This window comes from Phyllobates terribilis, unplaced genomic scaffold (genome assembly GCF_046119375.1).
Source record: "Phyllobates terribilis strain yellow unplaced genomic scaffold, ASM4611937v1 Scaffold_4__5_contigs__length_816908805, whole genome shotgun sequence".
In the NCBI taxonomy this organism is placed as follows: Eukaryota; Metazoa; Chordata; class Amphibia; order Anura; family Dendrobatidae; genus Phyllobates; species Phyllobates terribilis.
This window is the reverse complement of record NW_027362764.1, coordinates 477287947-477360035: the sequence shown is the minus strand read 5'-3', so window position 1 is coordinate 477360035 and position 72089 is coordinate 477287947.

Genomic DNA, 72089 nt, shown 5'->3' with positions numbered 1-72089 from the left:
ACTCCAGACCAGCAGGAGGGGCAAGATGCGTCGCTCTCCTGCTGAGCCCTGTCTCTGGCTGGAGTGGGGGGAATCAAAGTAGGGGGAACCATGTAATGGGTGTGGGTGGAGGAAGAAGTTCAGGGGAGCTCAGTAAGAAGTGATATAAAAAGGGATGGAACCATCTAGAAGGGTTCCAGTCTGGGGAGAGTCCAGTCAGAGGAGAAGTGAGAGGAAGAGAGTTGGGAGCAGGAGCTCTGCAGGAGCTCTGCTCAGGGAAGCGCAGGCCTGAGAGAGGAGGCCCAGGAGAAGGAGAGGAGGAAGGAACAGGAGCAGAGAGAAGGCTCCAGGAGTGAAGAAAGGATCCCAGGGGTACGGGCAGTGCTGGAGGCCTCCCGTACGCCCGAGTCTACCAGGCGGTGGAGGGATCGGGTCGCAGAGGGGACCGGCCCCTAACTAGTGAGAATTACAATATTCAACTAGGTAACCGGAAGGTGCAGCATTTCAAGTGCTGCAGCCCAGAAACCACATCTATTTCACTGAGAAGGTGGCCATAGAGGGCCCAGGGGACAGAGAAGATGTCCCACGGCCACTGGATTGGGACACTGGGTGTGAGGTGCAGGGAGACGGCCAGAAGGAACACAGAAGGGGGTCCCGTCATGTGCTCCGGGGGTACCTGAGGGTTGGCTGAGCCCCTGCTTGGTGAACGCAACACGACGTGGGAAGTTATGATCTGCAATTGTAACCAGGAGCAAAGTAAGAACTGTGAGTTTACTCCGGAAGACTGCACCCCACTGTCTCTGTCAATTATTACTGCTGCGCCATCACCCCCTGCACTAAACTGCACCACGAGTGCTACTTCCATAACAGCAGTATCTACACTGCCCTGGAGCAAAGCTCTACCTGTGGAGAGCTAAACCAACTCTGCTGCATTAACAACAGCTCCAGAGGACCTGCTCCGCAGCGGCGGCTCCCTTTAGCTGCATACCACAGGTGGCGTCACGATCTTTATATAAGAACTTTAATTCCCCTGTAAATATCACCTTTTATTGACCGCCCTGGGTCACGGACCGGGTCACCGCCACTGTGACATCTCCCCTAGCAACGACCGGCCCGGCACCGAGTATCCCACGGCCCAGGGGGCGCGTCACATGCATTTCCTGAAATATGTTTATTCATCTAGTCTACAATCATCATAAATGTAGAATAAATGAAAAAAGGGAAAAAACGGTCATGGTGAAAAGATCACTATGACTAAATTTGTCTTGGAGTTTATGCCACAACACATTTCTTTCTTTCTGTAGTCTATTAGATTAGCATTGCCTTAAGTAATTTCCCATAGTCTTATAACTTTAAATAATATCATTAAGCATTCCAGAGTAGTAAGAATATACAAAGGGTACTGAAATTGATTTTACTGTGCTGTTTCTTAGAGGCTGATGGCCATATTGTAGAAAACATACCGTAGTTTAATGCATTTCCATAATCCTATTCTGTATCATTTCAACATTAAGAACTGCAGCTTAATACTCATGGATTGTTGGTATGAAGCTAACAATCCAATAATTGCTCTCTAGTCTGCAAATATTTTATGTCTAACGATTAATCCATTTAGCTATGATAATGACTGTATTGAGATGTATGCAGTAATTAGAAAAGTATATAATAATATAGTCCATTTATAAGATACAGTATGCCTCTCCTGAGAGGATGATGGCGGAATATCATTCACACAGAAATGTTGTCAGAATTCATTATAGAATATGTCAGTATATTCAGATCTTTACTTCTTTAATACATCTCATTTGATTCATTTATGGGTTTATGTACAAGAGAATGGAGGCAATCTGTTAGAAAAACACTAAGTTAACAGGCATTATTTACATTGTGTGCACAATTATTAGGAAATTTGTGTTTTTGATGAATAATTTTATTATTGAACAATTACAAAGCTGTCAATCAATCCAAAAAGTTAATAAACCTGAAAGTAAAAGTAAGGTTTTAATGAGGTTTTGTCTTGATTAGGAGAATGTCTATGTGTGCAGAATTATTATGCAACTAAATGAAAAAAATGAAAATTTTCCCACAGGACACTAAATGAGGGGCAGCAAATGATAAATATTACTTCCTAATTTTTTTGTTGATACCATATTGATGGTGTGTATGGTGCTGAAGTTCTCATATATTCATGCGAGCAGCTCTTGATTTATCTTTGATATGTTTTGTTGATTCAAAATTTTGTCCTATACATAGTATCTCTCTGTGGGGAATCAGCTAGAGGGACTCTCCTAATATTGGGTAAAGAGAGTGAGATGAATTAGTGCACAAAATAGCGGCTGTATCCCTGGATATAGTAACGATTGACCTGTGTGTTTGCATATATATCTATTAGCCTGGGTACATTGATACTAGCATTGCCTCTAAATCTCCCGTATGCCTACAAAGGCCCTGTTTGTGCTGCTATTTGTCCTAACAATTAGATCTTGCTCTTACAAATGTTTATTATAATTGTCGTCTTCTGAATCTATACGTGTACACTTTTTCTACCTCTCTCACGATTGTATTTTTGCTATGTACTAGGATAGGTTTATTAATAGGGACATAAGGGACACCGACGTTGAGTTGAGGCGCCATGCAGGATAAATTAGGGTTCCAACCTCCGCTGCCAGGAAGGGAGAGATTTAAGGGACAAATAGGGACAGGATTAGCCCGTAGTATCTCCTGGGTACCTAACCTAAATACTTTCTAATAACCTATGGTGTTGTGTTCTTGTTTATATGTATTGTATAAGCAACTCAAGTGATGTTAGTCCAACATAAATGAGGTGACATGTGCAAGTGGCATAGTATACAACAAAAGTTGTATTACATGTTATGTAGTCTGTGATTTTGTATTCTTTCTGCCCATTAGTGTGAATGAGGTGGCTCGTACCAGGCTCCGACAGGCCAGGCAGTCCCCACAGGGATAACAGCCCCACTTTTGTTTTCCAGATCCTAAGAATTCCCTGGGCCTTGCCACATAGTGGCTCCTTAAGAATTTTACTATGCCTAGCAGTCATTAGGGGTATATTGGATAGATGTTTAGACAGTATAGGGTCAGTTTTTAATATCCACCAATGCCTATTGAGAATCATACGCATTGTTTCCCATTGATGGTTAAAAGTAGATATATACCGTATACCTGAGTTGTCCCTTTTCCTGGTGTTGGTAGAGCTGTGCATATCATATCTTTTTATGTTTTTTACTCTTAGATAACCCTTTTTGAAACATCTTTTACTGTAACCTCTCTCTCAAAATCTCTCCCCAAGGTCCACATCCTGTCTCTCGAACAAGTCCTCGGCAGCACATATCCTCTTGATTCGGAGGAATTGCCCAGTAGGGATGGCTCGAATCATGGACCCACATGCGCGTATGAGGCATGCAATAGTGCATTAACTGATGTTGTCTTACGAAATAGATCAGTGCATACACATCCATCATTTGTACTTTCAACATGATATCCAAAAATGGAATTTCATGACGATGGTATGTATATGTGAGTCTGATGTTGGAATCGTTGCAATTTAATGCTGCCATAAAAATTTGTAAATTGCTGACAGAACCCTGCCAAATAAACAAAATATCGTCAATGTAACAATACCATTCAAGGATCTGGGGAGCGGAGTGTGCGCCCTCTAAAAATATGCCCCCTGCCACAATTATAGAGCTTCTATCCATAGAGTCTGTCAGTCTCTTAATTTGTTCATGGTCAACTTTTTGGGCAGCACCAACCACAGTCTCCCAGACACTGTTCAAAGATGTGTAGTGTTTTCCTTCACTTTAAATTTCCTGTTTAAGAAGAGCCTTCAAGTTCTTAATAGGGTTTAGGTCAGGTGAGGAAGAGGTCATGTCATTATTCTTTCATTTTTAATACCTTTACTCGCTAGCCAAGCAGAGCATACTTCGATGCATGCAATGGAGCAATGCCCTGTATAAAAATCATAGTTTTCTTGAAAGATGCAGACTTTTCCTGTACCACATGTTGAAGAAAGTGTCTTCTAAAAACTGGCAGTAGGTTTGATGTTTACAAAATATATGTATCTCCACACACTCGCGCTACACTTGATTAGAATTATATGCAGCTGCTGGTAGTAAAGCAGGCTCTGTGTGGCCCCCTGCCAAAAGTAATAACAATATTGATGATGTATACTGCCGTGCTTGCATACAGGGGATGTGCTAGGTATGTATAGGAAAAACTCAGGTCAATTGTAAATGGTACTAGCTGTCCATAAATACGATCATTAGTAAAGGGAAATGCAACTGCGTATCTCTATGTAAACAATGAGGCCCCTACTAAAGAACCCCTACTGGCACAGAGTGGATTACCTGCAGGAAAAGTAAGCGACACAGGTGCATATATGACGCGCCCCCTGGGCAGAGGGGTACTCGGTAGCCGGGCCGGTCAGTGCTGGGGATGTCAAGGTGGCAGTGACCCGGTCTGTGACCCAGGGCGGTCAATTAAAGGAAAAGTAAAAGGGGAATAAAGTTTTTGGACATAATGTTCATGACGCCACCTGTGGTATGCGGCTGTATGGGGCCGCCGCTGCGGTGCAGATCCACTGGAGCTGATGGTGACGCAGCAGAGTTGGTTCAGCTCTCCACAGGTAGAGCTAAGCCCCAGGGCAGGATATAGTGATTTTATGAGGTAGATGTTTGTTGGTGCGGTGCAGTGCAGGGCCGGTGATGGCGCAGCAATTATTCAAGGACACAGTGGGGTGCAGTCTTCAGGTTTTACTCACAGTTGTTCAAGACTCTAGGCTACAATTACCGGTGTATAACCGCCCGTGTCGTCCTGTGTCCTCTGGGGTATGGGTCCAGCAAACCCTCAGGTATCTCAGGAGCACCTGGATGGGACCCTGTTCTATGTACCTTTCCCGGTCATCTCACTGCGCTGGCTCTCACCCTCCTGTCCTGCGCCTCACAATCAGTGTCCCAAGCCAGTGGCCTTGGGCCTTGTTGGGCGATGTGCTCTCAGTCCCCTGGACCCTATGCGGCCACCTTTTCGGCGATGTAATTGTGGATTTTGGCTGCAACACGTTGAAAATGCTGTAGCCTCTGGTTGGCTAGCTGAGCCTGGTTGTTCTCAACTACTTTGGGGCCGGTCCCCTTTTGCGGCCTGATCCCTCCACGTCAGCGTGAAATCAGGCACACGAGTGGCCTCTGCACTCGCCTTACCCCTGGGATCCCCTCTGTCTCTCCTGGAGCCCTCCTCACTGCTCCTCTCTTCTTTCCTCTCTCTCTCTCCTTCCGGGCCTCTCTGGCTGGGCCCTGGCTGAACTCCCCTCCTGCTCCAAGCAGTGGAACAGGAGGCTGATTGAACTGCTCCCCTTGCTCCCCTGAGCAGAACTCCTTCTCACCCCTCTCTAGATCTTTCCACCCTCGCTTTTATACTCCTTCTCTCTGTGCTCCACTGAACCTCTTCTTCCACCCACCTCCTCTACCTAGTTCCACCCTCCAGCTAGGGACCAGGGACTGTGCTCTCCCTTAGGAGCAATCTTGCCCTTCCCTACTGAAGTGGAGTGTATTGGATGTGGGTGTGTGGGTCCCGGGTAGTACTCCCTCCTTAGCTGAGAGTGGGGTATCACACCTCTGGGTGAGATGCAGTACCTCTGTGGCAACTGGACCCGCATGGGTGCCACATATACGCATAGACTGCAAATGTCAAAGTTGATAATTGGCTGAATGCTGAAATACCTTGTAAATAATTGCATCAGCCTAGGTTGCGCTTTGGTCCACGTGCTGATCCCGCTGCAAAAGTCTGTGATGGGAGCGTCCTCCGGTTTGGTGTTTGATTTTAAGTCCATGTTCAACCCAAAAAGGTCCAACAAGCTCATGTTTAATAATACCAGATCATAGCAGTACACCACCACAACGTTGCTGGAATCTGAGTCAAAGTGGAGGTCTGTGAAGGTTACTGATCCAGTCAGGGTTCCATCCATCTGGTCCATCAAGACTCACTCTTATCTTATCAGTCCTTAAAACCTTTTAAATATCTGTCTTCGGATATTTCTTGGACCAGTCTTGTTGTTTCAGCTTACATATCTTGTTCAGTGTTGGTCAGTTTTCAGCCTTCCTTACCTTGGCCAAGTCCCTGAGCACTGAACACATTGTACTTCTAACCACTCCACGGAGGGTGCAGTTCTGAAATATGACAGCACTGGTGGATAAATTGGTTACTAGTTGCTTTACATCTGATTTTTCTCAATTCTTTGGCAGTTAATATGCATTGCTTTTTCGTAAGTTTTTTTTTTGCCTGTAGTAGTTTCTGACTATTTGCAACAAAACTTTTTATGGTTCTGTGATCAAGCCCCAATATCTTAGCAATTTCAAGAATGCTGCATCCCTCTGTAAGACTTGTAACGAATTTCGACTTTTCAGAGGAAAACAAGCGGCCTAAAAGTTTGCACAACTTGATAAAGGGTGTTGCACCCTAAAGCATCACCCTTCCTCATTACACAAATACACATTACCTTATATGCTTCATCCAATAAGCATTCAAGTTTATACAATTTTGAGTTGAAAAATCTGCATAAAAATAATGACAAAGGCAAAATAGTCACTTGCCTAATAATTGTGAGCGCAGGGTAATGCATATGAGGAACAGGTTAAAGCATCTTTGAGAATGAAGTATTTCATTATTCTGACAATGGTTCAAACAGTTCACTTTAAGGAGGGTAAAAAGCTTTTGAAGTGTGAACAGTAGTGATGAGCGAGCATGCTCACTACTGCTTGGTACTCACCCGAGCATCTCACTGCTCGAGATGCTCGGAGGTCGCCGAGTATTTCCGGGGTTGCTCAGTGGGAGATCGGGTTCTCTCCCTACATGTTTGGCGCTCTTTAGAGAGCCAATGAACATGCAGGGATTATCTGCCACACACTGTAATGCTGCAGCCATGTTGGTTGTGGGCATTACAGTGATTGGCTGGCCGCACAGCGTCATCAGGTCTACTCCGTCACAGTCTACTCCGGAATCAGGCAGTGTAGGGAGAGGTGTTGCTGAGCTAGAGAGAGATTTTCTTGTTTCTTAGTTAGTGTAGGTATACCACAATATATTATACACATATCCATCTCAACTAACAGTCCTTCTGAGGACTAATCCAGCTGCATAGATATCAGTGCTAGGCAGGCAGGCAGTGTATGTGGCAGACTGCAGTGCATATAGCAAGAGGGTCCATTCCAGTTCTGTCTGCTGCTGGTGCTTTTACAGATATTTCTAGAAATAGCCCCAGCTATAAGGGGCCAGGAATAATTTTTTTTGGATCTTAATCCTGATTATTTGCTTAAAAAACAATCCAGAGAACACCGTTTTTCTGCTCCATTTCCTTGTTGGCACTGCAGAATACAGCCAGATCCTTTCCATATTATAGCACTAAAAATCCATCTATTTAAAACTGTGATTTGTTCGTCACACGGATCACGCTTAAAATTCTGCCTTTTCTGGCTTCCATTTAAAATTTGTTGCAGTGTGTTAGCGAAGTTATTGACACCAGTTTGCTGTTAAAAATAGTTACCTACAGGCCAGGTATTTAAAACTGCAGTTTGTCTGTCACACGGATTACATATAAGTGCGCTCAAAATTCTGCCATTTCTGGCCTCCATTTAAATTTTGTTGCAGTGTGTTAGCGAAGTTATTGACACCAGTTTGCTGTTAAAAATAGTTATCTACAGGCCATCTATTTAAAACTGTGTTTTTCTGTCACACGTATCACATATTACTGCGGTTACCAGAAAGTCAGGAGGAGGACCAGGGTGCGGAAGCAGAACATGAGGTGGTGGATGATATAGTAACTGACCCAACCTGGCAGGAGGACATGCAGAGCGAGGACAGCAGCACACAGGGGGAGGGAAGCGTAGCACCACAACAGGCAGGAAGAAGCAATGTGGTGGCCGCAGACAGAAGGCGGGCAACCGTTCCCCGTAACACCAACATGACGGAAGTTGAAAGTACAACTGTTAGGTCTTCCCGAGTCTTGTTGTTTTTTTAACCCCTTACTGGCACAGGGCGTATTAGTACAGCCCAGGCCATCACCCCCGATTCAGTTAGGGCTCCGGCGCTGAGCCCGCACTGAACCGGGCACATGTCAGCTGATTATTACAGCTGACATGTGCCTGCAACAGCCGCAGGTGGAATCGCTGTTAACATGTTAAATGCCGCTGTCAATCTCTGACAACGGAATGTAACATCGCTGCTCCGGAAGCGCGGCATTATCCCCGCCCATCGATGACCGCGTCACGTGATCGACGGTTAGCGATGGGTGGTCATGACAACCCTGGGTCTGCAGAAGACCCCAGTGGTTGTCATGTAAAGATTACTATGACCGCCACCTAGTGGTCGGCACTCATAGTACAGGAGCATTTCTGCTACATAGAGGTGAACTGCTCATCGCCTCTATGTAGCAGAGGCGATCAGGAAATTGCTGCTTCTAGTCTCCTAGAAAAAAAATATAAAAGTTTAAATCACCCCCCTTTTGCCCCATTCAAAATAAAATAATAAAAAGCAAACCACACATACACATGTTTGGTATTGCCGCGTTCAGAATCGCCCGATCTATCAATATAAAAAAAGAATGAATCTGATCGGTAAACGGCGTAATGAGAAAAAAATTCCAAACGCCAGAATTAAGTTTTTTTGGTCGCCGCAACATTGCAATAAAATGCAATAACAGGCGATAAAAACATCATATCTACCCCAAAATAGTATTAAGAAAAACGTCAGCTCAGCGCGCAAAAAATAAGCCCTCACCCGGCCCCAGATCCCAAAAAATGGAGACGCTACGGGTCTCGGAAAATGGCGCCATTTTTTTTTTTTTTTAGCAAACTTTGGATTTTTTTTTCACCACTTAAATAAAAAAGAACCTATACATGTTTGGTATCTACGAACTCGTAATGACATGTAGAATAATAACGGCAGCTCAGTTTTAGCATCCAGTGAACGTGGAAAGAAAAAAGAACAAAAAACAACTGTGGAATTGTATTTTTTTTGCAATTTCACCGCACTTGGAATTTTTTTCCCGTTTTCCCGTACACGATATGGTAAAACCAGTAATGGCGTTTAAAAGTAATGGAGTTTAAAAACTCGTCCCGCAAAAAATAAGCCCTCACATGGCCATATTGACCAAAAAATAAAAACGCTATGGCTCTATGGCTCTGGGAACAAGGGGAGCAAAAAACGAAAATGCAAAAATGGAAAATCCCAAGGTTGCGAAGGGGTTAAAGACTCTGCCGATAACTCCAAAAAGGCCATTTGCACCACCTGCCAGGCCAGCATCAGCAGGGGTAACAAAACTACCAGCCTGACCACCACCAGCATGATCAGGCACATGGCAGCAAAGCACCTGACTTTGTGGGCCGAACCCCAGGGTCCAGTAACAGTGTCTGCGGGTGGCACCAGTGCTTCTTCCGCTGTTGTGCATGCAAGCCAATCCCCTCTCCATGGCTCATGCAAAGATGCCTCCCACCCTGCACCTGTCATTGCACACTCTCAACTAGCACCATCAGCAAGCACGTCCACGTCCGTGTCCCAGCGCAACATTCAGTTATCCCTACCCCAGTCCTTGGAAAACAAGTGCAAATACACAGCCAACGCCCACAGGCCACACTACTAAATTCACACATTTCACGACTGCTTGCACTTGAAATATTGGCTTTTAGTCTAATGGAGACAGAAGCTTTCCGCAACCTGATGGCAGCGACCGTCCCTTGGTACTCGGTCCTCAGCCGCCACTATTTCTCCCGGTGTGCCATTCCCCCATTACACAAGCACATGTCCCACAACATTAGCTGTGCCCTCAACAATGCAGTTACTGGGAAAGTCCACCTAACCATGGACACGGTGACAAGTGCTTGTGGGCAGGGACGGTACATCTCGCTGACGGCACACTGGGTTAACATGGTAGAAGCCGGGACCCAGTCGGACGTTGGGATGGAACACGTCCTCCCGACCCCAAGGATTGTGGGCGCTAGGTCAATCAGGGTTGCCCCCACAGTCTACATCTACTGCACCTCCTCCTCCTCCTCTTCAGCCTCCATCTCTGAAATTACCACATCAGTCACAAGCTGGAAGCACTGCAGCACTGCCTCAGCCAAGCGGCAGTAGATTGTGCTGAACCTAATATGCTTAGGTAACAAACCGCACAATGCTGAAGAGTTGAGGACAGCTATGAAAGAGCAGGCAGATCTGTGGCTGACACGGCTGAACCTACAGCCAGGCATGGTCGTGTGTGACAATGGCCGGAACCTGGTGGCAGCTCTGAGGCAAGGTGAGCTCACACACGTACCATGCCTGGCCCATGTGCTTAACCTCGTGGTTCAGCGGTTTCTCAAAACCTACTCGGAATTGTCAGATCTGCTTGTCAAAGTACGCCACCTGTGTGTCCATTTTAGAAAGTCACCTACAGCTTCCGAAGCCCTTGCCGTGTTTCAGCAGCGTTTGCAGCTTCCAGCTCATCGACTGATGTGTGATGTCCCCACATGTTGGAACTCTACATTGCAGATGTTGGAAAGGATTTGTGAGCAGAAGAGGGCAGTTTTTGACTACCAGTATCAACAAGGCTGTCAGTATTCAGTTCAGACTCTACACATAAGACCTCAGGAGTGGACATGGATGTCAGACATATGTAACATCCTCCAAAACTTTGAGGACGCCACCAAGATGGTGAGCGGCGATGACGCCATAATTAGCGTCACCATCCTGCTTCTCTGTCTTCTGAAACGCTCTCTGCTCACAATCAAAAAGGATGCATTGCAGGTGGATAACGATGAGATGGAGCAAGGAACCATACAGGGTGATTACACACAACCCAGCCTCATCTTATCCCAATGTGGATTGGGTGACAATGAGGAAGAGGAGGAGGAGGAGGAAGAACAGGAGCTAGTTTCATGCGCTATAGACGGTACTACCTGCACAACTGTCATACCGTCTGTTCAGCGTGGATGGCCTGAGAACAGGGGGAGAGCATGGTCAGGCGTCCTCTTGGTGAGGACATGGAAGTCTTGCCTGTTAGCAGTCTGGCACGCATGGCTGAGCTTATGTTATGCTGCCTTTCCCATGACCCTCGCGTTCTCAAAATTTTGGGTGACTGTCATTACTGGTTGGTGACACTTCTAGACCCACACTACAAGGAGAACTTTATATCTCTTATTCCTGAGGCGGACAGGTCTACTAAAATGGGGCAATACCAGAAGACCTTTGTTGCGGAATTATTTAAAAAATTACCATCTGAAAACTCTGGCAGAAGAGGTCACAGTTTGTTGGACAACCAAGGAGTACAGGCAAGAGAGACACAACTCCAATCCAGCAGAGGCAGGGGAACACTGTTAAAGTTCTGGGACAGTTTTCTCTGACCCTCCCATCGCACAGGCCCTGAGGTGCGGGGTTCTCTTACAAGGAGTGCAAAGTTTGGGAAGATGCTGAGGGAGTACCTTGCCGACCATAGCAACGTCCCCCGTGATTCCTCTGTACCTTATAATTATTGGGTATCCAAGCTGGACACGTGGCATGAACTGGCTCTATGCCTTGGAGGTCCTGGCCTGCCCTGCCGCTAGTGTTTTGTCAGAGTGGGTTTTTAGTGCCACTGGTGAAATTATAACTGATAAACACATCTGCCTGTCAGCTGAAAATGCTGACAAGCTGACTCTTATAAAAATGAACAAGGGCTGGATTGGGCCAGACTTCTCAACACCACCGAATGATAGCATGACATAAACTCAAATCCAATGTCTTTTTTTCGGAGGTCTACTCCCCTGCACCTCTTCACACCCACACATGTGTATACGCTTCCTGATTTTGTCTATTTTCTCTTGTCCTCCTCCTTCTCCTCATCCTCCTTCACCATATTATTCATCACCATATCTACCATATCACCTCCTCTACGTGTCTTGCAAGGGGCATTGTAGTTCCTCCAAATTTTTGGCAGCCGTTGCTTCACTGCATAGGCAAACACTATGAGAGACCCACTTCCTAATAATGGGAACATTTTTTCATGAGGCCCTCCTCTACGTCTCTTCCAAGGGGCATTAGAATGCCTCCAAATTTTTGGCAGCCGTTGTACTCACTGCATACCCTATAATTGTATAGCAGAACCGCTCCTTTGTAATGGGAACATGTCGTTATTGAGGCCCACCTCTATGGGTCTTTAAATTGGTATTGGGGTTTTACCCTAATTTAGGCAGCCGTTGAACTCACTGCATACCCTGTAACTGTAAAGCTGAACCGCTCCTTTCTAATTGGAACATGTCGTTACTGTGGCCCTGCTCTATGTGTCTTTAAATTGGTAGTGGGGTTTTTCCCAAATTTTGTCAGGCTTGCAGTCACAGCATTGGCATTACCACAATAGGAGACCCACTCCTTTATAATGGGAACATTTTTTTACTGAGACCCTCCACTGTGTCTCTTCAAAAGGGTATTGGGTTACGTGTGTCCAAATTTTTGGCAACCCTTGCGGTCACTGCATACGCAATAACAGTATAGGAGACCCACTCGTTAATAATGGGAACAACAAAGCATAGCCGGCTGATGGCTCTTTAACAATAGCGAAGGCCGACTGCTGGCCCTTTAAGAATAGTAAGGGCCATCTGTTGCCCCTATAAAAATAGGCTTTGTGACTTTCAGAGTCCCTCCATCATAAATGAAACAGGATGTGTCTGATGATGTGTCACACACCACATGGCCAGACAAGGTTGTAAAATGATAAAATTACATTTCCCGGTGAATGCATTGGTCTTAAAAAAACAACGTAAAAAAATGCAAAAAACGCAAAAAACACAATAGGATCTTTAGTGTAAAAACCATAGTCACCAATGTAACCTCAATATAATCACATTATTCAGCTCCTGCACCTCCTCCTCCTCCAGTTCGGCCTCCATCTCCGAAATGTCCACATCAGTCACAAGCTGAAAGCACTGCAGCAGTGCCTTGGCCAAGCGGCAACAGGCTGTGCTGAAGATAACATGCTTAATGCTGCGCTTAGGTGACAAACCACCCACTGCTGCAGAGTTGTTGAAAGATGTAACACAGCAGCCTGATCTGTGGCTCTCACCGCTGAACATACAGCCAGGCATGGTCGTGTGTGACAATGGGCGGAACCTGGTGGTGACAGAGAAATGACAGCCAGAGTAGATACAGTTTCCCTCTATGCCAGTCCTTTCACCGAGCTAAAGAATATGGCTGTGGTGAAATACAACTCCCACTAAGAAGTAGTTTCAGACTGAAAAACATTGTGTCCACCAGAGGATTTGATTTTGAGGGCCCACCTTTCTCCCCCGCTCAAGGGGAGTTTGCAAAGTTTGCGCAAATTGCCCAATTCTGCAGTCATGAAATTAAAGGCGCAAAGAAAGATGTTTGTGTGTTGAATCACCACCAAGAAGTGTGAGCTGATGTTGGATGGGCTGCCATTGCTTATGCAAGAAGATGCATTAGAGGACTTCCTGGGAGAAATGACAGCTGGAGTAGATACAGTTTCCCAAGTCCTTTCACCGAGCTAAAGAATATGGCTGTGGTGAGATATCATCAGACACATCGTGCCAGCAATCGGACCTCACTATTCTTAGAGAGCCATCAGCCGGCTATGTTTTATTGTTCCCATTACTAAAGAGTGGGTCTCCTATACTGTTATTGCGTATTCAGTGAGTGTCAGGGCTGCCAAAAATTTGGATGCACTCCAATAACACTTCGAAAATTTGGATGCACCCCAATGCCCCTTGGAAGAGACTTAGAGGAGGGCCTCCTGAAAACAATGTTCCCATTAATAGGAAGTGGGTCTCCCATTGTGTTTGCCTATGTAGTGAATGCAAGGGCTGCCAAAAATTGGGAGGCACTCCAATGCCCCTTGGACGAGATCTGGAGGTCAAAGGGCCTCCTGAAAACAATGTTCCCGTTATTAGGAAGTGGGTCTCCCATTGTGTTTGCCTATGCAGTGAATGCAAGAGTTGCCAAAAATTTGGAGGCACTCCAATGCCCCTTGGAAGTGACGTGGTGGTCAGAGGGCCTACTGAAAATAATGTTCCCATTAATAGGAAGTGGGTCTCCCATTGTGTTTGCGTATGCATTTAATGCAAGGGCTGCCGAAAATTGGGAGGCACTCCAATGCCCCTTGGAAGAGACGTGGAGGAGGGCCTCAAGAAAAAATGTTCCCATTATTAGGAAGTGGGTCTCCCATTGTGTTTGCCTATGTAGTGAATGCAAGGGCTGCCAAAAATTGGGAGGCACTCCAATGCCCCTTGGAAGAGACGTGGAGGTCAAAGGGCCTCCTGAAAACAATGCTCCCATTATTAGGAAGTGGGTCTCCCATTGTGTTTGCCTATGCAGTGAATACAAGAGTTGCCAAAAATTTGGAGGCACTCCAATGCCCCTTGGAAGTGACGTGGAGGTCAGAGGGCCTACTGAAAACAATGTTCCCATTAATAGGAAGTGGGTCTCCCATTGTGTTTGCGTATGCAGTGAATGCAAGGGCTGCCGAAAATTGGGAGGCACTCCAATGCCCTTTGGAAGAGACGTGGAGGAGGGCCTCAAGAAAAAATGTTCCCATTATTAGGAAGTGGGTCTCCCATTGTGTTTGCCTATGCAGTGAATGCAAGGGCTGCCAAAAATTGGGAGGCACTCCAATGCCCCTTGGAAGAGACGTGGAGGAGGGCCTCAGAAAAAATGTTCCAATTATTAGGAAGTGGGTCTCCCTTTGTGTTTGCCTATGCAGTGAATGCAAGGGCTGCCAAAAATTGGGAGGCACTCCAATGCCCCTTGGAAGAGACGTGGAGGAGGGCCTCAGAAAAAAATGTTCCCATTTTTAGGAAGTGGGTCTCCCATTGTGTTTGCCTATGCAGTGAATGCAAGGGCTGCCAAATATTGGGAGGCACTCCAATGCCCCTTGGAAGAGACGTGGAGCAGGGCCTCATAAAAAATGTTCCCATTAGAAAGGAGCGGGTTTCCTATACTTTTAATGCCCATGCACTAAGTGTATGGGCTGACAAACATTTACCCCTGGGGGGTATACATGAACATACTGTATAAACATTTTTTTTATTGGCATCATAAACACACTTTAAAAAAATTATGAGGGTGTTGCATCACGGACCACGGTCACCCTGGTGATATGGTGGTGGAGGATGAGGAGAAAGAGGAGGACAAGAGCAAAGATCCAAAATCAGGAAGCGTATGTTTGGGTGTTAGGAGGTGCATGGGAATAGACCTCCCAAGGAAAGACACTGGATTTGAGTTTATGTTACGCTGCTATCATTCGGTGGTGTTGAGAAGTCTGGCCCAATCCAGCCCTTGTACATTTTTATAAGAGTCAGCCTGTCAGCATTTTCAGTTGACAGGCGGATGCGCTTATCAGCTATAATTCCACTAGCGGCACTAAAAACCCCCTCTGATAAAACGCTGGCGGCAGGGTAGGCCAGGACCTCCAAGGCGTAGAGAGCCAGTTTATTCCACGTGTCCAGCTTGGATACCCAATAATTATAAGGTACAGAGGAATCACGGAGGACGTTGGTACGGTCGGCAGGGTACTCCCCCAGCATCTTCCCAAACTTTGTACTCCTTGTGAGAGTACCCTGCGCCTCAGGGCTTGTGCGATGGGTAGGGCTGTGAAAATTCTCCCAGAACTTTGCAGTGTTCCCTTGCCTCTGCTGGATTGGAGTTGTGTCTCCCTTCCCTGTACTCCTTGGTTGTCCAACAAAACTGTGACCTCTTCCGCCAGAGTTTTCAGATGGTAATTTTTTTAATAATTCCGCAACAAAGGCCTTCAGGTATTGCCCCATTTTAGTAGACCTGTCCGCCTCAGGAATAAGAGATATAAAGTTCTCCTTGTAGTGTGGGTCTAGAAGTGTCACCAACCAGTAATGACTGTCACCCAAAATTTTGAGAACACGAGGGTCATGGGAAAGGCAGCGTGACATAAGCTTAGCCATTTGTGCCAGACTGCTAATAGGCAAGACTTCCGTGTCCTCACCAAGAGGATGACTGACCATGCTTTCCTTTTCTTCCTCCTCTCTGTCCTCAAGCCATCCACTATGAACAGACGGTATGACAGCTGTGCAGGTAGTACCATCTATTGCGCATGAAACTAGCTCCTGTTCTTCCTCCTCCTCTTCCTCATTATTACCCAATCCACGTTGGGATGAGATGAGGCTGGGCTGTGTGTAAACACCCTGTATGGTTCCTTGCTCCATCTCATCGCTCTCCGCCTGCAATGCATCCTCTTTGATTGTGAGCAGAGAGCGTTTCAGAAGACAGAGAAGCGGGATGGTGACGCTAATTATGGCATCATCGTCGCTCACCTTCTTAGTGGAGTCCTCAAAGTTTTGGAGGATGTTACATATGTCTGACATCCATGTCCACTCCTGAGGTCTTATGTGTAGAGTCTGAACTGAATACCGACGGCCTTTTTGATGTTGGTACTCAACAACAGCCCTCTTCTGCTCACAAATCCTTCCCAACAGCTGCAGTGTAGAGTTCCAATGCGTCGGGACATCACACACAGTCTGTGAGCCGGAAGCTGCAAAAGCTGCTGAAACATGGCCAGGGTGGCGGAAGCTGTAGGTAACTTTCTAAAATGGGCACACAGGCGGCGTACTTTAACAAGCAGATCCGACAGCTCCAGATAGGATTTGAGAAACCGCTGAACCACGAGGTTAAGCACATGGGCCAGGCATGGTACGTGTGTGAGCTCGCCTCGCCTCAGAGCTGCCACCAGGTTCCAGACATTGTCACACACGACCATGCCTGCCTGTAGGTTCAGTGGTGTGAGCCACAGATCTGCCTGCTCTTTCAGAGTTGTCCACAACTCTTCAGCATTGTGCGGTTTGTCACCTAAGCATATTCGCTTCAGCACAGCCTGTTGCCACTTGGCCAAGGCAGTGCTGCAGTGCTTCCAGCTTGTGACTGAAGTGGTCATTTTGGAGATGGAGGCTGAAGAGGAGGAGGAGGCTGAGGAGGATAAAGTGCAGGAGCTGTAGACCGCGGGAACAGCCCTGATTGACCTAGAGCCCACAATCCTTGGGGTCGGGAGGACGTGTTCCATCCCAAGGTCCGACTGGGTCCCGGTTTCCACTGTGTTAACCCAGTGTGCCATCAGCGGGATGTACCACTTGCCCACGTGGTTAGGTGGACTTTCCCGGTAGGTGCGTTGTTGCGGGCACGGCTAATGTTTTGGGACACAAGCTTGTGCTGCGTATTTGCGCTTGCGTTCCAAGGACTGGGGTATTGACAACTGAACGCTGCGCTGGGACAAGGACGTGGACGCGCTTCCTGATGCAGCTACTTGAGAGTGTGCAATGACAGGTGCAGGGCAGGAGTCATCTTCGCATGCACCATGGACAGGAGATTGGCTTGCATGCACAACAGCGGAAGAAGCATTGGTGCCACCCGCAGACACTGTTCCTCGACCCTGGGGTTCGGCCCACAAAGTCGGGTGCTTTGCTGCCATGTGCCTGATCATGCTGGTGGTGGTCAGGCTGGTCGTTTTGCCACCTCTGCTGATGCTGGCCTGGCAGGCGGTGCAAATGGCCTTTTTGGGGTTTTCGGCAGAGTCTTTAAAAAGCAACCAGACTTGGGAAGACCTAACAATTGTACTGGCAACTTCCTTCGTGTTGGTGTTACGGGGAATGGTTGCCTGCCTTCTGTCTGCGGCCACCACACTGCTTCTTCCTGCCTGTTGGGGTGCTTTGCCTCCCTCCCCCTATATGCTGCTGTCCTCACTCTGCATGTCCTCCTGCCAGGTTGGGTCAGTTACTATATCATCCGCCAATTCGTCTTCCACTTCCGCACCGTGGTTCTCCTCCTGACTTTCTTGCAATTGTGTCTCGTCATGGTCCACCTCTTGTGACACTTTCCCACCGTCACCTTCGTGTGACCGTATCTGCTCAAATATTTGGGCATCGCTACATGCGATCTCCTCTTACCCCACTTCAAGTGGACCGGACGAGAGGCCCGAATCTATAAATGGAAAAGTGAACAGCTCTTCTGAGAAAACACAGTTTTAAATACCTGGCCTGGAAGTAACTATTTGGAACAGCAAACTGGTTTCAATTGCATCACTGACACACTGAAACAAATTTTAATGGAGGCCAGAAATGGCTGTATTTTCTGAAAACGTATATGTGATCCGTGCGACGGAGAAAACACAGTTTTAAATACCTGGCCTGTAGGTAATTATTTGGAACAGCAAACTGGTGTCAATTGCTTCACTGACACACTGAAACAAATTTTTAATGGAGGCCAGAAATGTCAGTATTTTCTGAAAACTTATATGTGATCCGGAGAAAACAGCTGTTGGATGTAAAAGTAACAGCGAGAGGGGGGTGTTACGAGCTCAGTCCCAGTCTGACTCTCCCCGGTCGCCCGGCATTCTCCCCCCTTTAGTGACATCTCATTCCTAAACCCTTCTCCCTCTCCTTCATTCGCCCCAGGCCAGCCGTTGCCTGTGCTCTGCTCCTTTCGTGTCCCCTGTGGGGGTTGGAAGGAAGGGGAATGATGAGACCATCTGTTCGAGGCCGAAAGATGCTGCTGCTCATCACCACCACGCCTGAGAGGCGGCCTCCTCTGCTCTCCGCCACCGCTGCTGCGGATTCTTCTTCTCCGGCAGGTGAGTCTAATTTCCGACTGCGCTACAACAAGTGAGGGAGGGAGGGAAGGAGAGAGGGAGGCTTCACGGAGAGGCGCAGGCTGCGGCCTCCGCTCTGGGTGCTCAGCTGGGCCTGAGCCTCACAGCAGTGGGCGGATAGCGAGCGAGTGCAAGTTCCACTGCACCACCGGCTGGAGCGGCGCTGTGATCTGGCTGGTACAGACCCAGGACATGTCAAGCGGATCACCCCCTCTTCCTCTGCCGATGCATGCCTTCATCTCTGCACCCCCTCCTGTCACATTCCCTCTGTACTAGGGAATTGTATAACTAGCAATCCCCGACATGACCGGCTCCATTGTGACACCTGACAGCAAGTACCGACCTCTTAGTGACCTGTGCAGAGTATAGGTCTGCAGGGGTCACAGAGTATAGGCTGCCTGATGGGCACAACTATCAACAGCGCCTGTATTGACCCATCTATAATATAACTGGGGATGCTTGTTTCTCACACAATAAAATAATTTACTTTAATACGAATCAATTGTGTTGGTCACTTTTTGTCTCCCCCTTATTTACTAACATGCACATTTTATTTCATCATCTCATGTCCATCTGTTGATTATCAATTGGCTGGAGTTAGTGATGAGCAAAAGTGTTCGCCACTGCTCGGTACTCACCAGAGCATCTCACTGCTTGGGCGCTCTGCGATTATTTCCTGGTTGCTCGAACGGGAGCTCGAGTCCCCTCCCTGCATGTTTGGCGCTCTTTAAAGAGCCAATGAACATGCAGGGATTGCCTGCCACACACTGTAATGCCGTAGCCATGTTGGTTGTGACATTACAGTGATTGGCTGGCCGTACAGCATCATCAGGTCTACATAAGACCTGGCTCCGCCATGCTCGTCACAGTCTACCCTTGAATCAGGCAGAGTAGGGAGAGGTGCTGCTGAGCTAGGGAGAGATTTACTTCTTTATTAATTAGTGTAGGTATACCACAACATCTATAATATAATTGGCCAATCTTCCCTGTGTCTGAAGCCTTTATAGACTGCGCAAGCGTGACATGCCTGTGCAGTCTGGCTCCAGACAGAAGACCGCATGGAGCCATTACAGGTAAGAGGAGTGTATGGCGCCGGAGATCACAGTATGCTTAGACACTGAACGCATACCACGATCTCCGGCACCATACTTACATACTGACCGGGAGGAGCGTTGCCGCGGCACCTCTCTTCTCTCCGGAGACCGGGGGCGGAGTGAAGGCGTCAGAATCGGCGCATGCGCATAGCTGTCCCATTTTACTGAAGACACATTTGCAGTGTGTCTTCATCAAAATGGCTCCGGACAGCGCAGTATGGGCACGCGCGTACTCAGGCACCGCACTCCTCCCCCGGCCTCCGGCAGAACAGGACAAAGCAGCGCTGGAGCACAGGGAAGAAAGGTGAGTATAAGTGTTTTTTTTTTGTTTTTTGTATGTGTACAGCGTGAAAGGGATGAGGGGTACCATGTATATCAGGATTGTGGGATGAGGGGGCCACACATACCAGGATAGGGGGATGAGGGGGCCACACATATCAGGATTGGGGGATGAGGGGGCCACACATACCAGGATTGGGGGATGAGGGGCCACACATACCAGGATTGGTGGATGAGGGGGCCACACATACCAGGATTGGGGGATGAGGGGGCCACGCATACCAGGATTGGGGATGAGGGGACCACGCATACCAGGATTGGGGGTGAGGGGACCACACATACCAGGATTGGGGGTGAGGGGACCACGCATACCAGGATTGGGGGATGAGGGGTACCATACATACCAGGATTGAGGGGTGCCATGCATACTAGGAGGGAGGTGAGGGGTTACATGCATACCAGGATTGGGGGATGAGGGGTACCATGCATACCAGGATTGGGGGATGAGGGGCCACACATACCAGGATTGGTGGATGAGGGGGCCAAACACACCAGGATTGGGGTATGAGGGGTACCATACATACCAGGATTGAGGGGTGAGGGGTACCATACACACCAGGATTGGGGAGTGAGGGGTGCCATGCATACCAGGATTGGGGGATGAGGGGATCATGCATACCAGGATTGGGGGCGAGGGGACCATGCATACCAGTATTTGGGGTGAGGGGATCACGCATACCAGGATTGGGGGATGAGGGGTACAATGCATACCAGGATTGGGGGATGAGGGGTACCATGCATACCAGGATTGGGGGATGAGAAGTGCCATGCATACCAGGATACGGATGAGGAGTGCCATACATACCAGGATTGGGGATGAGAAAGCCATGCATACCAGGAGTGGGGGATGAGGGCTGCTATACATACCAGGATTGGGATGAGGGGTGCCATGTATATTAAATTTGGGATGAGGGGTGCCATGCATACCAGGATGAGAGATGGGGTGCCATGCACACCAGGATTGGGATGAGGGGGTGCCATGTATACCAGATTTGAAATGAGGGGTGCCATGTATACCAGGATTTGGGATGGGAGGTGCCATGCATACCAGGATTGAGGATGAGGGGTGCCAAGCATACCTGGATAGGGATGAGGGAGCCATGCATGCCAGGATTGGGATGAGGGGTGCCATGCATGCCAGGATTGGGATGAGGGGTGCCATGCATAGCAGGATTAGAGGTGAGGGGTGACATGCATACCAGGATTGGGGGTGAGGGGACCATGCATACCAGGATTGGGGATGGGGGGTGCCATGCATACCAGGATAGTGATGAGGGAGCCATGCATACCAGGATGAGGGGCGCCATGCATGCCAGGATTGGGATGAGGGATGCCATGCATACCAGGATTGGAGGTAAGGGGTGCCATGCATACCAGGATAAGGATGAGGCGTGCCATGCATACCAGGATAGGGATGAGGGGTGACATGCATATCAGGATTAGTGGTGAGAGGTGCCATGCATACCAGGATTGGGGGTGAGCGGTGCCATGCATACCAGGATTGGGGGTGAGGGGTGACATGCATACCAGAATTGGGGGTGAGGGGTCCCATGCATACCAGGATAGGGATAAGGCGTGCCATGCATACCAGGATAGGGATGAGGGCAGCACAAATACCAGGTGGGGGCAGCACAAATACCAGGATGGGGGCAACACAAATACCAGGAAGGGGGCAGCACAAATACCAGCATGGGAGACCATATACCAATAAAAATGCTCGCCACCCGAGCGTAGAATGGGCTCAATAGCTAGTCTGATATATATATATCTATCTATATAAATTAAAAATTTAAGTATATGTATGTATGTATATATATGGTATATATATATATATACAGTTATATGAAAAAGTTTGGGCACCCCTATTAATCTTAAGCTTAATGTTTTATAAAAATTGGTGTTTTTGCAACAGCTATTTCAGTTTGATATATGTAATAACTGTTGGACACAGTAATGTTTCTGCCTTGAAATGAGGTTTATTGTACTAACAGAAAATGTGCAATCTGCATTCAAACCCTCAAAATGACCTCCAGCAGGCCACAAATGTGCATGTGTCTGCACAAACGGTTAGAAACCAACTCCATGAGGGTGGCATGAGGGCCCGATGTCCAAAGATGGGGGTTGTGGTCACAGCCCAACACCATGCAGGACGCTTTGCATTTGCCACAGAACACCAGGATTGGCAAAGTCGCCACTGGCGCCCTGTGCTCTTCACAGATGAAAGCAGGTTCACACTGAGCACATGTGACAGACGTGACAGAGTCTGGAGATGCCGTGGAGAGTGATCTGCTGCCTGCAACATCTTTCAGCATGACCGGTTTGGCAGTGGGTCAGTAATGGTGTGGGATGGCATTTCTTTGGAAGGCCGCACAACCCTCCATGTGCTCGCCAGAGGTAGCCAGACTGCCATTAGGTACCGAGATGAGATCCACAGATCCCTTGTGAGACCATATGCTGGTGGGGTTGGCCCTGGATTCCTCCTAAAGCAGGTCAATGCCAGACCTCATGTGGCTGGAGTGTGTCAGCAGTTCCTGCAAGATGAAGGCATTGAAGCTATGGACTGGCCCACCCATTCCCCCGGACCTGAATCTGATTAAGCACATCTGGGACATCATGTCTCGCTCCATCCACCAACATCACGTTGCACCACAGAGTATCCAAGAGTTGGCGGATGCATTAGTCCAGGTCTGGGAGGAGATCCCACAGGAGACCATCCGCAACCTCATCAGGAGCATGCTCAGGCGTTGTAGGGAGGTCATACAGGCACATGGAGGCCACACGCAATACTGAGCCTCATTTTGACTTGTTTTAAGGACATTACATCAAAGTGAGATCAGCCTGCAATGTGTTTTTCCACTTTAATTTTGCTGGTGACTCCAAATCCAGGCCTCCATTGGTTAATAAATTTGATTTCCATTGATGATTTTTTTGTGATTTTGCTGTCAGCACATTCAACTTTGTACAGAACAAAGTATTCAATGAGAATATTTCATTCATTCAGATCTAGGATGTGTTATTTGAGTGTTCCCTTTATTTTTTGAGTAGCGTATATATACAGTGGGTACGGAAAGTATTCAGACCCCTTTAAATTTTTCACTCTTTGTTTCATTGCAGCCATTTGGTACATTTTAAAAAATTCATTTTTTTTCTCATTAATGTACACTCTGCACCCCATCTTGACTGAAAAAAAAACAGAAATGTAGATTTTTTTGCAAATTTATTAAAAAAGAAAACGGAAATATCACATGGTCATAAGTATTCAGACCCTTTGCTCAGATACTCATATTTAAGTCACATGCTGTCCATTTCCTTGTGATCCTCCTTGAGATGGTTCTACTCCTTCATTGGAGTCCAGCTGTGTTTAATTAAACTGATAGGACTTGATATGGAAAGGCACACAACTGTCTATATAAGATCTCACAGCTCACAGTGCACATCAGACCAAATGAGAATTATGAGCTCAAAGGATCTGCCCAAGGAGCTCAGAGACAGAATTGTGGCAAGGCACAGATCTGGCCAAGGTAACAAAAGAATTTCTGCATTACTTAAGGTTCCTAAGAGCACATTGGCCTCCATAATCCTTAAATGGAAGAAGTTTACAACCACCAGAAGTCTTCCTAGACCTGGCCGTCCAGCCAAACTGAGCAATCGTGGGAGAAGAGCCTTGGTGAGAGAGGTAAAGAAGAACCACAAGATCACTGTGGCTGAGCTCCAGAGATGCAGTAGGGAGATGGGAGAAAGTTCCACAAAGTCAACTATCACTGCAGCCCTCCACCAGTCGGACCTTTATGGCAGAGAGGCCCGACGGAAGCCTCTCCTCAGTGCAAGACATATGAAAGCCCGCATAGAGTTTGCTCAAAAACACATGAAGGACTCCCAGACTATGAGAAATAAGATTCTCTGGTCTGATGAAATGAAGATAGAACTTTTTGGTGATAATTCTAAGCGGTATGTGTGGAGAAAACCAGGCACTGCTCATCACCTGCCTAATACAATACCAACAGTGAAACATGGTGGTGGCAGCATCATGCTATGGGGGTGCTTTTCAGCTGCAGGGACAGGACGACTGGTTGCAATTGAAGGAAACATGAATGCGGCCAAGTACAGAGATATCTTGAATGAAAACCTCTTTCAGAGTGCTCTGGATCTCAGACTTGGCCGAAGGTTCACCTTCCAACAAGACAATGACCCTAAGTACACAGCTAAAATAACAAAGAAGTGGCTTCAGAACGACTCTGTGACCATTTTTGACTGGCCCAGCCAGAGCCCTGACCTAAACCCAATTGAGCATCTCTGTAGAGACCTGAAAATGTCTGTCCACCAATGTTCACCATCCAACCTGAGGGAACTGGAGAGGATCTGCAAGGAAGAGTGGCAGAGGATCCCCAAATCCAGGTGTGAAAAACTTGTTGCATCATTTCCAAGAAGACTCATGGCTGTACTAGCTCAAAAGGGTGCTTCTACTCAATACTGAGCAAAGGGACTGAATACTTCTGAACATGTGATATTTCAGTTTTTCTTTTTTAATAAATTTGCAAAAATTTCTACATTTCTGTTTTTTTCAGTCAAGATGGGGTGCAGAGTGTACTTTAATGAGAAAAAAAATGAACTTTTTAGAATTTACCAAATGGCTTCAATGAGACAAAGAGTGAAAAATTTAAAGGGGTCTGAATACTTTCCGTACCCACTGTATATTATATATATGTATAATATATAATCTATATAAATAAAAATGAACGTCTAGAGTCGGCAAACCAGACAATCTCTATATCTACACAGACAATGGAACAACAAAAAATATTGTATACCCACAAGCATTGTGAAATTAAAGATTTTAGAAACGTGTGGTTTCTCTTTTCTTTCTTTTCCATTTAACCAGACTGAGCCATAGCAACACGTGGCCGGGTACAGCTAGTAAGTAGAGATGAGCGTTGTTCTACTCGAACTGTTCGCCAATCTCAAATTCGAGCTGTTTTGGGCGGTGTTCGAGCCGTTCGGCGAACACGAACAATTTGAGAAAAATTCGGCTGTTCGAGGTTATGTTCGATAACTGTTCGTGCACCAAAATCATAACTGGATTTTTTCTCAGTAATGATGAAAATTAATGTTAATACGCAGTTTGAGTGTACAGCGGGGTGGGGGGAGGGGCAGGGGATGGATCTCTGCAGGAACAATGAAGATCTCCATTTTTTTTTCTCTTTCCCGCATTTGCAGTGGGGAGGTGCAATCTGTCAGCCTATCAGCAGTGCACACACGGAGCGAAGTGCTTTTTTTCACACAAGCAAGGGCATGTGTCATTGGCAGTGTATGTCACATGTCCTTGCCCTATAAGACCAAGCCATTTTCCCCGTCGCCACCATTTTCTCACTGCTGCAGCTGCGTGTTAGACGGCACCGCTGTTGCTGTGTGCGCTATACCTTGTTAATTTCAAGCCAATTTTCGCACAAATCTACAGATAGCTTGGGAGTAGGGAATAGTTGTGATTGCAGTCCTTTTAAGGACTAGGTTACAGCATTTCCTACGACTTTTATCAGGCAGGTCTGTGCTCTTAAATAGATAGATTGTGGGAGTAAAGACTAATTGTAATTGGAGTCCTTTTCAGGACTAGGTTACATCAGTTCCTATCAGTTTTTGCCAGGCAGGTCTGTGCCAGTGCTGTGCAAGTTTTTTTCACAGCATTTGGCTGAATCTAGCAAAGCTAATCCTTTTTGGCCTATTGCAGAGTGTGTTAGTCAGTGGAGTAGCCTATCTGTGTTGCAAGATATACCACCTGTATATAGAATACCAATTTTTTTACTGCACCTAGTGAAGTAAAATCTTTTGGGCATAGCATCATTCTATTAGTCCATCTATACTGACCTCCATCAGGTTGCAAATTGAATATAATTTTTTTCTGCATCTAGCTCTGAAAAAATATTGGGCTTCTAGCTGTGTGTGGGACTTGTTGTAATAGTCCATCTATACTGACCTCCATCAGGTTGCAAACTGAATATATTTTTTTCTGCATCTACCTCTGAAAAAATATTGGGCTTCTAGCTGTGTGTGGGACTTGTTCTATTAATCCATCTATACAGACCTCCATCAGGTTGCAAACTGAATATATTTTTTTCTGCATCTACCTCTGAAAAAATATTGGGCTTCTAGCTGTGTGTGGGACTTGTTCTATTAATCCATCTATACAGACCTCCATCAGGTTGCAAACTGAATATATTTTTTTCTGCATCTACCTCTGAAAAAATATTGGGCTTCTAGCTGTGTGTGGGACTTGTTCTATTAATCCATCTATACAGACCTCCATCAGGTTGCAAACTGAATATATTTTTTCCTGCAAGTACCTCTGAAAAAATATTGGGCTTCTAGCTGTGTGTGGGACTTGTTGTATTAGTCCATCTATACTGACCTCCATCAGGTTGTAAACTGAATATATTTTTTTCTGCATCTACCTCTGAAAAAATATTGGGCTTCTAGCTGTGTGTGGGACTTGTTGTATTAGTCCATCTATACTGACCTCCATCAGGTTGCAAACTGAATATATTTTTTTTTTGCATCTACCTCTGAAAAAATATTAGGCTTCTAGCTGTGTGTGGGACTTGTTCTATTAATCCATCTATACAGACCTCCATCAGGTTGCAAACTGAATATATTGTTTTCTGCATCTAGCTCTGAAAAAATATTGGGCTTCTAGCTGTGTGTGGGACTTGTTCTATTAATCCATCTATACAGACCTCCATCAGGTTGCAAACTGAATATATTTTTTTCTGCATCTACCTCTGAAAAAATATTGGGCTTCTAGCTGTGTGTGGGACTTGTTCTATTAATCCATCTATACAGACCTCCATCAGGTTGCAAACTGAATATATTTTTTTCTGCATCTACCTCTGAAAAAATATTGGGCTTCTAGCTGTGTGTGGGACTTGTTCTATTAATCCATCTATACAGACCTCCATCAGGTTGCAAACTGAATATAATTTTTTTCTGCATCTAACCCAGCCAATAGTTTTGGCCTAATACCACAGTTTGGCCACTCAGCTCTGCTCGGTTCCCATCCATTGTTTTTTTGTGCAAACAACTCCAGAGTTGTGAATTAGTTAACCACCAAAATGAGTGGAAAAAGGCCTGCTGCTGGTGGAAAGGGGAATAGGCGTGTTGGGAAGGGGAAAAAAGGTTGTGTCCGTGGGGTAGGTGTTAAAGCAACAGTAACATCTGCAGAAGAAAGACCATCTTCCAGCCAAACTAAAATGTCTACTTCTTTTAGCGGACAATGTGATAAGATCCCTTTCTTACGGCCACGCCAATCGCTACAAATTCCAGATGAGGCACAAAAACAGCAGGTGCTTCAACGGATATCAAGTGCTCCTTTAAGTGGGCTCTCCTCCACATCAACTTCAACATCACAAATACTCCAGTCCTCAAAGGTGTCACCCCAATCGCACTTGCTTCCTCACAGCTCCCAAATCTCCAGCTGCCCGTCTGAGTATGAGGTAGAACAGATGGTTGAGTCTGCAGAGCTGTTTACTCATACTATAGCCTGGGAATCAGAGGTCGACTCCAGCGCTTCTGTGAATCCAGACGAGGAAATGATCTGCACTTATGCCCAGAATCTTTATGAGTCGGATCCAGGACCAGACGCAGAAGGTTCTGACCATAATGTAGACCCTCATTCCCAAACTGTAACTCCTGTTGGTGGAGACAATGAGGAAGACGATGATAAGACTAGTGTTGAGCCACCCCCGTAGTGTTCGAGTTCGGTTCGGTTCGTCGAACACCCGTGTGTTCGCCGAACTGTTCGTCGAACTGTTCGTCGAACACCTTCGAACACCGTTAAAACCAATGGCAGGCAAACAAAAACACATAGAAACACATAGAAAACACCTTCAAAGGTGTCCAAAAGCTGACAAACTGCTCAGAAGACATAACTAACACATGGAAAAGTGACAAGTACATATAGTCATGCGAAAATAAAAGAGGTGGAGGAGTAAAAGGAGGGGGAGACACAGATATAGGCATGTCATGCCCTTCTAAAATCCAAAAAGTGAGAAGCCGACACGGCCAGTCCGCTCCTGCCCGTGCCACCTCCGTGTCGCCGGGTTTGTGCCAGAGCCGCGGTGAACCCTGACGGCCAGCCCCCCTCTCCCAATACTGGTGCCTGTCCGCTGGTGGGTCGAGCAAGCCCCCCTGTGGTGGAGGCAGCTCTAAGCTTTTTAATTTAAATTGTCTCTCTAATTTGAATGAATACACTTTAAATCCATTTACAAGGATCTATTGGAGGGCAAGTCTCATGCCAGCAGCCGCGGTAATTCCAGCTCCAGTAGCGTCCACTAAAGCTGCTGCAGTTAAAAAGCTTTTATAAGGATCGAGCTCGGCTGTCCACCGCAAGGCATCCTACTGCCAGTCCCAGCCCCTATGCCTTGGGGTGCCTCCTGATGCTCTTCACTAAGTATCCCATGGTCCCGAAGCATTTCCTTTGAAAAAATTAAGTGTCTAAACTACAGGTGGTGCAGCTTGCTTAACAGCCGGGATAATCCGCTGACTAGCAGACACTGCTACTAGGCACAAAGTATTTCCTGGGCTAGATGCAGTTAAAAATTTGTAATTAGATACTCTCGTTGGATGCTGAGAAAGCATTCCATAGAGTCTCCTGGCACGCCATATATGATTCTCTTAAAAAGCTTGGGGTAGGGGTCTAGGGGACCCTTTTATAGCCAAAATCACGGCCCTGTATCGCAATACGTCACCTAGGCTGAAGATAAATGGAACTGTAGCACCCTGAGGGCTCGGTTGCTACAGACGTATTGCACCTCACCCAGAGGTGTGATATCTCACTCTCAGGTAAGGATGGAGTGTGGATCAGGACCCGACACCTGCATGCATTACACCACATTGCCGTGGGGCAGGGCGACCAATATGCCCCTGAGATGGGCACGACAGTCCCTGTCCCTGGCTGGAGTGGGGGGAGGGAACACTGAGGAAGGGGAACCCTGTAGTGCAGGAGCAGGGAGGAAGCAGTTCCTGGGTGCATTGAGAAGGGAGTATAAAAGGTGGGCACCATCTTAGTTCAGTGCAGAGAAGTCTGAGCAGAAGTGGCAGGGAGCAGGGGCTCTGCATGAGCTCTGCTCCGGAGGTGGGCCTAGTAACAGAGGCCCAGGCCTGGAAGAGGGAGAAGGAAGGAAGAGGAGCAGAGAAGGCTCCAGGAACGAGGAATGAAGGGATCCCAGGGGTGCGGACGGGCGAGTCGCCACCGCACGCCCGAATCCACCTGCGTGGAGGGGTCAGGCCAAAGGGGGAGACCGGTCCCCGAACTAGTGGAGGCAGGAAACGACCCTCAGCTAGAAACCGGAGGCTCTGACATTTTATGTGGCGCAGCCCCTCGCTACACCCGCTAGGAAGGCACCACATAGGGTCAGGGAAACTGGCGCCAAGTTTACCAAGAGGAGGCCCTAGGCAGCCGGACAGAAGTGTTGGTAAGAAAGGCCAGACAAAGGACACACAAAGGGGGTCCTGTGAAGTGCTCCAAAGTTATCTGGGAGTTGTCTGAGCCCCTCACCTGGTGAGCACAGTACGACGTGGGCAGCCGTTACCTGCAGACGTGGTCTGGATAATAAGAACTGTGAGTAAAGGCCCTGAACTGCATCACTGACTCCGTGTCGTTACTGCTGCTGCCCTGCACCATCACCCCCATCCTCCGCATACACTGCCCTGAGGCTATACTCCTCCCGTGGGGAGTTATGCTACGCTCTGCTGCACCCACAACACCAGCCTCAGCGGTCTGCCCTGTAGCGGCAGTTCACTCTGACCGCAATCCACGGGTGGCGTAGTCGGACATTTAAACATCAAAACCACATAAATAGTTCCGCCACTGGTTTGACCGCCCTGAGCCACGGAACCGGGTCGCCGCCACGAAGACTACAACCACCAGCATCCACCAAAAAGGGTCCGGCTCTGGGTGTCCCAAGGCCCAGGGGGTGCGTCAGAACATTTTCATCACCTTTCACAATCACCAATGGGACAAGGCAGTGATGTCCTCTGTCCCCTCTCTTATACATCCTAGTGACGGAGCACCTGCTCTCATCAATTCGCCATAACCCCAATATTAGGTGGATTGAGGTGGGAGGCACCGAGTACAAGTGCTCTCTATTTGCTGATGATGTCCTAGTATATATCACTCAATCACATATATCCATCCATGCTGTTATGGCTGAAATAGATCACTTTGTTACATGGTAAAATTTTAAAATCAATGCAGCGAAGTCTGAGGCCCTCGATGTCTCCCTCCCCAAATCCATATAGGATTCCATCCAGTCCAACTTTCCCTTTGCCTGGCCCTCACAGGGTATCAAATACTTAGGAATTCCTATTCATAGAGACCTCTCCCATCTATGTTATCTTAATTTTGGGCCCTTTATTGAACAACTCCATACAGACCACGGTTGGCAAGTTAGAACTGTAAGATTCACTACGTGAACCACTGGTGTTTTGTGGAAAAGCACATGTACACTGCGTTCCAAATTATTATGCAAAAAGTGTTTAGGAGTGATAAGGGAAGAATTTGTTTGTTTGTCAGTTAAACTCATTGATGGTGATGTGTGTCAGGGCTCTTTATATCACTGTAAGCAATTGCAGACACCTGTGCTAATTAGTTTGGCAGGTGTGTCCAATGAAAGGCAAGACTACTTAAGAAGTCTCTCTCACATAATTAAGCAGCCTACATTTTCTGCCAAAATGGGAAAGAAAAAGGATGTGTCGGCTGCTGAGAAGCAACAACTTGTGGAGTGTTTAGGTCAAGGCATGACTACAATCAACATTGTGCGATGATCAGGATGAAGTGTCTTGGCAATCAAGAAGTATGTAGCTGATTCACAGTACACACGTGTGCGTGCTGATAAGGGCAAATTGAGGACTCTTTCCTACAGGCAATTACGTCAGGTTGAAAGAGCAGCGGCAAAAAAGCCTTGTCATAGCAGCAGACAAGTTTTTGAAGCTGCTTTTGCCTCCAACGTCCCCCGAACAACAAGATGCAGGGTCCTTCAGAGGTTTGCAGCTGTGCATGCGCCATCCTGTCGACCTCCTCTATCCACTTCACACAAGCAGAAACGGCTCCAGTGGGCCAAACATTACATGAAGACTGATTTCAAAACTGTTTTGTTCAAGGATGAGTGCCGTGCAGCGCTCGATGGTCCAGATGGATGGAGTGGAGGATGGCTGGTTGATGGACACCCCACGCAAACACGGCTACAGCGCCAACAAGGAGGAGGTGGAGTAATGTTTTGGGCTGGAATCATGGGGAGAGAGATTGTCGGCCCCTTTAGGATCCCTGAAGGCGCTAAAGATGAACTCCATAATGTATGTGGATTTTCTCAAACAGCACTTCCTGCCATGGTTCAAGAAGAAGAACCGTGTATTTCACAGCAAGATCATTTTTCTGCATGATAATGCACCATCTCATGCTGCACATAAAACATCTGCATCTCTGGCTGATATGGGCATAAAAGGGGACAAACTTATGGTGTGACCCCCATGCTCCCCTGACCTCTACCCCATTCAGAACCTTTGGAGCATCATTAAAAGGAGTGTCTATGATGGCGGGAGGCAGTTCACATCTAAGCAACAGCTCTGGGAGGGTATTCTGTCCTCATGCAAAACAATTGAAGCAGAAACCATCCAAAACCTGACAAATTCAATGGACGAGAGAGTTCAGAAGCTCCTTTCGAACAAGGGGTCCTATGTGAAAATGTAACATCACCTAGAATAAAGTTTTGAGTTGAAAACTGTTTGATTTCAGTTTCTAACAACCTGCTAATGCTTATAATTTCAAAAATGACCATTTTTTTGGTCTTTATTAAAATGAAAAGGTTGATCGAAAAGTTTGGGGGATCTAAGAGTGTGGCAACCCAGTAGTCATGATTACTTCGAATTCTGACAATATGAGGGTCATGCTGCAGGTAGTGCAGCAAGAAGGCACTTATGTGCCTTGCGCATCTCGGAGCCCCAAAATTATTTTCCGGGCTAGATGCAGCTAAAAATTATTTTTAATTTTAAATCTGGTGAAGCTTTAGTATAGATGGCCTAATAGGATCAGTGCTGCACACTGCTACAAAGCCCAAATTATTTTCCAGTCAAGATACAGATAAACATGATTAGTAATTTGAAAGCTTAAAACGGTTGGTAGGGTGATTTTAACCAATCATCAAGCTTTTACTCTCCCCAGGATGACACAGGGGTAGAAAAGTCGTTTCGGATCCATGATTTGTTCATCTTTATGAACGTGAGTCTGTCTACATTATCAGTGGAGAGCCGCGTGCGCTTATCTGTCAGCACACCACCAGCAGCGCTGAACACACGTTCAGACAGGACGCTGGCTGCGGGGCATGACAAGATCTCCAAGGCGTAAGTGGCTAGCTCCGGCCATTTATCCAGATTGGAAGCCCAAAAAGAGCAAGGGTCCAGTGACACAGTCGTGGCTTCAATGTTTACTTGGAGATACTCCTGTACCATCGTCTCTAGGCGTTGACTATGTGTCAGACTTCTTGTCTCCTGTGGCCTTGCAAAGGATGGGCTAAAAAAGTGGTGAAATGATTCCGCAAAATTGATGTTACCAGCAGTTACTGTGGTTCTGTTACGGTTTGAGTGCTGAACACTTGACGGTCCCACGGTTGGCAAGTTGGAACTGTGAGATTCACTACGTGCACCACTGGTATTTTGTGGAAAAGCACATGTAAGATTCTGCAACAGTCTCTGCTGATACTCCTGCATGCGTGCATCCCTTTCTATGGCAGGAATAATTTCTGCAAATTTACTTTTGTACCGGGGATCTAACAGTGTGGCAACCCAGTAGTCAGGATTATTTCTAATTCTCACAATTCGAGGGTCATGTTGCAGGTAGTGCAGCAAGAAGGCACTCATGTGTGTTGCGCATCCAGGAGCACCAAGTCCCTGTTGTGTTGGTGGCGAGGTAACAATCATGCTTCCTTCCTCTGTCCTCTCCCCCAACCTCGCACAACAGAAATGTGATCAAGGTCTCCCTCATCTGATGAGTCTTCCATCAGTTCGTCCTCCACTTCTTCCTGGGCTCCTGCACCTTCCTCACTAGTTTGGCTGCTACCATGCGCCCTGGTAAAACCATCTCCCCCACCCTCACATGCCTGCCGCCTTGGTGCTGCCGACCGTCTGGACCTTGCAGATGTTAGCCCTTCCGCATACAACTCCTCCTCCTCTACTTCCTCCACCTCCTCTTGTGCCACCACCTGACTCCGAATTCTGTTTAACATGTGCTCCAGCATGTAAATCACCGGAATAGTCATGCTGATAATGGCATCGTCAGCACTAAACATCTTCGTCGCCATTTCAAAACTGTGCAGAAGGGTGCATAGGTCCCTGATCTGAGACCACTCCTCCAGCGTGATTTGCCCCACCTCTGAATCTCGTTGGCCCAGGCTATACGTCAGAACGTATTGCACCAGGGCTTGTCGGTGCTGCCACAGTCGCTGCAACATGTGCAGAGTTGAATTCCACCGGGTAGGCACATCGCATTTTAGCCGGTGAAGTGGCAGGCCCAACGACTTCTGTAGAGATGTAAGTCGCTGAGCTGCGGGATGCGAACGGCGGAAGTGAGCACACAGCGACCGTGCCCTCTGCAGAAGGCCATCTAGTCTGGGATAGTGGGCTAAAAATTGCTGGACAACCAGGTTCAACACGTGAGCCATACAAGGCACGTGTGTGACATTGCCCCGGCGAAGGGCCGCACCCAGGTTTGCAGCATTGTCGCACACGGCCTTCCCTGGTTTCAGGTCCAGTGGAGACAACCATTCATGAAATTGGTTCTCCAGAGCTGACCACAACTCCTCAGCTGTGTGACTCACATTTCCCAGACATTTCAATGTAAAAACCGCCTGATGACGTTGAGCCCTACTGCCAGCATAGTAAGGAGGTGTGCAGGATCCCTTCTGCGCAGTTAGAAAGCTTGTGGCATGACCAGACAGGCTTTGGGTGCAGGTGGAAGACCGAGAGGAGGTTGAGGAGGCAGAAGCAGTGGAGGAACTTTGACATAAAGAGGATTGACGCACAACTCGTGGGGACGGCAAGACTTGGACAGCAGCCCCTTGTCCTGCTGTCACCATAGTTACCCAGTGCCCAGTCAGCGACATGTAACGCCCCTGTCCATGCCTACTCGTCCAAGTGTCTGTGGTGAAATGCACCCTGTCACACACAGAGTTTCTCAAAGAAGCGGTGATGTTATGTGCGACATGCTGGTGGAGCGCAGGCACACCTTTCTTTGAGAAGTAGTGCCGACTGGGCATCTGGTACTGGGGCACTGCGATGGACATAAGGTCTCGAAAATCCTCTGTGTCCACCAGGCGGAAAGGCAGCATTTCTGTAGCCAAGAGCTTGCAGATGGTGAAATTCAACCTCTTAGCTTTCTCATGGCTAGGAGGAAATGGTCTTTTACTTGTCCACATCTGAGGGACCGAGGGCTGGCTATTGTGCTTAGACGGGGTTGATAAGGGTGTCCCCGGCAAACTGCCGGTCTGTGAGGAAGATGCAGGCGGACATGTTAGGTTGCCTTGATCCAAAGGTGGTGCTATCGATGTCGGACAGCGCTCAACACCAGCTGGTGTTACCACCTCCAAAGAAAATGATGACCTGCCAATCACGCTGGCTGTTGCGGGTAAAGAGGTGGCAGGTCTGCGCCCCAAAACAGGTGTGACTGCTGTCCCCCCAGTCACAGAGGATGAAGAGGCCGCGGATGCACAAGATATGGCAGACAGTGGTTGGCCCGGCCGGCTAGGCCGCATTGTAGCACACTGAGTTTCCCACTGCAACTTATGCTTCATGTCCATGTGCCGGTTCATGCATGAAGTACTCAAACTATGTATTTTTTGGCCTCTACTTAGCTTTTGCTGACAAATGTTATAGATAACACGAGTTGGGTCATCGTTATCGATCTGAAAAAATGCCCAGGCTATGCAAGGCTTAGCACCCATGCGACCTGAAGAGCCACCACGACTTGTGGTGAGAGGCAGAGTTGTGTTTGAGGATGCAGTTGTTGACGTGCTTCCAGTACTACGTCTCTGTCCAGGAAGGCGCAAGCTGACCTCGTCGTCACTAGCATCTTCCTCCACCTCCTCTGCTGACCTCATCTCTTGGCTGACTGTGGGTTGACAGTAAGTGGGATCTCCGACCTCATCATCATCACCCTGTGCGTTATCACACCCGTCGTCCTCAGAGCCAACCTGTTCCTGCCCTGACAAAAAACTAAAGTTGTCGCTCCAATCAGGTATTTGAGTCTTATCATCGTCTTCCTCATTGTCTCCACCAACAAGAGTTACAGTTTGGGAATGAGGGTCTACATTATGGTCAGAACCTTCTGCGTCTGGTCCTGGATCCGACTCATAAAGATTCTGGGCATCAGTGCAGATCATTTCCTCGTCTGGATTCACAGAAGCGCTGGAGTCGACCTCTGATTCCCAGGCTATAGTATGAGTAAACAGCTCTGCAGACTCAACCATCTGTTCTACCTCATACTCAGACGGGCAGCTGGAGATTTGGGAGCTGTGAGGAAGCAAGTGCGATTTGGGTGACACCTTTGAGGACTGGAGTATTTGTGATGTTGAAGTTGATGTGGAGGAGAGCCCACTTAAAGGAGCACTTGATATCCGTTGAAGCACCTGCTGTTTTTGTGCCTCATCTGGAATTTGTAGCGATTGGCGTGGCCGTAAGAAAGGGATCTTATCACATTGTCCGCTAAAAGAAGTAGACATTTTAGTTTGGCTGGAAGATGGTCTTTCTTCTGCAGATGTTACTGTTGCTTTAACACCTACCCCACGGACACAACCTTTTTTCCCCTTCCCAACACGCCTATTCCCCTTTCCACCAGCAGCAGGCCTTTTTCCACTCATTTTGGTGGTTAACTAATTCACAACTCTGGAGTTGTTTGCACAAAAAAACAATGGATGGTAACCGAGCAGAGCTGAGTGGCCAAACTGTGGTATTAGGCCAAAACTATTGGCTGGGTTAGATGCAGAAAAAAATTATTTTGAATTTGCAACCTGATGGAGGTCAGTATAGATGGATTAATAGAACAAGACCCACACACAGCTAGAAGCCCAATATTTTTTCAGAGGTAGATGCAGGAAAAAAATATATTCAGTTTGCAACCTGATGGAGGTCAGTATAGATGGACTAATACAACAAGTCCCACACACAGCTAGAAGCCCAAATATTTTTTCAGAGGTACTGTAGATGCAGATAAAAATTAGTTTTAATTTGCAACCTGATGGAGGTCAGTATAGATGGACTAATAGAGAAAGTCCGACACACTACTAGAAGGCCAAATATTTTTTCAGAGGTAGATGCAGAAAAAAATATATTCAGTTTGCAACCTGATGGAGGTCAGTATAGATGGACTAATAGAGAAAGTCCGACACACTACTAGAAGGCCAAATATTTTTTCAGAGCTAGATGCAGAAAAAAATTATATTCAGTTTGCAACCTGATGGAGGTCAGTATAGATGGATTAATAGAACAAGACCCACACACAGCTAGAAGCCCAATATTTTTCCAGAGGTAGATGCAGAAAAAAATATATTCAGTTTGCAACCTGATGGAGGTCAGTATAGATGGACTAATACAACAAGTCCCACACACAGCTAGAAGCCCAATATTTTTTCAGAGGTAGATGCAGAAAAAAATATATTCAGTTTGCAACCTGATGGAGGTCAGTATAGATGGACTAATACAACAAGTCCCACACACAGCTAGAAGCCCAAATATTTTTTCAGAGGTACTGTAGATGCAGATAAAAATTAGTTTTAATTTGCAACCTGATGGAGGTCAGTATAGATGGACTAATAGAGAAAGTCCGACACACTACTAGAAGGCCAAATATTTTTTCAGAGCTAGATGCAGAAAAAAATTATATTCAGTTTGCAACCTGATGGAGGTCAGTATAGATGGACTAATAGAGAAAGTCCGACACACTACTAGAAGGCCAAATATTTTTTCAGAGCTAGATACAGAAAAAAATTATATTCAGTTTGCAACCTGATGGAGGTCAGTATAGATGGATTAATAGAACAAGACCCACACACAGCTAGAAGCCCAATATTTTTTCAGAGGTAGATGCAGGAAAAAAATATATTCAGTTTGCAACCTGATGGAGGTCAGTATAGATGGACTAATACAACAAGTCCCACACACAGGTAGAAGCCCAAATATTTTTTCAGAGGTACTGTAGATGCAGATAAAAATTAGTTTAATTTGCAACCTGATGGAGGTCAGTATAGATGGACTAATAGAATGATGCTATGCCCAAAAGATTTTACTTCACTAGGTGCAGTAAAAAAATTGGTATTCTATACACAGGTGGTATATCTTGCAACACAGATAGGCTACTCCACTGACTAACACACTCTGCAATAGGCCAAAAAGGATTAGCTTTGCTAGATTCAGCCAAATGCTGTGAAAAAAACTTGCACAGCACTGGCACAGACCTGCCTGGCAAAAACTGATAGGAACTGATGTAACCTAGTCCTGAAAAGGACTCCAATTACAATTAGTCTTTACTCCCACAACCTATCTATTTAAGAGCACAGACCTCCCTGATAAAAGTCGTAGGAAATGCTGTAACCTAGTCCTTAAAAGGACTGCAATCACAACTATTCCCTACTCCCAATCTATCTGTATATTTGTGCGAAAATTGGCTTGAAATTAACAAGGTATAGCGCACACAGCAACAGCGGTGCCGTCTAACACGCAGCTGCAGCAGTGAGAAAATGGTGGCGACGGGGAAAATGGCTTGGTCTTATAGGGCAAGGACATGTGACATACACTGCCAATGACACATGCCCTTGCTTGTGTGAAAAAAAGCACTTCGCTCCGTGTGTGCGCTGCTGATAGGCTGACAGATTGCACCTCCCCACTGCAAATGCGGGAAAGAGAAAAAAAAATGGAGATCTTCATTGTTCCTGCAGAGATCCATCCCCTGCCCCTCCCCCCACCCCGCTGTACACTCAAACTGCGTATTAACATTAATTTTCATCATTACTGAGAAAAAATCCAGTTATGATTTTGGTGCACGAACAGTTATCGAACATAACCTCGAACAGCCGAATTTTTCTCAAATTGTTCGTGTTCGCCGAACGGCTCGAACACCGCCCAAAACAGCTCGAATTTGAGATTGGCGAACAGTTCGAGTAGAACAACGCTCATCTCTAGATAAGACTCAAATACCTGATTGGAGCGACAACTTTAGTTTTTTGTCAGGGCAGGAACAGGTTGGCTCTGAGGACGACGGGTGTGATAACGCACAGGGTGATGATGATGAGGTTGGAGATCCCACTTACTGTCAACCCACAGTCAGCCAAGAGATGAGGTCAGCAGAGGAGGTGGAGGAAGATGCTAGTGACGACGAGGTCAGGTTGCGCCTTCCTGGACAGAGACGTAGTACTGGAAGCACGTCAACAACTGCATCCTCAAACACAACTCTGCCTCTCACCACAAGTCGTGGTGGCTCTTCAGGTCGCATGGGTGCTAAGCCTTGCATAGCCTGGGCATTTTTTCAGATCGATAAAGATGACCCAACTCGTGTTATCTGTAACATTTGTCAACAAAAGCTAAGTAGAGGCCAAAAAATACATAGTTTGAGTACTTCATGCATGAACCGGCACATGGACATGAAGCATAAGTTGCAGTGGGAAGCTCAGTGTGCTACAATGCGGCCTAGCCGGCCGGGCCAACCACTGTCTGCCATATCTTGTGCATCCGCGGCCTCTTCATCCTCTGTGACTGGGGGGACAGCAGTCACACCTGTTTTGGGGCGCAGACCTGCCACCTCTTTACCCGCAACTGCCAGCGTGATTGGCAGGTCATCATTTTCTTTGGAGGTGGTAACACCAGCTGGTGTTGAGCGCTGTCCAACATCGATAGCACCACCTTTGGATCAAGGCAACCTAACATGTCCGCCTGCATCTTCCTCACAGACCGGCAGTTTGCCGGGGACACCCTTATCAACCCCGTCTAAGCACAATAGCCAGCCCTCGGTCCCTCAGATGTGGACAAGTAAAAGACCATTTCCTCCTAGCCATGAGAAAGCTAAGAGGTTGAATTTCACCATCTGCAAGCTCTTGGCTACAGAAATGCTGCCTTTCCGCCTGGTGGACACAGAGGATTTTCGAGACCTTATGTCCGTCGCAGTGCCCCAGTACCAGATGCCCAGTCGGCACTACTTCTCAAAGAAAGGTGTGCCTGCGCTCCACCAGCATGTCGCACACAACATCACCGCTTCTTTGAGAAACTCTGTGTGTGACAGGGTGCATTTCACCACAGACACTTGGACGAGTAGGCATGGACAGGGGCGTTACATGTCGCTGACTGGGCACTGGGTAACTATGGTGACAGCAGGACAAGGGGCTGCTGTCCAAGTCTTGCCGTCCCCACGAGGTGTGCGTCAATCCTCTTTATGTCAAAGTTCCTCCACTGCTTCTGCCTCCTCAACCTCCTCTCGGTCTTCCACCTGCACCCAAAGCCTGTCTGGTCATGCCACAAGCTTTCTAACTGCGCAGAAGGGATCCTACACACCTCCTTACTATGCTGGCAGTAGGGCTCAACGTCATCAGGCGGTTTTTACATTGAAATGTCTGGGAAATGTGAGTCACACAGCTGAGGAGTTGTGGTCAGCTCTGGAGAACCAATTTCATGAATGGTTGTCTCCACTGGACCTGAAACCAGGGAAGGCCGTGTGCGACAATGCTGCAAACCTGGGTGCGGCCCTTCGCCGGGGCAATGTCACACACGTGCCTTGTATGGCTCACGTGTTGAACCTGGTTGTCCAGCAATTTTTAGCCCACTATCCCAGACTAGATGGCCTTCTGCAGAGGGCACGGTCGCTGTGTGCTCACTTCCGCCGTTCGCATCCCGCAGCTCAGCGACTTACATCTCTACAGAAGTCGTTGGGCCTGCCACTTCACCGGCTAAAATGCGATGTGCCTACCCGGTGGAATTCAACTCTGCACATGTTGCAGCGACTGTGGCAGCACCGACAAGCCCTGGTGCAATACACTCTGACGTATAGCCTGGGCCAACGAGATTCAGAGGTGGGGCAAATCACGCTGGAGGAGTGGTCTCAGATCAGGGACCTATGCACCCTTCTGCACAGTTTTGAAATGGCGACGAAGATGTTTAGTGCTGACGATGCCATTATCAGCATGACTATTCCGGTGATTTACATGCTGGAGCACATGTTAAACAGAATTCGGAGTCAGGTGGTGGCACACGAGGAGGTGGAAGAAGTAGAGGAGGAGGAGTTGTATGCGGAAGGGCTAACATCTGCAAGGTCCAGACGGTCGGCAGCACCAAGGCGGCAGGCATGTGAGGGTGGGGGAGATGGTTTTACCAGGGCGCATGGTAGCAGCCAAACTAATGAGGAAGGTGCAGGAGCCCAGGAAGAAGTGGAGGATGAACTGATAGAAGACTCATCAGATGAGGGAGACCTTGATCACATTTCTGTTGTGCGAGGTTGGGGGGAGAGGACAGAGGAAGGAAGCATGATTGTTACCTCGCCACCAACACAACAGGGACTTGGTGCTCCTGGATGCGCAACACACATGAGTGCCTTTTTGCTGCACTACCTGCAGCATGACCCTCATATTGTTAGAATTCGAAGTAATCATGACTACTGGGTTGCCACACTCTTAGATCCCCCAAACTTTTCGATCAACCTTTTCATTTTAATAAAGACCAAAAAAATGGTCATTTTTGAAATTATAAGCATTAGCAGGTTATTAGAAACTGAAATCAAACAGTTTTCAACTCAAAACTTTATTCTAGGTGATGTTACATTTTCACATAGGACCCCTTATTCGAAAGGAGCTTCTGAACTCTCTCGTCCATTGAATTTGTCAGGTTTTGGATGGTTTCTGCTTCAATTGTTTTGCATGAGGACAGAATACTCTCCCAGAGCTGTTGCTTAGATGTGAACTGCCTCCCGCCATCATAGACACTCCTTTTAATGATGCTCCAAAGGTTCTGAATGGGGTACAGGTCAGGGGAGCATGGGGGTCACACCATAAGTTTGTCCCCTTTTATGCCCATATCAGCCAGAGATGCAGATGTTTTATGTGCAGCATGAGATGGTGCATTATCATGCAGAAAAATGATCTTGCTGTGAAATACACGGTTCTTCTTCTTGAACCATGGCAGCAAGTGCTGTTTGAGAAAATCCACATACATTATGGAGTTCATCTTTAGCGCCTTCAGGGATCCTAAAGGGGCCGACAATCTCTCTCCCCATGATTCCAGCCCAAAACATTACTCCACCTCCTCCTTGTTGGCGCTGTAGCCGTGTTTGCGTGCGGTGTCCATCAACCAGCCATCCTCCACTCCATCCATCTGGACCATCGAGCACTGCATGGCACTCATCCGTGAACAAAACAGTTTTGAAATCAGTCTTCATGTAATGTTTGGCCCACTGGAGCCGTTTCTGCTTGTGTGAAGTGGATAGAGGAGGTCGACAGGATGGCATATGCACAGCTGCAAACCTCTGAAGGACCCTGCATCTAGTTGTTCGGGGGACGTTGGAGGCACAAGCAGCTTCAAAAACTTGTCTGCTGCTATGACAAGGCTTTATTGCCGCTGCTCTTTCAACCTGACGTAATTGCCTGTAGGAAAGAGTCCTCAATTTGCCCTTATCAGCACGCACACGTGTGTACTGTGAATCAGCTACATACTTCTTGATTGCCAAGACACTTCATCCTGATCATCGCACAATGTTGATTGTAGTCATGCCTTGACCTAAACACTCCACAATTTGTTGCTTCTCAGCAGCCGACACATCCTTTTTCTTTCCCATTTTGGCAGAAAATGTAGGCTGCTTAATAATGTGGGACAGCCTTCTTAAGTAGTCTTGCCTTTCATTGGACACACCTGCCAAACTAATTAGCACAGGTGTCTGCAATTGCTTACAGTGATATAAAGAGCCCTGACACACATCACCATCAATGAGTTTAACTGACAAACAAACAAATTCTTCCCTTATCACTCCTAAACACTTTTTGCATAATAATTTGGAACGCAGTGTACATGTGCTTTTCCACAAAACACCAGTGGTTCACGTAGTGAATCTTACAGTTCTAACTTGCCAACCGTGATCTGTATGGAGTTGTTCAATAAAGGGCCCAAAATTAAGATAACATAGATGGGAGAGGTCTCTATGAATAGGAATTCCTAAGTATTTGATACCCTGTGAGGGCCAGGCAAAGGGAAAGTTGGACTGGATGGAATCCTATATGGATTTGGGGAGGGAGACATCAAGGGCCTCAGACTTCGCTGCATTGATTTTAAAATTTGACCATGTAACAAAGTGATCTATTTCAGCCATAACAGCATGGATGGATATATGTGATTGAGTGATATATACTAGGACATCATCAGCAAATAGAGAGCACTTGTACTCGGTGCCTCCCACCTCAATCCACCTAATATTGGGGTTATGGCGAATTGATGAGAGCAGGTGCTCAGTCACTAGGATGTATAAGAGAGGGGACAGAGGACATCCCTGCCTTGTCCCATTGGTGATTGTGAAAGGTGATGAAAATGTTCTGATGCACCCCCTGGGCCTTGGGACACCCGGAGCCGGACCCTTTTTGGTGGATGCTGGTGGTTGTAGTCTTCGTGGCGGCGACCCGGTTCCGTGGCTCAGGGTGGTCAAACCAGTGGCGGAACTATTTATGTGGTTTTGATGTTTAAATGTCCGACTACGCCACCCGTGGATTGCGGTCAGAGTGAACCGCCGCTGCAGGGCAGACCGCTGAGGCTGGTGTTGTGGGTGCAGCAGAGCATAGCATAACTCCCCACGGGAGGAGTATAGCCTCAGGGCAGTGTATGCGGAGGATGGGGGTGATGGTGCAGGGCAGCAGCAGTAACGACACGGAGTCAGTGATGCAGTCCAGGGCCTTTACTCAGAGTTCTTATTATCCAGACCACGTCTGCAGGTAACGGCTGCCCACGTCGTACTGTGCTCACCAGGTGAGGGGCTCAGACAACTCCCAGATAACTTTGGAGCGCTTCACAGGACCCCCTTTGTGTGTCCTTTGTCTGGCCTTTCTTACCAACCCTTCTGTCCGGCTGCCTCGGGCCTCCTCTTGGTAAACTTGGCGCCAGTTTCCCTGACCCTATGTGGTGCCTTCCTAGCGGGTGTAGCGAGGGGCTGCGCCACATAAAATGTCACAGCCTCCGGTTTCTAGCTGAGGGTCGTTTCCTGCCTCCACTAGTTTCGGGGACCGGTCTCCCCCTTTGGCCTGACCCCTCCACGCAGGTGGATTCGGGCGTGCGGTGGCGACTCGCCCGTCCGCACCCCTGGGATCCCTTCATTCCTTGTTCCTGGAGCCTTCTCCACTCCTCTTCCTTCCTTCTCCCTCTTCCAGGCCTGGGCCTCTGTTACTAGGCCCGCCTCCGGAGCAGAGCTCATGCAGAGCCCCTGCTCCCTGCCACTTCTGCTCAGACTTCTCTGCACTGAACTAAGATGGTGCCCACCTTTTATACTCCCTTCTCAATGCACCCAGGAACTGCTTCCTCCCTGCTCCTGCACTACAGGGTTCCCCTTCCTCAGTGTTCCCTCCCCCCACTCCAGCCAGGGACAGGGACTGTCGTGCCCATCTCAGAGGCATATTGGTCGCCCTGCCCCACGGCAATGTGATGTAATTCATGCAAGTGTCGGGTCCTGATCCACACTCCATCCTTACCTGAGAGTGAGATATCACACCTCTGGGTGAGGTGCAATACCTCTGTAGCAACCGAGCCCTCAGGGTGCTACAGTTCCATTTATCTTCAGCCTAGGTGACGTATTGTGATACAGGGCCGTGATTTTGGCTATAAAAGGGTCCCCTAGACCCCTACCCCAAGCTTTTTAAGAGAATCATATATGGCGTGCCAGGAGACTCTATGGAATGCTTTCTCAGCATCCAACGAGAGTATCTAATTACAAATTTTTAACTGCATCTAGCCCAGGAAATACTTTGTGCCTAGTAGCAGTGTCTGCTAGTCAGCGGATTATCCCGGCTGTTAAGCAAGCTACACCACCTGTAGTTTAGACACTTAATTTTTTCAAAGGAAATGCTTCGGGACCATGGGATACTCAGTGAAGAGCATCAGGAGGCACCCCAAGGCATAGGGGCTGGGACTGGCAGTAGGATGCCTTGCGGTGGACAGCCGAGCTCGATCCTTATAAAAGCTTTTTAACTGCAACAGCTTTAGTGGACGCTACTGGAGCTGGAATTACGCGGCTGCTGGCATGAGACTTGCCCTCCAATAGATCCTTGTAAATGGATTTAAAGTGTATTCATTCAAATTAGAGAGACAATTTAAATTAAAAAGCTTAGAGCTGCCTCCACCACAGGGGGGCTCGCTCGACCCACCAGCGGACAGGCACCAGTATTGGGAGAGGGGGGCTGGCCATCAGGGTTCACCGCGGCTCTGGCACAAACCCGGCGACACGGAGGTGGCACGGGCAGGAGCGGACTGGCCGTGCCGGCTTCTCACTTTTTGGATTTTAGAAGGGCATGACATGCCTATATCTGTGTCTCCCCCTCCTTTTACTCCTCCACCTCTTTTATTTTCGCATGACTATATGTACTTGTCACTTTTCCATGTGTTAGTTATGTCTTCTGAGCAGTTTGTCAGCTTTTGGACACCTTTGAAGGTGTTTTCTATGTGTTTCTATGTGTTTTTGTTTGCCTGCCATTGGTTTTAACGGTGTTCGAAGGTGTTCGACGAACAGTTCGACGAACAGTTCGGCGAACACACGGGTGTTCGACGAACCGAACCGAACTCGAACACTACGGGGGTGGCTCAACACTACTAGTAAGCTTAATAAAAGAGATTTTAAATTTTATGGCACTGTATTGCCATTTAGCTTTATTAGCAAGTAACAACAATGTAAGAAAATGGGACATGGGTTTAAAGAGGTATTGGCTCATGATAATAATAATAATAATAATAATAATTAATGATAACTCTGAAACCCTCAAAAATACAAAAATAGATGTTTAAAAGTGCAAAGACGTGCCTTCCTAACATCTTCAGTAGTGGTCTGGGGTGGATTAACCTAAATAGAATCAGACATGGCACATACAGAATATAATAGTGTCAGTTTTATGAAATATGAATGGAATATATTTTTGAAATGGTAGAAGATAAATGTACACTGTTAATTTATTCTCTAGACAGGCGATTAGAAAATATTGCACATTTTATGCTGCAAAATTGAGAGTTTTTTTTAAAGAAAACCCATACTGAAAATGTAATTGTTATATAGGATCGGATTTGTCCATGTCTTTAAAACGCTGTAATTTTTTCTCATTCCATTTTTCTAATATAGGGGACATTTTTTTCTCTAATGGCCATTCAAGTGAACATTTCTCAAAATCAATGGCAAAAAAATTGAGATTGAGCAGTAGGGCAATTAAGGGAAGCTTTCTTGAGCACAAGTGCAATCAGTTGTGCCATATATTTAAGAGTAACAGCTCTAATCCATGGAAATAAATTTTACTGACAGTGAAAATGCTGCTAAAAGCTTATGCTTAGAGTCCTGAAGTACACATAATACACTACCAATCTCCGAGGAGGTCATTCCACTAGACATCCCTGTCATACTGTCGGCTAAGGCAACTCAATTAACTAATCTTCACAGTATGCAAATCAAAGCCATTCATTTGGCCTTAATTTTTTTTTCAATCCAAAAGACAACCTCACATTTCCATTATATTTTTAGATCATTTGTAGGTCATTATTGTGTTATGCATGTTCTGTAGCACAGATTGCTTAGCGTGCTTAAGACATAACATCCAGCTTTCATGTGTTACTTTGTAGCCTCGTTTATATTATTGTTCTTTTTATTTGTGTCATGATTATCTGATTCTTATCCCTTTTGTATAGACGTAGCTACAGCTAAGGGTCTGTTTTCATTGACCGACCGGCAGCACAAAATGACCAACCGATTGGTAAACTTTTACCAATCAGCAGTTGTTTAATAGCCTTTTACGCAGGCAGAATAAATGGGGTATAGGAATGTAATGATAATTTCCTCTTACATAATCATATTTTTATCCATTAAATGGATGGATGGATGGATGGATGAGGGAGGGAGGGCATTAGGGATGGATGGACCCATTTTTGATAACCAACCAAGGGAAAGCAGACAGCTGGGGGCTGCAGCACTCAGTTGTCTGCTTTCCCTTATCTGGTTATTAAAAATAGGAGGAACCCATGATGTTTTTTAATTTTTTTTCTTTCTAATATAAATAAATGGAAAAAAATATGTGGGGTCCCCCCTATTTTTAATAACCAGCTGAAGGAAAGCCGACGGATAGTGGCTGATGTTAATATTCTGGGAACGGGCCAATAGCCCTAAAGGTTCTCAGGTTATTAATATCAGCTAACAGCTGTTTGCTTAGACTTTACTGATTATTATAGGGGAGACCCCAAAAAAATTGAAGTGGGGTCCCTCCTATATTCACTAACCTGCAAAGGCTAAATAGACAGCTGCGGGCTGATACTAATAGCCTAGGAAGGGGCCATGGTTATTGGGCCCCTCCCAGACTGAAAACATCAGCTCTCAGCTGCCTCAAAAATGGCGCATCTATTAGATGCACAAATTCTGGCGCTTAGCCTCTCTCTTCTCACTTGCCCTGGTGCAGTGGCAAGTGGGGTAATAGTATTGGGGTTGATGTCAGCTTTGTATTGTCAGCTGACATTAAGCCCAGAGGTTAGTAATGGAGAGGCATCTATAAGACACCCCCATTAGTAATCCCATAGTCAAATTGCAAATAAAAACACAGCAAGAATAAAGTCCTTTAATTTAAATAAAGACAAAGACTCCTTTATTTGAAATAAAAATAAAAAAGCAAAGTTATACTCACCTTTACACCTAATCCATTGAAGCCCCCCCCCCCTGTAGGTCTGCAGAGGGCTTAAAAATTGCTGAAATCGATGGGAACAGTGCTCAAATGACATGGGAACAGCATGGGGAAGACCCCTGGAAGCATCTCTGACTCCCAGGTCACTGCTGTGAACAATGTTGTCAGAGTATTACGCTACTTTTACGGAATAAAACATACAAAAACGAAACCAAAATGGATTTTCCTGGGAAAAATGTTAAGGAACATCCTTGCCAGTGTAATAACTTGTGTATATAAGGCAAAATAAATAATCAAAAACAAAAATGCTCCGCCACACCTTGGGCTATGTTCACACGTAGCGTTTTTGATGCGTTTTTGCACTATTGCATTGCTTTCAACGGTGAAAAATACATTTACCAGTAAATGTTATTTTAACATTTTAGTACCTTATCTTCCCATGTGATGTGCGAGACATGATCAGACACATCCATACAGTGCTGAAAAGACTTGGGAAAAGCATAGGGAAGACCCCTGGAAGCTTCTCTGACTCCCAGGTCACTGCCTAAAACTTTGGTTATCAGACGTGAACCTATATTACTGCAGTAATAATACAGACATTTTGGGCAACGTGACAAATATTAAACTCTATTTAGTGGATTTTATGGTGATGGTGATAGTGCACGCAGAGGCCCAGGCCGTGGGCAAGATGAAACTGTGCCTGCTGAGGGAGCACAACAAACACCCACATCATGTCTATCTACTGTCCTATCCCAATTTCTAGGAAGCCGGAGCAGTGTTAAAGGTAGTTGGTTGGATAGCAGATAATGCTTCCAGTCAGTTTGCCACCACCACCACCCGATCTTCCACATGGTCCAGTCTCAGTAGCTGTGAGTCTGGACCACATTATTATTATAACTATTACTTTATCACCATTTATTCCATGGTGCTTTACATGTGAAAAAGGGGTATGTATCGCAAAAATAATTACAATAATCTTGAACAAAAATGTGACAGCGACTGGTACAGGAGATGACCCTGCCTGTGAGGGCTCACAGTCTACAAGGGATGGGTGAGGATACAGTAGGTCAGGATAGAGCTGGTTGTGCAGCGGTATGGTGGAGCGAGGGTTACTACAGGTTGTACGCTTGTCGGAAGAGGTGGGTTTTCAGGTGCCTTTTAAAGATTTCAACAGTAGGCGAGAGTCAGAAATGTTGGAGTATTGAGTTCCAGAGAGCGGGGGATGCATGGGAGAAATCTTGTATGTGATTGTGGAAAGAGGAGATAAGAGGGGAGTAGAAAAGGAGATCTTTTGAGGATCGGAAGTTGCGTGCAGGTAAGTACCATGAGACTAGGTCACAGATGTATGGAGGAGACAGGTTGTGGATGGCTTTGTATGCCAAGGTTAGGGTTTTAAACTAAAGTCTCTGGGCAGTGGGGAGCCAGTGAAGGGATTGAAAGAGAGGAGAGGCCAGGAAATAGCGAGGGGACAGGTGGATTAGTTAGGCAACAGAGTTTAGGAAAGATTGAAGGAATGCGAGAGTGTTAGAAGGGAGCCCACAGAGCAGGAGGTTGCATTCGTCAAGACTGGAGATGATGAGGGCATGCACTAGTGTTTTTGTAGATTCGTGGTTGAGGAATGTACGGATCCAGGAGATTTTTTTTACTTGGATTCGGCATCTTCCTCATCCTGATTCTCCTTCCTCCCACCATTTCGAGTGCCCTGAGACAACTGATCCCGCATTTGGACACTCCGAAGACCTGTTTTGTTCATCTTTCCATTTATAGATTCTGGCCTCCTGCTCAGTCTGCTCGGAAGTGGAAAGAGCTTGGATATGTGGTTTTGAAGGAGAGATTAGAATCCAGGGTTACCCCAAGAGCTGTTCACTTTTGTATTGATAGATTCGGGCCTCCCACCCGACCACCTTCAAGCAGGGCAGCAGAAGATCGCATGTAGCGATTTGAGCAGCCATGGCCACCTGAAGGTGATGATGGGAAAGTGCAATTACTGTCGCAAGAGGTGGATAAAGATGAGACACAATCGACAGAAAGTCAGGAGGAGGACCAGGGTGATGAAGTGGAAGATGAAGCGGTGGACGATGAAATCATTGACCCAACCTGGCAAGAGGACATGCAGAGCGAGAACAGCAGCACACAGGGGGAGGGAGACATAGCACCACAACAGGCAGGAACAAGCAGTGTGGCAAGTGCTCCCCGGAACACCAACATGACCGGAGTTGCCAGTACAACTGGTAGGTCTTCCCGAGTCTGGTTCTTTTTTAATGACTGTTTAGATAACCCCAAAAAGGCCATTTGCATCAGCAAAAGCACCAAAACTCCAAACCTGACCACCACCAGCATGCTCAGGCACATGACAGCAAAGCACCCACCTAGCTGGGCCGAACACCAAGGTCCAGAAACAGTGTCTGCAGGTGATACCACTGCTTCTTCTGCTGTTGTGCGTGCACGCCAATCCCCTGTCCATGGCGCATGCGAAGTTGCCTCCTGCCCTGCACCTGTCGTTGCAGACTTGTAACCATCACCATCCATGTCCTTGTCCCAGCGCAGTGTTTAGTTGTAATGCAAGCGCAAGTATGCAGCCAACCACCCACCCACAGGCCACAATACTAAATTGCCACATTTCTGGACTGTTTGCACTCGAAATATTGCCTTTTAGGCTCGTGGAGGCAGAAGCTTTCCACAACCTCATGGCTGAAGCCGGGGCTCCATACTTGGTCCCAAGCCTCCACTATTTCTCCCGGTGTCATCCCTGCCTTACACAAGCATGGGTCCCGTGCCCTCCATAGTGAAGTTAGTGGGAAGGACCGCCTAACCACAAACACGTGGACAAGTGAATGTGGCCAGGGACGGTACATCTCACTGACACATTTCACTGGGTTAATATTGTGAAAGCAGGGACCCAGTGAGACCCTGTGATGGAATACATTCTCCCAATGCAGAGGATTGCAGGTCCTGGGTCAATCAGGATTTCCCCCCACATTCTACAGCACCTGCACCACCTCCTCCTCCTCTTCCTCTTCAGCCTCCATCTCCATCACGTGATTTTTTTTTTTCAAAAGATATTCCAGATTATGTACTTAAACTTCATAGGTGCCAATAACAATAAGCAGGACTGTATGCTTAGGAGACAAACACCATTGCAGAGTTGTTGAAAGCTGGTTCAGGGAACCTGGTTGTGACACTGAAGCTAGGCAAGCTCGCACACGTACCATGCCTGGCCCAAGTGCTCAACATAGTTTTTCAGCGGTTTCTCAAAACCTACCCGGATCTGCCACAGTGGCTTGTGAAAGTACTCCGCATGTGTTCCCATTTCAGAAAGTCAGCTACAGCTTCCAGGGCTTCAGCAGCGTTTGCAGCTTCCAGCTCACCGACTGGTGTGCGATGTGACCACACATTGGAAATCAACATTGCAGACGTTTGGAATGATTTTGAGCAGCAGAGAGCAGTTGTTGAGTACCAGCTTCAACACGCCTGTCGGCATTCAGGTGAGCCTCTGCACATAAGAGCTGATGAGTGGGCAAAGATGTCTGACATCTGTGCTGTCCTCCAAAACTTTGAGGACTCCACCAAGATGGTTAGCGGCAATCACACCATAAGTAGCTTCACCATTCCGCTTCTCTCTCTACTGAAACGCTTGCTTCTCACAATTAAAGAGGAGGCATCGCAGGCGGAGCAAGGAACTATACAGGTTGATGCTACTCAGCCCAGCCTCATCTCATCTCAACGCGGATTGGGTGATAATGAGGAGGAGGAGGAAGATGGACAGTCATCCTCTTGGTGAGAACAGGGAAGTCTTGGCTGTTGGCAGTCTGGCACACATGGTCGCCTTTATGTTCCGCTGAATTTACCGTGACCATCGCGTTGTACGCATTTTGGGCATTACAGAAAACTGGCACAGCACAAGAGAATTCATGGAGACTGAGGTGTGAGGTTCTGCTTAAGGAGAATGTCAGTCTTAGATAAGTTACAGAATGGAGGGCACGTGGGGGTGATACACAGAAATGAGGGATGAGATATAGGGCGCTGCAGAACTGTGGACAGCTTGGTGGTTGAGAGAGATGAGTTTGTATTGTATTCTGTAGTGATTGTTTAACCTGACCAGTGCATTGACTGGCACAGGGTAGAGGCGTCGGTGAAATACGACCCTGGCTGCTGCATTCAGGAGGGATTGGAGAGGAGACAGTTTGTTTAGAGGGAGACCAATTTGAAGAGAGTTGCCGTAGTGGATAAGAGTGACAGTAAGAGTTTTAGCAGTATCAAACATGAGAAAAGGTCGAATTCTGGAGATGTTTTTAAGGTGAAGGTGACATGAGAGTGTGAGTCATTTTCCACGTTGAATGAAGGAAAGTTGTGTGTCAAATATGACTCCAAGACAGCAGGCGTGCAGAGTGGGATTTATGTTGGCACCACCTAAAATAAATTGAAGATGAATAAAGTCAGGTATGGGTAGGTTAGTAAAAGTCAGATATAGGTAGGTTAGTAAAAGTCAGGTAAAGGAAAGGTAGGTGAGTAACAGTAAGATATAGGTAGGTTAGTAAAAGTCAGGTATAGGAAGGTTAGTAGAGGGAAGAAACCGAAGGAGTTCATTTTTGGAGATATTAAGTTCAGGTTCTTGCTGAAGAATTATAACAAAAAAAAATTCCCATCTGACAATGCTGGCGGCAGAGATCACAGACAGTTCATTGGACAATCAAGGAGTACAAGCGAGGGAGACACAAACCAGATTCCGCAGAAGCAGGGGAACGCTGTCAAAGGTCTTGGACAGTTTTCTCAGACCCTCCCAGCGCCCAGGCCCTGATTCACGGGGTACTCTGACAAGGAGGGAAAAGTTTTGGAAGATGCTGAAGGACTACCTTGGCGAACGTACTAGCGTCCATCATGATTCCTCTCTGTGCCTTACAACTGTTGGATATCCAAGCAGGACACGTGGCATGAACTGTCTCTCTACGCCTTGGAGGTCCTGGCCTCTAGCGTTTTGTCAGAAATGTTTTTCTAACTGTTATAATTGAAAGACGCATCCACCAGTCAACTGAAAATGCTGACAGGCTCACTTATCAAAATGAACAAGGGCTGGATTGCGCCAGAATTCTCGACACCACCAGATGATAGCATCAAACATAAACTCAAATCCAGTGGTTATTTTTTGTGGGGTCTATTTTCCCATGCACCCCTTCACAATCAGACATGGATATAAGATTCAGGAATTGTTCTATTTTATGCCGCCCTCCTCCTTCTCCGCATCCTCCACCACCAAATCACCAGGGTGACCATCATGCCATGCTCAAATAATTTTTTTAAGGGTGTTTCTGACTAGAGACGAGTGAATATTTTAATATTCGTTTTGGATTACGATCGCCGTTTTTGCAATATTCGTCAATGTAATTGTAGAAAATTGCCGAACGCCATTGAATTCAATGGGGGCCAAAACCAAATGCATAAACAACACCTTCAAACGGGACCAAAAGCTGCCAAAACACAATCAATTTAGGGGCAGACACCAGGAAAGTGCCATCAATTGACCCAGAGTACAAATAGTATAATTATTAGTGTTTATTATTATAGTGCCATTCATTCCATGACGCTTTACATGTGAAAAGAGGTCACCGACTGGTACAAGAAGAGAGAAGATCCTGACCATGAGGGTGCACAAACAGTCTATAAGGTATGGGTGAGGATACAGTAGGTGAGGATACAGCTGTATGGTGGAGCGAGGGTTGTACGGTTGCAGGTTGTACGCTTGTCGGAAGAGGTAGGTCTTCAGCTTTCTTTTAAAAGTTTCAACAGTAGGCGAGAGTCTGATATGTTGGGATACAGAGTACAAGAGTAGGGGGGGATGCACAGGAGAAATCTTGTATGCGATTGTGGGAAGTGGAGATAAAACGGGAGTAGAGAAGGAGATCTTGTGAAGATCGGAGGTTGAGTGGAGGAGACAAGTTGTGGATGGCTTTGTATGTCATGGCTAGGGTTTTAAACCGGAGTCTCTGGGCAATGGGGAGCCAGTGAAGGGATCTTATAGATTGCAATATTATAGATTGCTGGAGGCAGTCCACAGTAAAAAAAAAATGCAACCATAGAGTGTCTGGAAATCTTCCCACAGACTTATCTTAGCCAGGGCTGCTTCTCAGCAGGGTTGAACGGGTCCACCAGAGAACCAGAGACTCCTCCGGTGCGCCCTGGCTTCTCCTTCAGGAGAGTTCATAGTGCAAACTTTGCAGGTCATGATTATGATAGAGGCCACCATCTCCTTAGCTTGCTGCTTTTCTGTGGGAATCAGCTTGGCTCCTACCAGCCTGGAATATTTCCAGTGAACTATGGCACTACTGTTATGTTCTGCAACTTAGAACTAAGGAATAGGAGGGAAAAGCAGTCCCTGCACTGAGACTCAGCTTTACCCTACGCTGGGGTGGGTGCCCTATTCCTTATGAATAGCCCCACCGAAATTCCTGCACTGAACTCAAATGAAGACCTCTAGGAAGGGGAAAAGGGGTCCCTAAAAGATCTAAGGACTGGGAGCAAAAGCAGGAGACCTCCTAACAGAAAAGCTAGTTGCAGAAACGAAAATTAAAGGAAACAAAACTGGTGGAACAAGAAGTCCCAGGATAACTATAGTCCAAAGCAAAAAGAACTAAACAAGGCTACTTAGCCAGAGCATGAGCGTTACAACACTGATGCCCAGCAGGGAATGGGGGCCAGGTGCTGGGTAATAAAGAGTGCAGAGATCACGTGACCAAGAAACCCAGCACCAGAGGAAAAGACTAGAATCAAGCAAACGACAACAAGATGGCCGATAGTAAAACAACATAGATTCTAATAATTACGCCATGGTATCAGCAGTGCCCCCAGTACCAGTAGCGAAGCCATCCACAACTTCCTTCTCAGGAATTTTATTTGGTAAACTGAGTGGCTGCCCAAATACATTAGTTTCTCACAAAGGAGCTGAAGATACTGAGTGGCAGTAGGTGCAAGTTTCTCCAGTTCTCCAGCATGTTAGATATCAGAGGGAGAACAGAGAGGGCAGCACAGTGGCTCAGTGGCTAGGACTGAAGCCTTGCAGCGCTGAGGTCATGGGTTCAAATCCTACCAAGGACAACATCTGCAAGGATTTTGTATGTTTTCCTCATGTTTGCGTGGGTTTCCCCCTCATAAAAAAGGAGCCATAGAGTGTCCAGGAACCTTCATACAGACTTTTCTTAGCCAGGGCTGTTTCTCAGCAGGGTTGGACGGGCCCACCAAAGAATCCTCCGGTGACCCCTGGCTTCTCCATCAGGAGAGTTCATATAGCACAAACTTTGCAGCTATTATGGGGCTCTTGAGCGGGGGGAGAAAGGTGGGCACTCAGAATCAAATCTTCTGGTGGGCCCAATGTTTTTCAGTCTGATACTGCTTCTCGGTGAGAGTGTTATTTCACCACAGCCATATTCTTTAGCTCGGTGAAAGGACTGGCTTAAAGGGAAACCGTATCTGCTCCGGCTGTCATTTCTTCCAGGAAGTCCTCTAATGCAGCTTGTTGAATAAGCAATGGCAACCCGTTCAACATAAGCTGACGCTTCTCGGTGGTGCTTCGACACACAAAGATCTTTCTTTGCGCCTTGAATTTCATGACTACAGAGTTGGGCAATGGCCTGATCTGCAATGAAGTTTGAGAAATAACATGCATAAGTAGCACATCCAATCCACAGTTAAAAAAGCAGCCATATAGTGTCTGGGAACCTTCACACAGACTTTTCTTAGCCAGGGCTGCTTCTCGAAGAGAGTTGTATTTCACCACAGCCATGTTCTCTAGGTCAGATGAAAGGACTGGCATACAGGGAAACCATATCTACTCCGGCTGCCATTTCTCTGCCACCTGGTTCTGGCCACTGTCACACACGACCATGCCTGGCTATATGTTCAGCAGTGAGAGCCACAGATCTGCCTGCTGTGTTACACCTTTCAACAACTCTGCAGCAGTGTGCGGTTTGCCACCTAAGCATTAAGCATATTAGCTTCAGCACAGCCTGTTGCCGCTTGGCCGAGGCAGTGCTGCAGTGCTTCCAGCTTGTGACTGATGTGGTCATTTCAGAGACGGAGGTCGAACAGGAGGAGGAGGTGCAAGAGCTGAGCAATGTGATTACATTGAGATTACATTGGCGAGTCTGGTTTTTATACTAAAAAAAGTTCCTACTGTGCTTTTATTTATTTATTTATTTTTTTGCATCTCTTCAAATGTGTATTGGAGTGCGTCCTAATTTTTGGCAGCCCTTGAAATTGCTGCATATGCAATAACAGTATAGGAGATCCACTCCTTAATAATGGGAAGAACAATTCAAATACATTTTATATTCTAGAATATTAACTGTCTTATCTGAAATTCGTTTATGGGTGAGGTATCGCAGTATGGATAGCGTATTATACAGATCCAGCCAGGTATTATTGCCTTATACTGCGTGCTGCTGGTGCTGCCCAAAAAAAATTAAAATATATTCTATTCCCTATCCATAACGCAGTTAGATGCATTTACAATAGGGACAGGTACTGCTAGGTGGTATCATCAGCTCCAGATGAGTGTTCCTGTTCATTCTGGTAGCATAAATGTTTTCCACGGTCCATAACTTTTTTTTGTATTTCTTTGGCCTTATATACAAGTCATTAACCTGGAAAGAATGTTTCTTAACATTTTTTCCATTTTACCTTGTTTTTTGTATGTTTTTTTTTTGTCAGTCCGTAAAAGTGGCGTAATACTCTGACAAAATTGTTCACAGATATGCTATTTGTCAGCGACCAACGGTAAATAGGTTTGAACCCACAACTACAGTACTTTAAATGGAGTGTAATATTTGACACGCTCATAAAAATTGCTGGATTATTACAGCAGTCATATGGGATCACGTCTGATAGTATGGTATTTGTCAGCAACCAAGCGTCAATTGGTTCAACAAAACACAGCTGACTGCCTTTACATTCAGTGGAATATTTGGCACGCTCCACAAAATTTCTGTATTATTACGGCAGTCATATGTATCACGTCTGATGGCCACGGTTTCAGTCAGTCGCCTAATAGTATGGTATTTGTCAGCGACCAAGTGTCAATTGGTTCAATAAAACACAGCTGGCTGACTTTAAATTCAGTGGAATATTTGCCACGCTCCACAAAATTTCTGTATTATTACTGCAGTCATCACGTCTGATCATTGAAAAAAGTTTCTCTGCTTCCACAATACAGTAATGTAAATAAAATCAAAAAACTCTGTCTGTATTCTGTGAACAAGCAAATGAAGCAGTAAAATGGTGTACACTGACAAACTGCTACAAACTCTAAATGGAGGTCAATATTTTCCACTACAAATGGCTGGATTTGTACCGCAGTTATATGTGATACGTCTGACAGACACTCACGGTTTTAAATAGCGGGCTTGTAGTTTACCATTCTTCACAGCGACCACGTGTGAATATCTTCACTTACACACTGATGCAAAACTCTAAATGGAGGACAATATTTTCCACATTCATTACAAATTTCTGGATTTTTATCGCTGTAATATGGGATCATGTCTGATGATGGAAAAGACCTGGCTGTATTCTGCAGTGCTAAGTGGGGCACTAAAATTGTGTACTCTCTATTACTTTTTAAGCAAATAATCAGGATTAAGATAAAAAAAAAATTAGCCGTGGCATCTGATATCTGGGGCTATGTCTACGGATATCTGTAACAGCAGGAGCAGACAGAACATGCAATGGACCCTCTTGTGCTGTATGCACTGCCACAAACCATGCCTGCCTGCCTAACTCCTACTATCAAGATTAATATATACTGCTTGATTAGTCCTCAGAAGGACTGTTAGTTCAGATGGATATATATATACTCCTGGAGTACCACTACCTATTCCTAACTATTACACCGCCAATTCTGTCGCTCACACAGCAGCACCTCTACCTACTCTGCCTGTTCCTGGGATAGACTGTGATGAGCCGAGCATCACCAGGTCTTATATAGACCCGATGACGCTGTGCGGCCAGCCAATCACTGTAATGCCACAACCAACATGGCTACGGCATTACAGAGCGTGGCAGACAATCCCTGCATGTTCATTGGCTCTCTAAAAAGCGCCAAACATGCAGGGCGGGGACCCGAGCTCCTGTCCGAGCAACCCGGAAATATTCGCTGAGCTTGTCGAGCAGGGTGATGCTCGGGTGAGTACCGAGCAGTGGCGATCAAGCTCGCTCATCACTAATTACTAACCCTTGGGCTTGATGTCAGCGGTCATAAAACAGCTGACATCAACCCCAAACCTATTACCCCACTTGCCACCCCACCATGGCAAGTGGGAAGAGCTGGGCAAAGTGCCAGAATTGGGGAATCTAATAGATGCACCTTTTCTGGGGGGCTGCGGGCTACTATTTTTAGGCTGGGGAGGGCCAATATCCATGGCCTCTTCCCAGTCTGAGAACACCAGCCGCCAGTTGTCTGCTTTAGCTTGGCTGGTTGTTGGACCCCACGCCTTTTTTTTTAATAATTTATTTAAATAATTTAAAAAAAAATGTCGTAGAACCCCTCCATTCTTGGTAACCAGCCATGATAAAGATGACAGCTGGGGGTTGCAGCCCGCTGCTATCAGTTTTGCCTGTGCTGGTTATCAAAAAAAGAATAGACCCCACGTCATTTTTTTTATTATTTATTATTTATAGCACAGGTGTCGGCTGACGAATACTTTCATCAGCGGAGCCTTCTCTCACTGCTATCACTGACAGCAGGCATACACTGATTTAAGTAGTACTCTCATCAGCAGACACCTGTCAGAGGTGCGGGCTCACATGCTGTTATCCGACAACGTGGGAACCGCCATTCAGAGCCGCCTGTGTTTCTCACACTGTCACACAGAGGCCGCATAGGAAACAGCTGTTTTTCGAGCTGCCGAAACCAAACAGTAACACGACCTTCCTGGAGAAATCCATGTTACTTCACGGTGTCCGTGCATGGGGTTTTACGTACGGAAACTAGGTGTTCAGTACGCACCCCAAACTTTACTATTTGCAACCTTAGACACCATAGCTTCCTTCGTTCACCTTCCCTCTAGCATCTATTCATATTTTAGCAATTTTCTCCTGCAACATCTAAATGACCAGCCTACTGATATTGTTTGATTGGAACATTTTCACCATGCTATTGTTTTAGCACATTTTGATACCCCACATGTCGAATGGTTTAGTTGACGCAAAGATTGTGCAACATCTTTTCCTTTCTTCATCATACATGTTTGCATTTTTTAGTATGTTCAAATAAATTATGTTTTTTTTCATATGTGCACAAAAACTTTTTGAAGAAATACAGGACACAATATAAGATTTATTTATTGATTTATTTTACTTGCTTATATAGTGCCGTCATACTACACACAGCACTTTACAAAAATTATCATCACAAACCCCATTGGTTCTTACACTCTTAATTCCCTTTTAGTATGTCTTTGGAGTGTGGGAGGAAAACTGAAGTACCCAAAGGAAACCCACGCAAACATGGGGAGAACAAACAAAGTCCTTGGGGAAGTCCTTGGTGATATTTGAATCCAGGACACCAGCTCTGCAAAGCAGCAATGCTAACCATTGAGTCACTGTGCTGTCCATTGCTTTTATTCATGCCACATCAAAATTGTAAAATGTAGATTTGATCATGTGTATCCTAATTTTTTGTTTAAAAAATATATCATATCTCAACCTTTTTAATGCAATCTTATGACTTCACCCCTACAACTATTTAGTAACAAAGTTGTTCTGTTAATTTACTGCCTGTGTAAAATGGTAAGAAATGGAGAAAAGCAAATTTATACTTCAAATTAAGATCTAATTTTCATAAACTTTTTTGCATGCGTTTAAAGCAGATGCACTTTGAAATCACTAACAAAAACAGCTTAAGGGTATGTGCACACGATGCAGAAATGCTCAGGATTTTTTCCTGAGCGTTTCTGCATCTCTCTGGCAGGAAAAAACGCATGCGGATTGTACATGCGGTTTCCTGCCAGGGACATGCGGAAATGAAGCGGTCTTCACTTTCATTTCCGCATGCGGGTTGACAAGCGCTTCCCAAGCGATTTTAGCATCACTTGGAAAGTGCTTGTCAACTTTACACTATATAAATCCATGCAGCCGGCATGGATTTATATAGTGTGTGATGTCAAAAAATAAAAAATAAATCTATACGTTACCATCTGATGGCCCCCGGTGTCCTGCTTCATCGGTCCCGGCTGCCGGCAGTGAAGACTGTAGGACCTTCCGACGTCAGCGTCACGTGACCCGTCACATGACTCTGACGTCAGCGAAGGTCCTTCATTCAACCGCGAAGTGCGCGGGAAGCCGGCAGGACGCAGCGCGGGCCGTCAGAAGGTGAGAATATATATATTTTTTATTTTATTCTTTTTTTTTTAATGGTACCTGGGTCTGGATGAGAGTCCTCTCCTCCACACCCGGGTACCATCCGCACATTAGACCGCATGAAAAGCGCATCAACATATACAGTGATGCGGATTCCATGCGGTCTAATGCAAGTCAATGGCGGCAAAAGAGCAGCGTTTCCGCAAAATTAATTGACATGCTGCGGATTTTTGACCGCAGCGTTTACGCTGCGGAAAAATCCGCATCATGGGCACAGCACATGCGGATTTCCATTGGGGAATATTGCTGCCCTTCTACCATGCGTTTTTCATGCGTTTCCGCGGCGTTTACGCAACTGCAAAAACACCACGGAAACGCATGAAAAACGCATCGTGTGAACTCAGCCTAAAATACTCTTTTGAATATGCTTCGTATTGATTTAAATGTAAAATCCACATTTCTGTTCATACAGCAAGTTACTTTTCATAAGGTTTTGAAAACCTTGCTGCAGAAAAAAAGGGGACTTGTCACTTCATTGATGTGGATTCTTTGTGAAAAAACACTTCAAATTTGGCATTGTCAAGTTGAATGACTGCACAAAAAAACACATGGAAAAAAAACTGCTTCAAAACCGATTTAGGTCTGAAAAACCTCATGCAAATGCATGCGTATCTGACATAAATTTATCTTTAAAGCCACATTGCTTTTTTTTCATCCTCAAAACCAAAAACTCAATGTGAACATAACCTATGACTTTCTAGTTCATGTGTCTAAATCTTTCTTCTGTGTATCTAAAACCCCTCATCTTTAAACTGTTTGGGGACACACTGTAAGCTGGGACTTCCTGCTGTGATTAAGCCCAAGATGTTTCTGCAATTATGTTGTGACATAAGGACATGCACCATGACCTTACAACGAGCACTATAGGCTGGAACTTCAGACCGCGGCTAGGCCAAGGATGTCCCTGCTCATGTGCAGAGTTCCAGCCTAGCAATATGATGCCCGTGGTTTTGGCATATGGCAGCAGTAAGAAAAGGCACGGAGTACCATACAGGGACAGTGAAAAATGAGGTAAGTACTGGTTGTTTTTTGCTTTTTCTCCCTACGTCATACATTTATTATGCTGTGGGGGTCTCTCCAGACCTCAGTGCATAATAAGTGATCTGCTCATCTCTAGTTGAAATAATAACTGCATTACATACATATATACATATATGTATCCGAGTGATGTCTTCAACTTCGTTCAACCATCACATGATTAACACATTGGGAAATTTAAGAAACTATGTTAAAGGCAAACTGATTTTCTTGCTCATAGTACAGTTTCATTTTTTAACAGCTGAATACTTAATGAAAGATGTGCTGTGATTGATTGCTGTAGACAACAAAGGCAGTTTTTCTTTTAGACAGTTTTTCTTTTTTCCTGTTTTCTTACTGTCATCAAAAATTAAACATAGATGATTGACCACATGGATTATTTGGTCTGCCCTTATATTAACATCTTTTTATTTTAGTTTATGATGCATGTAGTATTATTCCAGAATGTTTAAATTCACTTCCATTTGTTAAAAATTTGTTCTAGGCATCTCTTTCATTAATATAAGATTTTGTAACATTGCTCCTGCACACTCCAACTGGTTTAATTTGATGCAGTCTTTCTTTTATATTTAGTTTCTTATTAAAAGAATACAAAATGTATATTCAAAAAAGGGGACTGGGCATCTGAAAATGAAACTTTATTATGAAAAAGTAGCAACAAGCAAAACACAATGATTAAAAGCAATTAACCCCTTTACCCCCAAAGGTGGTTTGCACGTTAATGACCAGGCCAATTTTTACAATTCTGTCCACTGTCACTTTATGAGGTAATAACTCTGGAACCCTTCTACGGATCACACTGATTCTGCGATTGTTTTTTCCTGACATATTGTACTTCATGATAGTGATAAAATTTCTTCGATTGTGTTTATTTGTGAAAAAATCAGAAATTTGGTGAAAATTTGGAAAATTTTGCAATTTTCATAATTTGAGTTTTCATGCCCTTAACCCCTTAAGCCCCGCGGGTGGTTTGCACGTTAATGACCGGGCCAATTTTTACAATTCTGACCACTGTCACTTTATGAGGTAATTACTCTGGAACGCTTCAAGGGATTCCCCTGATTCTGAGATTGTTTTTTCGTGACATATTGTACTTCATGATTGTGGAAAAATTTCTTCGATATCACTTGCGTTTATTTGTGAAAAAAACAGAAATTTGGCGAAAAATTTTGAAAATTTTGCAATTTTCAAAATTTGAATTTTTAAGCCCTGAAATCAGAGCGATATGTCACACAAAATAGTTAATAAATAACATTTCCCACATGTCTACTTTACATCAGCACAATTTTGGAACCAAATTTTTTTTTGTTAGGGAGCTATAAGGGTTAAAATTTGACCAGCGATTTCTCATTTTTCCAACAAAATGTACAAAACCATTTTTTTAGGGACCACATCACATTTGAAGTCACTTGGAGAGGTTTTTTTGACAGAAAATACCCAAAAGTGACACCATTCTAAAAACTGCACCCCTCAAGGTGCTCAAAACCACATTCAAGAACTTTATTAACCCTTCAGGTGCTTCACAGGAATTTTTTGAATGTGGAAGAAAAAAATGAACATTTAACTTTTTTCACAAAAATGTTATTTTAGACCCAATTTTTTTTATTTTCACAGGGGTAACAAGAAAAAATGGACCCCAAAATTTGTTGAGCAATTTCCCCTGGGCACGCAGATACCCAATATTTGGGGAAAAAATACTGTTTGGGCGCACGGCAGGGCTCGGAAGGGAAGGAGCGCCATTTGACTTTTTGATTGTAAAATTTGCTTGAATAATTAGCGGACGCCATGTTGTGTTTGGAGAGCCCCTGTGTGCCCAAACTTTGGAGCTCCCCCACAAGTGACCCCATTTTGGAAACTAGACCCCCCAAGGCACCTTTATAGATGCATAGTGAGCACTTGGAACCCCCAGGTGCTTCACAAATTGATTCGTAAAAATGAAAAAGTGAAAAAAAAAACACTTTTTCATTTTTACGAATCAATTTGTGAAGCACCTAGGGGTTCCAAGTGCTCATTATGCATCTAGATAGGTGCCTTGGGGTGTCTAGTTTCCAAAATGGGGTCACTTGTGGGGGAGCTCCAATGTTTGGACACACAGGGACTCTCTAAATACAACATGGTATCCGCTAACAAATTGAATGGAAAATCGGCTCAAATTGTTAGCGGACACCACATTGCGTTTGGAGAGCCCCGCTGTGCCCAAACTTTGGAGCTCCCCCACAAGTGACCCCATTTTGGAAACTAGACCCCCCAAGGCACCTTTCTAGATGCATAGTGAGCACTTGGAACCCCCAAGTGCTTCACAAATTGATTCGTAAAAATGAAAAAGTGAAAAAAAAACACTTTTTCATTTTTACGAATCAATTTGTGAAGCACCTGGGGGTTCCAAGTGCTCACTATGCATCTAGATAGGTGCCTTGGGGGGTCTAGTTTCCAAAATGGGGTCACTTGTGGGGGAGCTCCAATGTTTGGGCACACAGGGGCTCTCCAAACGCAACATGGCGTCCGCTAACAATTTGAGCCGATTTTCCATTCAATTTGTTAGCGGACACCATGTCGCGTTTGGAGAGCCCGTGATGTGCCTAAACAGTGGAGCTCCCCCACAAGTGTCCCCATTTTGGAAACTATACCCCTCAAGGATTTTATTAAGGTGTATAGTGAACATTTTGAACCCAGAGGTACGGCACAGAATTTGTTTACATTAGGTCATCATATTGAATAAGTTGTCATTATTTTTGAGCGCAAGTGCTCGCTACTTGAGTTTGCATCGGGTACTCAGGTATGCACCATGTACAGCGTGTGCTCGAGTGACATGCTCGAGTCCCTGCTCCGCATGTTTCACGGTTATTAGACACCCAAAAAAAAACATGCGGGGATCGCTCGTGCATGGCAGGCAATCCCCGTAAAGTTTTTTGCCCGCGAAGCATATGGGGCAGAGACTCGAGCATGTCACTCAAATATCCACGATACTCAATGCATACCAGAGCACCCGATGCAAACTCAAGTAGCGAGCACTTGCTCTCAACACTAGTCGCCATATCGTCATCTTTTTTTCTTACTTTTGAAAAAAATCCCAACCCCAGCCCTAACCCTAGCACAACCCTAGCCCCAGCACAACCCTAGCCCCAGCACAACCCTAGCCCCAGCACAACCCTAGCCCCAAACCCAGCCCTAACCCTAGCCCAATCCTAACCCAAGAGTTTATTTTTGACGCCGTTCCTTGTGCGGTATAAGTGATTAGACGACTTTATTCTTCGGGTCGGTGTGATTACAGCAATGCCAGAATCATATGGGGTTTTTATGACTGACAGCTGTCACACACTAAAAGACGCATTTTTTGTAAAATCTAGTTTTTGCATCGCCATATTTTGAGAGCTATAATTTTTACAGATTTTGGCAGACAGTCATGTGACGGCTCTTTTTTTGCGGGATGACTTGACGTTGTTATTGGTGCCATTTTCAGGCACGTGACATTTTTTGATCGCTTTCTATTCCGATATTTGGGAGGTAGAATAAACAAAAACCAACAATTCAGGAATTGTTTTTTTTTTATTCTGTTCCGCGTGTGGTAAAATTGATGAGGTAGCTTTATTCTTCGGGTCAGTACGTTTACAGCGGTACCACATTTGTATCATTTTTCTATGTTTTGGCGCTTATACACAATAAAAGCTATTTTATAGAAAAAAATATTTTTTAGCATCGCTTTATTCAGAGAGCTATAACTTTTTTATTTTTCGGCTGATGGAGCTGTATGGCGGCGCGTATTAGTACGTCGGATGTTATTAAGGGGTTAAATAAGAGAGATATGTCACACAAAATAGTTAATAAATAACATTTCCCACATGTCTACTTTACATCAGCAACATTTTGGAACCAAATTTTTTTTGTTAGGACGTTATAAGGGTTAAAAGTTGGCCAGCGATTTCTCAATTTTCCACCAAAATATACAAAACCATTTTTTTAGGGACCACATCACATTTGAAGTGACTTTGAGGGGCCTTCATGAGAGAAAATACCCAAAAGTGACACCATTCTAAAAACTGCACCCTTCAAGGTGCTCAAAATCACATTCAAGAAGTTTATTAACCCTTCAGGTGCTTCACAGGAATTTTTGGAATGTAGAAGAAAAAAATGAATATTTAACTTTTTTCACAAAAAATTTACTTTAGACCCTAAATTTTTTATTTTGGCAACGGTAACAGGAAAAAATGGACACCAAAATTTGTTGTGGAATTTCTCCTGAGCATGCTAATATCCCATATGAGGGGGAAAACCACTGCTTGGGCGCATGGTAGGGTTCGAATGGGAAGGAATGCCATTTGACTTTTTGAATGTAAAATTTGCTTGAAAAATTAGCAGACGCCAAGTTGCGTTTGGGGTGCCCTTGATGTGCCTAAACAGTGGAAACCCCCCACAAGTGACACCATTTTTGAAACTAGACCCCTCAAGTAACTTATCTAGATGTGTGGTGATCACCCTGAACCCCCAGGTGCTTCACAGAAGTTTATAACATATAGCCGTGAAAATAAAAAAATCACTTTTTTTCTACAAAATGATCTTTTAGCCCCAATTTTTTTATTTTCACAAGGGTAAGAGGAGAAAATGGACCCCAAAAACTATTGTGCAATTTCTCCTGAGTAGGCAGATGCCCCATATGTGGGGAAAAAACACTGTTTGGGGGCACTGCATGGTTCAGAAAGGAAGGAGCACTGTGTGACTCTGAACGCAAAATTGGAATCGAGAGCAGACGCCATGTCGCGTTTGGAGAGCCCCTGATGCACCTAAACAGTGGAAACCCCCCCCACAAGTAACACCATTTTGGAAACTAGACCCCTCAAGGATTTTATCAAGGAGTATACTGAACATTTTGAACCCAGAGGTACGACGCAGAATTTGATAACATTAGGTCATTATATTGAATATGTTGTCATTAGTCTTGAGCGCAAATGCTCGCTACTTGAGTTTGCATCTGGTACTCAGGTATGCACCAAATATCGCAGGTGCTCAAGTGACATGCTCAAGTTCCCGCCATGTTTCACGGTTATTAGACACAAAAAAAAAAACATGCGGGGATTGCCCGTGCATGGCAGGCAATTCCCACATGTTTCTTTTGACTGTATAACAGCTGCGAAACATATGGAGCGGAGACTCGAGCATGTCACTCGAGGACCTGCAATACTCGGTGCATACCCGAGCACCCGATGCAAACTCAAGTCGTGAGCACTTGCGCTCAACACTAGTTGCCATATCGTCATTTTATTTTTTCTTTACTTTTGAAAAAATCCCAACCCCAGCACAACCCTAATACAACCCTAAACCTCTCTCAACTCTAACCCTAGCACAGTCCTAACCCTAGCACACCTCTAACCCTAGAGATTATTTTTTACTCCTCGTGCTGTATAAATGATTAGACAACTTTATTCTTTGGGTCGACTAGACTAGAAGCAAGCAAACCACAACAAGATGGCCGATAGTAAAACAATATAGATTCTAACAGTACCTCCCCTTTTACGAGGATCCTCTAGGCCGAGCCTTACCAGGAAATCTCCTGTGAAAAGCCTTAATTAGCCTTGAGGCCAAAACGTCCTTGGCCTTCACCCAGGAATTATCCTCGGGGCCGAAACCTCTCCAGGACACAAGATACTGTAATCTTCCTCTATGCCACCTGGAATCCAAAATGTGAGAAATCTCAAATTCACCGTCCTCATCAACAGAAGGAACAGTAGGCTTTGCCTGCTTATCAGGAGTGTGCGCCTTCTTAAGTAATGACACATGAAACACAGAATTAATCCTCCAGGACGAGGGAATGCCCAACCTCACAGTTGCCGAGTTGACAATCTGAACCACTTTGAAAGGACCCACAAATTTAGTCCCCAGTTTTTTAGAAGGAATTTTCAAAGGAATATTCCTAGAGGACAACCAAACCATATCCCCAACAGCAAACAAGGACTCCTTTCTTTTTTTGTCAAAATACCTTTTTGATCTCCTTTTAGCCTCTTTAAGGTTCAGGCGTACACTGGTCCAAACCCTCTCCAAATCACCAGAAAAATTGTCCTCCTCCGGTACAGCAGCCCCAACATTGGAAAATGGACCAAAAGATGGATACCTGCCAGTACAACAAAAAAAGGAGAACAACCAGCCGAGGAAGAAGTATGATTATTAAGGGCAAACTCCGCAAGTGGTAGAAATTCTGACCATATTTCCTGATTGTCTGCCACAAAACATCTCAAAAACTGCTCGACATCCTGGTACTTCCTTTCAGTCTGTTCATTGGACTCTGGATGATACCCCGACGAGAATGACAAATGAATTTTCAATCTGTCACAAAAAGCACTCCCAAAGCGAGCTACAAACTGTGGTCCTCTATCGGAAACAATGTCCATGGGAACACCATGGAGCCTGACAATCTCCTTCACAAAAGCCTTAGCAAGAGTCTTGGTGCAAGGTAACTTGTTGAACGGAACCAGATGACACATTTTACTAAACCGGTCCACAACAACCCAGATGACAGAAACACCCTCCGATAAAGGCAGATCGGTGATAAAATCCACGGCAAGGTGCATCCATGGCGAACAAGGAACTTCCAAGGGGCATAGCAACCCCGCAGCCGGAGAGTAGGAGGCCTTCAACCTAGCGCACACAGAACACTGATGCACCCACTTGATGACTTCCCTTTGCCACCCTGGCCACCAGAAACTCCGACCGATAGACTTCCTAGTTTCCGAAATCCCTGGGTGACCCGCCAACCGAGACTCATGACATTCAACAAACAACACTCTCCTCAAGGCTCTAGGCACAAACAATTTACTACGTGGAGTGTTAGTTGGTGCCGCACTCTGAGCTCCTAGGATGCTATTCTCCAACTCAGAATCCCATGCAGCCACCACCACCCCTCTCTGCAAAATACACTCCTCCCTCTCAGCATTCACCGCTGGAGAGAAACTACGAGACAAAGCGTCAGCCTTAACATTCTTTGTCCCCGGGACAAAGGTTACGGAAAAATTGAACCGGGCAAAAAACAGTGCCCACCTAGCCTGACGGGCATTCAAACGTTTAGCTGTGTCCAGATAGATAAAATTCTTATGATCAGTGAAAACCTGTATAGGATGTCGAGCCCACTCCAAAAAATGTCGCCAATGCTCGAGCGCGCATTTAATAGCCAACAACTCACGATTCCCAACATCATAGTTGAGCTCTGTCTCAGAAAAATTTTTTGAAAAGAAAGCACAGGGACGCACCCTATCCTCACCCTCCTGCCACAGAACAGCCCCTACGCCTATAGATCAGGCATCCACCTCAACCAAAAATGGCTTGGTCTCATTCGTCTGGATAAGAACAGGAGCAGAGCTGAACCTCTCCTTGAGATAATCAAAAGCTTAAATAGCCTCAGTGGACCATTGGACTGTATTAGCACCCTTCTTGGTGAGATCAGTAATGGGTTTAGCGATGACAGAGAAATTCTTTATGAATTTCCTGTAATAATTGGCAAACCCCAAAAACCTCTGTACGGACTTCAAACCCTCAGGCCTCGGCCACTCCAGCACAGCCTGAACTTTCATCGGGTCCATCTCAAAACCATCACAAGAGACAAAGTAACCAAAAATAATAATTTTCTGGACAGCAAACTGACACTTCTCCAATTTAGCAAAGAATGTGTTATCTCTCAGTATCTGAAGAACTTCGCGGACTCTCTGCCAATGAGACTCAAGATCCGATGAATAAATCAAAATGTCATCCAGATAAACAATAACACTCCTACCGATCAAGGGTCTCAGAATGTCATTGATGAAATTTTGAAAAAACGAAGGGGCGTTAGTAAGCCCAAAAGGCATCACCAAACACTCAAAATGTCCTTCCGGGGTGTTAAAAGCTGTCTTCCATTCATCTCCATCCTTCACCCGCAGCAAATTATATGCCCCACGAAGGTCAATCTTAGAAAACCATTTAGCTCCGGACAATTGGTTACACAAATCCCGAATAAGTGGTAACGGGTAAGGATTGCGCACAGTGATTTTATTAATCTCCCGAAAATCCAGACATGGCCTAAGACCCCCATCCTTCTTTTTGACAAATACGAACCCAACCACCACAGGAGACTTAGAGGGTCTTATGTGACCTGCAGCTAAACTAGTGAGAGACGGAAACACAGATGCAAACAACACAGTGAAGATAAATCTAATCCCAATGGACCCATGTTATTGCATATAGGACTAATAAAGAGAACGGGCCATCATCTTGTAACAGTAAAGGAAAGGGGGGATTGTTCCTCTGTGAAGCAGAGAAACAAAAAGATGGCGACACCAGTTCAAAATTGTAAAGAAGTAAGAAAATTCCTTTATTAACACATGTAGTAAACACAAATTACAAAGATAAATGCGGACGACAGAGTAGACACAGAGTGCTGGATCCACATGAATAAAACAATGTTAAAAACTGTGACACAGCGCCCGAAAGGTCAGCCTATATAGCAAGTGGAAATATAAGGGGGACAGCAACAGGGTCACATGTATTAATAAATATATACCACCCATCAAGAATACCTTTTCCAAATTGTACCCCCAAAACAATAATATCCCATCACAATCAAAATACCCAGAAACAAAAGGGTTAAAACCCTTATACAGATGGAAGTAATACAAACAATTGGTCATAAATAAGCTAAAATAGCTATGTACCTGGGTAAGGCCACCAGACAGGCTCTGCTACCGTCACCCCGATGCACGTTTCGGTAGGAAAACCTTTTTCAAGGGGTAATACTGCACACCAGCCATCCACCTTTTATACCCCCACATCCATATCTGCAGCGTGCACATGTTGCACAGTAAAGCGGAAGTGCCGTGTAACTGACTTCCTGTTTCACTCACTGCATGTAACTGACTTCCTGCCTCACTCACAGCGTCTCCATGGAGAGGCGTCAACAGCCCTGTCATGTGGCTCCAGGCTCCAGCCCCTCGCTTCACATGATCAAGCCCAAGTAACTGACTTCCTGTCTCACTCACTGCTTGTAACTGACTTCCTGCCACATTCACTACGTCTCCATGGAGAGGCATAAACAGCCCTATCATGTGGCTCCAAGTTCCACCCCCTCACTTCACATGATCAAGCCCGAGTAACTGGCTTCCTGTCTCACTCACTGCATGTGACTGACTTCCTGCCACATTCACTGCATATCCATGGAGAGGCATCAACAGCCCTGTCATGTGGCTCCAAGTTCCGCCCCCTCACTTCACATGATCAAGCCCAAGGTGCCACCCCCATGACCATGGGATATAAACACCACCGCTGCCCGGCCAAAAATGACGCGGAAGCCCCGCCGCACCGCAGGCGCACAGCGGCATCGGCATCACAAGGACGTCGAGAGCCACTGGGCGCATGCGCGAAGCGGAGGGACCGCGTACCGGCCGGACAGCGATGGCGTGCACCGGAGCCACCACCAAGGCACCTGACAGCTGGCAGAAGACAAAGAAAGGGAACGAAAGAAGAGAGGATTAAAAGGAGAAGGAGGAGAGGACAAAATTGACTCAGGTGGAACATAGGAGGCAGACAAGAAAGGGAGCAAATAGGAAATGTGTATACAAATAAGTACTGCAATCAAAAGTATTACCATAATAGGTGGAATACATATATACAGTACAGACCAAAAGTTTGGACACACCTCATTTAAAGATTTTTCTGTATTTTCTTGACTATGAAAATTGTACATTTACACTGAAGGCATCAAAACTATGAATTAACACATGTGGAATTATATACTTAACAAAAAAGTGTGAAACGACTGAAAATATGTCTTATATTCTAGGTTCTTCAAAGTAGCCACCTTTTGCTTTGATGACTGCTTTGCACACTCTTGGCATTCTCTTGATGAGCTTCAAGAGGAAGTCACCAGAAATGGTCTTCCAACAATCTTGAAGGAGTTCCCAGAGATGCTTAGCACTTGTTAGCCCTTTTGCCTTCACTCTGCGGTCCAGCTCACCCCAAACCATCTCGATTGGGTTCAGGTCTGGTGACTGTGGAGGCCAAGTCATCTGGCGTAGCACCCCATCACTCTCCTTCTTGGTCAAATAGCCCTTACACAGCCTGGAGGTGTGTTTGGGGTTATTGTCCTGTTGAAAAATAAATGATGGTTCAACTAAACGCAAACCGGATGAAATAGCATGCCGCTGCAAGATGCTGTGGTAGCCATGCTGGTTCAGTATGCCTTCAATTTTGAATAAATCCCCAACAGTGTCACCAGAAAAGCACCCCCACACCATCACACCTCCTCCTCCATGCTTCTCGGTGGGAACCAGGCACGTAGAGTCCATCTGTTCACCTTTTTTGCGTCGCACAAAGACACGGTGGTTGGAACCAAAGATCTCAAATTTGGACTTCTCAGACCAAAGCACAGATTTCCTCTGGTCTAATGTCCATTCCTTGTGTTCTTTAGCCCAAACAAGTCTCTTCTGCTTGTTGCCTGTCCTTAGCAGTGGTTTCATAGCAGCTATTTTACCATGAAGGCCTGCTGCACAAAGTCTCCTCTTAACAGTTGTTGTAGAGATGTGTCTGCTGCTAGAACTCTGTGTGGCATTGACCTGGTCTCTAATCTGAGCTGCTGTTAACCTGCGATTTCTGAGGCTGGTGACTCGGATAAACTTATCCTCAGAAGCAGAGGTGACTCTTGGTCTTCCTTTCCTGGGGCGGTCCTCATGTGAGCCAGTTTCTTTGTAGCGCTTGATGGTTTTTCCAACTGCACTTGGGGACACTTTCAAAATTTTCCCAATTTTTCGGACTGACTGACCTTTATTTCTTAAAGAAATGATGGCCACTCGTTTTTCTTTACTTAGCTGCTTTTTTCTTGCCATAATACAAATTCTAACAGTCTATTCAGTAGGACTATTGTCGGGGTAAAAGAGAATATATATATTTTGTAACTTTTATACGTTTTTTTTGCTAATGTACTAACCACCATTTTGTGTCTTATAACAATAAGCTTTCCTTGCTACGTATTACTTAAATCGAAACTTAAACTAAGACAGTTCCAGTGTTGCCAAGACTTATTTCAGAGAAACGAAACAAGATTATAAGCTGACGGCTGCAATATCTGCCCAGAGACTGAGATAAGGAGATGTGGACCAATCAGGAGTGGCCAGACACTGGACTTTCATGGCTTACCCCGCCCCGGACAACCCCTTTCCCCTCCCCCTTATGTAGTGTATTTAGGTTTGTGTATGTAGGAATAAACACAGAACATTGCTGAGAACGTTGTCTGTAGTAGTCTTTTGAGCGTGCTCTGAGTTTGAACCAGCTTGTTGTCTGACTCATTCTTTGAATGGTTGACCCATGCTCATAGCCTTAATTTGGAGTGACTGGAGGACGAGTGGAATGTCATCACGACCCTCAAAAATGGCGCCCAACGTGGGGCGTGGCTAGCGGTACGCCGCCCTCCTGGACCCATATCGCTGATTTACCTGGTGGTGACCGCGGTGGCTGAATTTGAGGCCTGATCAACCTCCATCGAACACGGTAAGTTGAGATGTATTTTATATGTCTCACTTGCCTGTGTGTCAGCCGCAGCGGTTCCTGTTGGGTTGTCAGGCTGGATCTGGGTGGGTGATCGGTCGAGTGGTGAGACCTCAGGCGTCCCGCACCACGTCCTGAACCAGCAAGTGTTAAAACGAGTGACGTCGCATGCCTGCGCGTGCTCGTGTGAACACCATCTCC